The following is a 72,089-nucleotide window of genomic DNA, read 5'->3' as shown; positions in this document are numbered from 1 at the left end:
GAATGAGAATCACAGATGGAGAATCTCTCCTGGGAGTCCTTGTAAATACAAAGAATCTCCAAATTATACCAGCCCCTTTGCATATAGCATCCCTTCTGGGGCTATTTCCCCAATTACCACTTGAATTTTCAAGGCAGGTCCCCAGAGGATAGCTGACTACTACTTTTAGAGTTCCAGTACTTTTTCCTCATGCTCGCCTTTCATTATCAGCTAGTAGCATCAATTAACTTAGTTGGTGGGGGGAGGGAAATGTATAGCAAGAACCGTAGCTACATAAACACTTTCTTCAAACCTGCTGATGGGATGGGGAGCATACTCCCTCTATTCTCATGGTTAGGTTCACAGAGTACAATAGTCATTTGTGACACATTTGTGCCTTTCACATATGTAGCTAGAGAAAAGTCATAAAAACTCCTGGTTACTGATGTCCTTTTCTCCGTTTGTGGAATTTCCCAAGCTCCCCTTAGGTTTAGCTCTCTGCTGAGCTCTGAGAATTGCTACTTTAGCATGTCTGTCTTGACCTTCCTATGGTCAATTCCTAAGTCTTAGGGCTGATCTTCTACTAATTCTGATCATGAGCGGGACCCTTTGATCAGATTTCAGGATCTCTGAAATCTCCACAATTAAATGTCTGTGTGGGGAGAAGAGAAATAAAAACTCTTGTCCCTAAGCAAAATTTTGTCTAGAGGACCTCTACAACCAAACTGGCTCCCTACTGGACTGACAATTCTTTTTATACATAGATCCAGAGACATAATTTGATGGTCTTAACTAATCACAAGGAATCTTGGTGCAGTCATCTGCCTTTCATCCAACGACCAGTCTCTTTGTCCTTCTAAATTGATTAAAATCTTGTCAGAGTCCTGTGATTTATAGGAAAATACCTTAAAACCTGGTTTACTTCCTGATTGATTGATAGATTAATTGGGCATGAATGGAGCCCTACTTTTCATTGTGTATACTGTTCCTTTGATTCTATTTTCTTCACTCTGCATTGGTTTAAACAAGCTCCCTCATGTTTTTCTGCATGCTTTGCATTCATTATTCCTTGCCAGGTAGCAATATTCCATCATATTCATATGCTATACTTCATTCAACTATTCCCCACAATCCTTAGGTACATAATTTATTTCTAGCTTTCTACTACTACAAATGGTACTGCTGTGAGTATTTTGGTACAATTTGAGGTCTTTTTACTGTCCTTGACCTTTTGGTTGTATAAACCCAGTAGATAGTATGAACAATTAAATAAATAAATTCCATTAAGTAAATAAATTTAAATAAGTAAAATCCCCAAATCTTTTTTCAGAACAAGCTGATCAATTCACAGCTTTACCAATAGCATATTAGAGTTCCTGTCTTCCCACAGCCACTGAAACATTGATGATCTTGGCCAATATCATGTATGTAATATAATACTTCAAATTGTTTTAATTTTCTTTTTTTTATTGTTTTCTCTTTTTAAAAGATTAACAAAAATCCATTTTTCTCTCCTTGCTCTACCCTCTCCAATGGGAGAAAAAGAAAAACAAAACCTTTGTAATAAGTATGCAACGAAGCAAAACAAATTTCTGCAGTAGCCATGTCTAAAAAATAGGTCTCAATCTGCACCCTGAGTCCATCACTTCCCTGCCAGGACGTGGCTAACATGTTTCATCATGAGTCCTCAGGAATTTTGGTTGATCATTGTGTTGATCAGAGTTCTTAAGTCTCAGTTTTTAATTTTTTCCATTTCCCTCATTAGTAATTTGGAACATTTGTCATATGGTTGTCAGGCCTCTGCTACTCCACTAAGTCCTAAGTTGGAGCAAGACCAGGTCATGAAAGACCATCAAGCAAAGCCAAGGAAGAACCCCACATTCTGGAATTCCAAGTACAAGGGGAAAGGAGGGAGGGTTAGGGAAATGGAGCATCATGTGTCAAAAAGATCAGAAGGCCAGTTTAGTTGGACCAAAGGATGGAGGGGAGTAATGTGTAGTAAAGCAGGAAAGGTAGCAATGGGCCTGGTTTGGAAGAGCTCTAAATGCCCCAAATAGGAATTTATATTATTCTAGGGATAATAGGGGACCACTGGAGTTCACTGCATAGGGAAATGACATGGTCAGATCTGCACTTTAGGAAAATCACTGTGGTAGCTGTGTGGAGGTTGTGTTTGGGTGAGGAGAGACTTTAAGGCAGGAAAACCAATTGGGAGATGACAATAATAATCCAGGCAAGAAGTACTAACAGCTTGAATTAGGATGGTTGCTTTACGAGTAGAAAGGAGAGAATGTGGGAGAGGACCCAGGACAGAGCCTCAGGATACAATCACTGGTATTGGGTGAGACCTGGATGAAGATCCAGGAAAGGACACTGAAAAAAGGAGGGATCATATAGGTAGGAGGAAAATCAGAAGAGAGTAGTACCAAAGCAGAGTGATCCATAGTGTCCAAAGCTACAGAAAGGTCAAGAAGGATGAAAACTGAGAAAAGTCCATGTTTGCAGTTGAATGATGAAGCAGAAAGCCAAACTGCAGAGGGCTTAGAATCTGGTGAGGGGGGAGGAAGTACATGCACCACTTTCTCAAGAGCTCAGCTGAGAAGGGGAGAATAGATATATGACAAAAGATAAAAGAAACTGTCAGATAAAATGAGGGCTTTCTAAGCATGAGGGAGGTAGGGCCATGTTTACAGGCAGCAGGGAAGCAGCCAGTTGAAAGAGACTGAATAATAGGGAGAGAATGGAGATCATAACGGACGCAATCTTCTGGACAAAACAGAAGGGGAAGGGATCAAGAGTCCATGTTTCAGGATCTACCTTGTCAAAGAGAACAACCACTTCTTCATACAAGATGAGGAGAAGGGGAGATAGAAGAGGAACATGTCTGGATGATGGGAGATGAGGAGGGAGAGAGAAAAGGGACCTGTCGGTGAATGGCTGCAATATTTTCAGTGAAATATGAGGAATGATCCTCAGTTGAGAGTGTGGGGAGGGGTGTTCTAGGAGGTTTGCAAAGAAACAAGATTTTTTGGAATAGCCCCTGCAGTGAGTGGGATAACAAACTGATTAGGGAAATATAAAAGGATGCCTTGCTGCAGTAGAGATCCAGTTGAGATTATGTGGTAAATTTATAGAGGATTCAGTATGGTTTTGTAACCTTTTTTCCCCAAGTTCCACTGAGCAGTAAGTAGGGTCAAAGAAGGCAGAATGTTAGGAATAATCCCAGATTGGGGCTTGTCGTGGTAGAATTTAAGCAAAGAAGACAGTGTAGAGTGAACCAATTCACCAAAGGATCTAGACGCAGAAGGGAGGACAGTGTGGCCAGTACAGAGGTGATGGCCAGGGAAGGAACTGAGGCTCAGAGGGATTAGAGGTCCCAGAGAGTATGACAAACAGGGTTAGGGGTTTTAAGACCTATGGCTTATGATTTTATATTGACTCCTCTATGTTCTGGTGTGTATGTGGAAATGTTCTTTTTTCTCTCTTTTTGTATTTAAGTTCATAATGATTTAAAAAGTTTTAAAAATAAATAATGATAAACTTGGAGGGGGGAGAGATCAGTGGCTGAGCAAAAGAAAAAAGGGAAAGATAGAATGGGTAGAATATCATAATCAGATAAATGAATTTTAGAGCCCATGACTAAAGGCACAATCAAAGATATGTGAGAAGTAATTCTGGAAAGGAAGAGTAGGTCATGGGTGTTTTATGTTGAAATCCCCTGGTATAAGAACAGAAGAAAAGGAAAATACTGTGAGCTAGGCACAGAACTGATTAGAAAAGGGGGAGAATGTCCGTTGATAACTTCCACCAGGCAAGGATAGGGTAATAAATCTGAATTGCTTGGACACTAAAGGAGAAGTTGCTGAGAGATGGTAGTAGAATATGAGCTTGAAATTAGCAACAGGGAGCAAGAAATATTTGAAGTTGGGGGAAAATGAGGGAAAGGGTAACCAGCGTTGGAAAGGGTGTCCAAGGAGAATATAAAGTAGTATGCCATTAGAAGAGGACGCAATTGTAGGAATCAATGAAAGTTTAATTGAGAGGTTTCAATTGAAGTCTTGAAGAATAGGTAGGAAATTTAAGATCAAAGAAGCTTGTTAATTATAAAGCAGTAAATCCAGACAGAGAAGGGACTGGTATGCTATGGTCCATGGGGTCATGAAAAGTCACACACTACTGAATTACTGTACTACAACAAATCCAGATAGCATGATGGAAGGGACAAGTAGGTCTATAGTGGATTTGGAGATGGAGAGTAGGGCAGAGGAGGAAACCAGGAAGGCAGGAGGCTGGTTAGGATGGGGAATGACGTTTATATATCGGTAGTTTGGTGTTCAGAATCACTGGAGAAAGACTGAGAGTAGACTGATTCATGAAAGAGAAAAAGAGAGGCCCAGGGAGGGAAATAAGTAGATGATTAGACTGCTTGAGTTCCTCCCCTGAGATTCCACCTTGCGCCAGGTGAGGATACTATGAGACCTAGGAGACCCTCCTCACAGTAGGCAAAGTCTAGCAGAAATATGGCCTGAGAGAGTCTAGTCAGGAGGGAGCAGGTGGCAGTGGGAAATAGATCTGCTCTGGAAATGACTTCTGGAGCAATGGAAAAAGGGCCAGGGGTGAAGAGTCCAAAGGTAGGTGGCAAATACCTGGATGATGGCTCTTTTGCAATAAAGTTGTTCCTTGGTAGTTTGATTGGCATAAGACTAAATCTGTAAGTTAATTTGGATAGTATCGTCATTTTGGGCATGTTAGCCCAGTGCTAAATGCTTAATAAATATATAATTATGAATAATTATTATGCATACAAATGTTTAATAATTATATACAATATTAATACTGTATGCATAAGTATATATTACACACCCATAATATATTTACATGATTATAAAAACAGGAAAGCTTATTGAATACTGGGTTTTATTGTTGTTGATAATGATGGTGATACTTTATTATATTGGTGTGGCCTAGTCATGAACACTGAAAATATCTGCAATTATTCAGGTCTTCCTTTATTTCTCTAAATACTGTTTTGCAACTACATTTACGTACAAGAGCTATGTTCATCTTTGTAAGCTAACTCCCAAATATTTCATATGTAATGTGTTTTTTGAATGGAATTTCTATTCCTGCCTTTTCTTCCTGGCTTTTGTTAATAATGCACAAAAGCACTGAAGATTTTTTATACTTATTTTGGATCTTGCTACTTTGCAGAAATTATTAATTGTCTCAATTAGTTTCTTCATTGTCCTTTAGGGTTTTCTAGGAAGACAATCATATTGTCTACAAATAGAGATGATTCCTAACTCTGCCCTCAAATGTTCTTCTGCTCTCCCAATGGCCTTCAGACAAAGTAAGGAATCTCAAAAACCCCATTTCTCTCTCTTCTGTTACCTAGATTAGATAGCAGGACATCCCTGAGTTTTGCACCTCCCCATTTGAAAAGCTTTCATCTGTTCAGTACCATCTGAGAGTTGTGAATTTTCTTACAAGGGATCCATATTTTGTAACAAAGAAGTTTTTTTAAGAGAGGAAAAAAGCAGTTGAGTAAAAAATAACCAATATATCAACTGAATTTGATAGGATGTGAAATGTTCCATAGCTGTAGCCCTCCACCTCTGCAAAGAAAGGAGGGAAGTACATTTTCTCATCCCTCTTTAGAACCAACCGAGATTCTCGATCATAAAAATTGCAGAGCAGTCAGTTCCGAGATTTTTTCCAGTTGTATTACTAAAGTCATTGTGTATATTTCTTTCCTGGTTCTCTTAATTCACTCTGCTTCAGTTCATATAACACTGAACCTTCTAATACTCCTCCAACTCATTCAACCTTTAGGATAATTCCCATTGCTGCTTCATGGGGTTCACTCATGAATGTTCTCTCTTGATTCTCTTAATGACACTCAGAAAAGATGAGATTTCTAAAGGAGAATTGCTTTAGCCTTCCCTTTGTTAATTCCCCATAGGAATGTGTTTCTGGTTCCCTCTCCCCACCCCATTCTTCCCCATCTCCCCTTCTCTCTATTTCAATGACCTTTATATGTTTGAATAACTTTCATTCCCATTTATTTATTCAATTAACCCCCCCTCCCATCCCTCTCCTTTACATATTTATTTTTGCTAATAAAACAACCCTGACTCACAGGGTGCTTATATGAATTTCTTTTGGATGCAGCAGGGGTGAAGTGACTTGGCTAGGGTCACACAGCTAGTAAGTGACTGAGGTCACATTTGAACTCAGGTCCTCCTGGCTCTAAGGTTGGTGCTTTATCCACTGCATCACCTAGCTGCTCCCTTCATAGGGTGCTTGTTAACAGAATTCAGTAAGATCACAAGATCATAGATTTATGGTCTAAATCTAATCCATTTTCCCCGGCAGTCATTGTCAAATAGGGAGTCTTCCCCTAGTATGTTGGGTCTTTGGGTTTATCAAACTTCATGCCACTATATTTGTCTGCTTCTATATGTTGTATTCCACCGATCCACCTTTCTCTTTTTTAAATCAGTACCATGTTATTTGATTAATTACCATTTCTGTTGTACAGTTTGAGATTTGGTACTAGTAGATCTCCTTCCTTCTCACATTTTTCATCATTACCCCTGATTTTTTGACATTTTTCCTCCATATGAATTGTGCTAATGTTTTTTCTAGTTTTACCAAATATTTTGGGGGGAGTTTGATTGGTACAGCACTAAATAAGTAAATTAATTTAGATAGTATCTGTTATTTTTGTTATGTTGGCTAGACCTATTCATGAGCAATTAATATTTCTCCAATTATTTCTCTATTTCTATAAAGAACATTTTCGATTAGATTCGTGTTCTTGTTGTCCTTCATTCTAGACGAAGGCCAAAATGACATCACTGTTCTTGTTAAGGTACAGTGTGTCCCACTGTGACTGATTAAACCAATATGAGCTCAGAAGGTTCTACCATAGATGGGGCACAGATAGTCCATATGAACACTTGGAGTAGAGATGTCTCTAAATTTGTGCATCTCGTTTCTTTTGAACTGCTACAATTTTGCTTTGCTTTGCTCATATCTTTTTTGATGTTGGCACACCATGCTGGGTGGTCCCGTGCAAGTGAATACCAACCATTTTCTCATGATCTATAGATAGCTGGTTCCCATCAGGGATTTCTCCATTGCCTTTTGAATCACTTACAGCTATGTTTCTTTGGTGATGGTATTCTTCCAAGATTGAGAGCCATGGGGCATCAGCAGGAGAAAAATCATGTTTAAAAAAGATGGACCTTTGGGTTAGGCTGTCATTTGAGATCATTAAGACTACTGCATTATTTCACGAATGCAATCCATTCTCTTCCTCTTATTCAGTCCTAGATCCAAGGCAAGGTCTCTTTGCAATTCCTCTCTCAGGTAGATATGGGCTTCAGCCTATTTCCAATGAAAGAGATGTCATTAAGGAGAAGTACAGCTAAAAAAGAGGTGAGTTGGTCATGTGGCGAGAGAGAGGAAGAAAAGATGGACAAAGAGGGCAGTAATGATATCTGTGAAATGTAGAAAGATTCAGAGGAAAGCACATTGGGTGAATACCTGTTAGAGGATTTCTCCAATAAGAGAAAATGTGCATGGCTTGTGATCTGCTCCAACAAAGGGAGCAAACTACATGTATACGCACACATACACACATATATGTATATATGTATGTATGTAAATGTGTATATGTATATAGATGTATGTGTATATATACACATAAACATACATGCATACATGCACATGCATACATGTGTGTTTGGTATATATGTGTGTAGGAGTATGTATATTCACACACAAACATATAGACACACATATATACATGTATATCCTATTTTAATGTATAGTGTAGATAACATTATTTAACAAGATATGTATTTTAATTCATTTTCACATCAAATATTATTTGTATTTAACATATGTATTATACATATAATAATTATCATATTATGTATACTATAAATAAGATGACCGATCCATGAAATATTAAACTATTCTGGGAGATATTGTAAGGTTGTCCCAAAAAGAATCCCATCACTCAGCTGTCCAACTTTATTTGCCACTGCTCCACTGTAATAAGCCTGGTCTGCCCACTGTCCCACATATATGCTAATTAGAGTCAGTAATGGGTTAGACTAAGGGAGATGGGAGTAGGGGAAAGGGCATTGGCATCAGAGGGTATGAAAAGGTCCTGAAGGTCATTTTTGAGCTGGTAAACAGATGAAAAAAACTAGAGTACTTAGAGATCAAGTGACTTGCACTGGGTCACACAGTTAATGTGGACCTGGAACTAGAATCCAGTCCTCTTCACTCACAGTCCCATACCCTCTTGATTGTGCTATACTATCTCCTCCCTGATATATACAGGGATATATACTATATACAGGGATGTCACAAACCAGAGAGATCATGTAAACCCCTTCATATCTTCTTCCCTTTATATTCCCTTTCTATTGCCCAGGGTAACTAGAAGAGAGGCAGTGTGGTACCTTGCAAAGAGTACTGTTCTCCTCAGATCCATTGATCTAACCCTAACCTTTCTCCTGACCTAACCTATTCTCACATCTTCAATTGCCTATTGCAGAGATGTCAAAGGGCAGCTAGGTGGTGCAGTGGATAGAGTACCAGGTCCAGAGTGGGAAGGATCAGGGTTCAAATCTGACCACAGACATTTACCAGCTGGGTGACTCTGAGTGAGTCACTTAACCCTATCTGCCTCTGTTTCCTCATCTGTAAAATGAGCTGGAGAAGGAAATGGCAAACCACTGCAGTATCTCTGCCAAGAAAACCTTAAGGGGGTCACAAAGAGTCAGGCACAACCAAAGGGCAAAAACAAAAAAGAGGTGACCAACACTGGAGGGAGGCTATTTTACAACGGCAACATTTTCCAGTGGGACTGAGTCAGATTAAAATGTAACCAGGAAACATTTTTAAAATAAATAGAAATACAATAAAACATAGTTAATGTTGATATGTGGTTTTCTAAGTCAATATATGCCTGCAGGAATCCTTATATATGGTTTACTGTCTCTATTTCTATATATTTGACATCATTGGTCTATTGGACATCTCAAACTAGAAGTCATGTAGAAATCTTAAACTTAACATGTCTAAAACAGGATTCATTATCTCTGCCCCTACTCCCCTCCCCCATCCTTTCCCTCTTTCTAACTCTACAGAGGGCTCTACCTTTCTCCCTCTCACAAAGCTCACAATGTAGGGGTTAATCAGTCAACAAGCACTGATTAAGCACCAGGCACTGTGCTAATTGCAGAGGATACAAATATAAGTAGAAAAACATCCTTGCCCTCAAGGAGCTTATATTCTAATGGACAAAAACAACAGAAGAAAAGAAGCTGAAAGGGGGAGGAAGGAACCAAAGTACCCAGGCAGGGCATGGCAGAGGAAATTCAGAATGCAGCCTAGAGAAGAATGAGAAGATCCTGAGCAGCTCTCCTAAAAAAAAGGGTGGTGGGAAGGAACATCCAATCAGAGGTAAAGGCAGCAGGGATGGAAGATTCCCCCTCCCCCCAAGATCCCTTCCATCTTTATTTTTCATGTCAAGTGATGCAAAACATACTTCCATATTAATCATGTTGCAAAGCAAGAAAAATGAAGTGAAAATACACTTCAATCTGCACTCAGGCTCATCGGTTCTCTCTCAGGAGGTAGTTTCATCATGAATCCTTTGGAATTGCCTTGGATTATTGTATTGATCAGAATAGCTAAGTCTATCAAAGTTGATCATCACACAATGTTACTGTTACTGTATTCAATATTCTCCTCATTTCATTTTGCATCAGTTCATGTAAGTCTTTCTAGGTTTTTCTGAAATCATCCCTCTTGTCATTTCTTATACAACAACAGTATTCCATTACAATTATATACCACAACTTGTTCAACCATTCCTTGAATGATGGGCATCCCCTTAATCTCCGAGTCCTTGGCACCCCCCAAAAAAAAGCTACTATAAATATTTTTGTACATATAGGTCCTTTTCCCTTTTCGTTGGTCTCTTTGGGATCAGACCTAGCAGTGGTATTACTTGGATCAAAGGATATGCAGCTTTACAATCCTCTGGGCATAGTTCCAAACTATTCTTCAGAATGGTTAGACTAGTTTATTAGTGTACCTATTTTTCCATATCCCCTGGATAGAGAGTATTTCAAGTGTGTGAATTACAAGGCTAGAGTGAACTTCAGGATGTTTCTTTGTTTTTATACATCCCTTCTCATCCTCCCCAATGCAAGCCCTCATCACCTCACTCCTGTCTATAATAGCCTTTGGTTGGCCTCCCCACCTCTCTCCACCCCTGTCCCTTGTCCACTTAAGCTATCAATGTGATCTTCTTAAAAGTGCAGGTCTGACAGTATCTCTCTCTCTCTCTCTCTCTCTCTCTCTCTCTCTCTCTCTCTCTCTCTCTCTCTCTCTCTCTCTCTCTCTCTCTCTCTCTCTCTCTCTCTGTCTCTCTCTCTCTCTCTCTCTCTCTGTTTCTCTCTCTCTCTCTCTCTCTCTCTCTCTCTCTCTCTCTCACACACACACACACACACACACACACACACACACACACACACACACACACACATTATTCAATAAACTCTGATGGCTCCCTATTACCTCCAGGATCAAATACACAATTTGGCCCCTTCCTACCTTTCCAGTCATCTTACATTTTACTCTCACACACGAACTCTATAATCCAGTGATCTTTGTCTCCTCGTCATTCTTCAAATAAGACACTCCTATGCCTGGATGTGCCGGGATATCCCCTGCCTCCTCATCTCTACCTCAGGGCTTCCCTGGCTTCATTCAAGTCCCAGCTAAAACTCCATTTTCTACAAAAAAAAAACCAAACCTCCCTTAATGTTACTACCTTCCCTTTGAGATTACCTCCAAGTTATCCTGAGTACATACATACATACACATGTATATCTTGTTTGTACATAGCTGTTTACATGCATATCAGATCATGAACTCCATGAAGACAGGGACTATCTTTGCATTCCTTTGTATTCCCCAGCCCTTGGCACAGTGCCTGGCATACAGTAGGTGCTCAATCAATACCTGTTGCCTGGCTCAGGTCGAAAGACCTGGGTTCATATCCTACATCTGCTACTACCTGTGTGGCCTTGAATAAGTCCCTTAACCTTGATTAGTTTCTATAAAATGAGAGGAATAGACCAGGGGAACTCTAAGGTCACTCCGAAGTCAATCTACAACCTTACAAAGGGGAAGATTATTCTTCTCTCTACATTTTCCCATTTTGGGACTAAGTGAATGGATGGATAAATTATATCATTTGTAAGCTCTCTCACAGCTCTGGGGTTCCATTATTCTAGGAATAAGTTTTATATAAATCCTGTTTCAAACCCTAATAGCTTTAGAATTTTGATAGGAAAGACGATCACACACACACACACACACACACACACACACACACACACACACTGCCTTTAATTTTTGTTTTCTTCTGTTCCTTCTCTGGAAAGGAGGTGATGTCTGAAATAGAGTGTGGCACTTACTGAAAATCAGCCTGGGTAGCTTGGGTATTTCATTGATATGTATAATGGGGGAAGGTTATTCAAGTTCATTTATGCCAAGAATTTCAACTGACTTCTTATATATTGGTGTTAATTAGCCCAAGGAATTTAAATATGATGCATTAGGACAAAACAATTCTAAATGCTTTAAGAAAAATTAACTGTAACTGAACTTGAATCTAGTTGAACATCAGGAAATATGAACACTGACATTATAAAAAAGTAAACCAAAAATAACATTGACATATTGAGCACTGGCCTGCTACGGCCCTCCCTTAGTAAGGAAAAGCTCCCTCCTGACAGATGATGAGTACCATTTTGGAAGTGGGAAAAGATAGTTGGCGTTCTTATGGCAGGTTAAGAGAGGAAAGTGAATTCAAAAGGGATTGTAGAATAGAAAAAGTACAAATCTTCTTTGCACCAAGAATAACATGTGGAGATTGAAGGGGGTGGGGGTAGGAGTGGGGAGAGAGCACAGAGAAAGAGAAGAAGATGAAGAGGATGCTGTTCCCCGGAAAGCTAGCTACTGATTCCCCAAACAAGACTGGTCAGTAACTGACTTGTCCTCTTTAGCAAGTCTCGTATCGTCACATATTGTCCTTTCCCTCTTTAAGACAACCGTATGCACCAGGCTACAGCAGTATATGAATGGTTATATTCAGCGTCCTTAAGTCAGACACTTCAGGTGTGAGACTTGTAGCCCAAGGTGATCTCACACTGAAGACACCAATTTTCTTTCTTGTTTATAGAAAGGAAGTGACAAAAGCTGAGGACAGTGTAGAATTGTGCTGAGTCAAGGCTAAGAACAGCCAAAGAGATTGTGAGCCAGGGCCAGAATTCACAACTACTACAGACATAGACCTGCAAGATAGATTTTCCAAAATGTCAATACTTAATCCACATATTATACTGGAGTGACAAATGGATTTCCTCTTCTAGCAGATCTCTGTGTGTGTAATATTTGTGCTTTAATGGTTCCCACCCCACCCCCCAGTCTCAGGATTTCACAGTTAATCATGAAACTGGTGACACACCAGTAACCCACCCCTATCATAGACTCTTTCCAGGAAGAAATAACAGGAGAGGAGTGTGTGTGTGTGTGAGAGAGAGAGAGGGAGGGGGAGGGAGGGAGGGATGAAGAGAGAGAGAGAGAGAGAGAGAGAGAGAAGGAGAGGGAGAGAGAGAACAATTCAAAAAGTCAATGCTTCTGTATTGCTCAGTAGTGGAATCAGTTCTAGTCTGGATGAGATTGGAAGAGAAAGAAAGAAAAAAGGAAGGAAGGAAGGAAGGAAGGAAGGAAGGAAGGAAGGAAGGAAGGAAGGAAGGAAGGAAGGAAGGAAGGAAGGAAGGAAGGAAGGAAGGAAGGAAAACAAAGAAACAAAGAAAATACCCTCAATCTCTATCCTCAAGGCCCAAGGGAAGTTTCACGGAGCTGAGAAGCAGTGCTAGGTTTGGAAGTAAAGGTCCTAAGTTCAAATCCCACCTCTGAAACTTACTGGTTTTGTGACTTTGAACAAACTGTTTAATGTCTCAGTTTAATCTATAAAATGGAAAAACATTGGATTCCATATCCTCAAAGGTCATTTCCAGATCTAAATCCTATTATTCCTATCAGTTAGTCAGCAAGCTTTAGGTGTTCACCATGTGCTAGGCTCTGTGCCAACTGCTAGTGATACAAAGGTAAAGCAGGCTCTGCCCTGAAAGAGCTCACATTCTAATAGGGTGCCAATATGTAAATAAACACATATAGTGGATTTTCAGAGTATAGGGAAGGCAATCTGAAAGGGAAAGTACCAAAAATGGGAGAAATCAAGAAAGTCCTCCTGCAGAAGGGGAATCTGGATCTAAGTCTTGAAGGAAGCCAAGGAAACCCAGAAGTGCCAAGTATTCAGTTGACCTGTCATTTCAAAGACCTCCAGCCATCATACACCACAACACATTGAATTGGGGGTGGGATAACAAGTTTCTTTCTTTTTCTAAAATAATGTCTTTTGTCACTCTTGAAGATGACAAGTACTGAGAAATATAAGCATTTCCATACAAAAAAAAAAACTCACAGAAAAAAGAGAGCCCTAACATGAATTGCAAGCCTCCATTATTTCCGGCTTTTTAAAAAAGTATATAACACATTCAGCATAATAACCCCAAACTGTCCAGTTTGTCTGTGTTCCAAACCTCCTTCTGTGGTCCTGTTCTGTTCACTTTCACGTTTTATCGATGTCTTTATCATTCTTTTTAATCTACCTCACTATCATTACCCCTCTTGCCCTAATTCTCCCCAATCCCAATAAAACAAAACAACCTGTAATCAATAAACATAGTCAAGCATAACAAATCTAACCATTGGCTAGGTTTGCAAACCTAGGTCTGATTCTTTACCTCCAGTCCATCGCCTGTGTCAAGAAGTAGGAAGCATGACTCACCTTCTGTCCTCCCACACTTATTTCTGATTTGTGGTGAGACCCTCACTCAGGCAAGCACAAGCATATCCCTTTTCCTAGATACATAAAGTGGGTGTAAGTAATAAATCTCCCTCACTCCGTTGTTTTCCCTCTTCCTTCATTTTATTGCCAGGTGACCTCTGTCAAGGAAAGAGGCTGTACTTCCTACCCACCTCTGATTCAAGGCTAATGCATGAGGGTGCTGGGAGCAAGCCTTTCACTTGGTCTTCAAGGCTCTTTCACTGCAAAAACTCTAGTCTTCTCCCAATCCAAGCTGCCCATTGTCCCCCACCATTGATGGGGCATCTAAAAATCTAGTCCTTTTCTCCTGTGTCCTCTATAGAACTAAACTCCTTAAGGGGAGAGACTATGTCATGTACCAACACCTGACTTGAGAATATCCTATAGGTTCCAACGGTCAGTTAAACACTGGCTGCCTGTGCCATGATTTATTATAGGGTTGAAATTCTCTTCCCCATCCTATGTCCTTCCTGTTCTAAGCTGTAACCAAGCTGTCTTATTCTGAGGGTACCATTTGATGGCAAGTATATGTTTGTTTTTTTTCCCCTACCTTACTTCTCTCTCAGAAGGATTATGTTCCCAACTATCTTATGGATTAAATATTTGTTGTGGGTTTTTTTGTGGGCTGTGGAAACTAATCTCCTTTTATAATGTTTTTGTGGGAAAATGCATTTTCCCTTCCAAATTATTCTTTATAAGTTCATTTTTAAAATACAAATCTATTTAGATTTAGAATTTTTGTCAGGTAGAAATTTCTAGTATTTCTTAAACATCAACCTACCATGCTTATTACATAATAGACACACAATAATTTCTTGTAATAAATGAATGCAAACTCCCCAAGATTGGTAATATTCTGTGTGATTTTGCTAGAAGGATAGGGCTGGAGTTGAGAAAGACAGAGTTTAGAAAATAAAATGATCCGTTCAGAGGACTAAGAACCACCTGAATGGCTGAATGCTCTCTGAGCTGATCTTCCCTTGTACCTGTCATTGGACTCCAAGCTCAGAAATGCCACCTCCCCCAGCCCCAGGCTTTGAGGACCTTTTTATTGTACCTGCTCCACACGGGATCACGACTAATTCCTTCAGAGAAAGTCAGTAGTCACTTCACTGCCCTGCTAGTAAATAATTTTGTCCCCATGTTCCACTTTCCCCACCTTCCCTCTCCCCAGAGCAGAATGACCAGATGACCCTTGGCGGATGCGTTTTGTGCGGTTTGTTTTTCAGGTCTTTTTGGGGAGGGGGCAGATCGCTTGGTCCTATAGCATGGACAGAAAAATGAATCCTCCTCCTGTACAGGATGCTATTATTTGTCCCAAGCCTCCTCTTGGTAGACTAGGGGACCACATACAGCCGTCATTTTCCCCAGGCAGGTTATCTGTTCCCTAAGAGGACTGTAGCACCCACTCCATCACACCAACCTTCTAGTGGTAGGAATGACACCCTGGGTGGTAGGTCGGCTCTGGGATAGGATCAGTCCCTCTGTCCTCTGGGCTCTTTGTGTGCTTAACATTCCAGTGTCTGTACAAGTCTTTTGTCTCCTACCTCTCTCTCTCCCCTCACTTCTCCCTTCCTCCATCCCAATCACTTCAACTCGCAACAATAACAATAACACGATAAATCTCCCTTGTTTTGGATTCATTTAAAGACTTTCTTTTCCTCATAAGCCTAACGTTTTGGGAAGAAGGATTTTACTGTGCATTTCAATAGGGCATTTGTCATCTCATACCCAATCTTTAGAATTTCTCTCCTTCAAATCATCCTAGCCTAGAAAGACTGCCTTGTCACACACATCAAACCTGATCCTCCGGACAGCTCCGAGCAGCAGTCCTTTGGAGGATCAAGAGGCATTAATGAATGAGGCAGTCAGACAAAATCAGTGTTGCTGGTCCACACGAGCCAGGATTCATGGGGACAGCTGGCTATAGAATAGCCATAGTGCCAGGCTGGAAGGGGAGCCAGCCTTTTCCTCACTGGTTTCACTCTGGTGGTGGGTCTGCCAAAGCCGCAGGAGAGGAACTACCAGCAAAGATCAGGACATTGCTCCTCACCAATTTCTTAAGGAAGCTAGATTCCCTTCGACTCCAGTCCTTAAGGGAGCAGTTACATGCTTTCAAAGGCTCCCTATTTCTCTTCATAGCAGAAATGAATTCCAAAGCTTGGAACTTAAATATAATAATATGCCTTACTCCTACTTATACTTTCCACAAAGTGCTTTCTCCACAACTTTATCCTCATTTTACAGATGAAAAAACTGAGGCTTAGAAAGGTTGAATGAGTGTCAGAGTCAGGTGTTCTAACTCTGTTGCTCAATCATCTCAGTCATATCTCACTCTTCACGACCCCATTCGGGGTCTGCTTAACAAAAATACTGGAGTGTTTTGTCATTTTCTTCTATAGCTCATTTTATAGATGAGGAAACTGAGGCAATCAGAAGTTAAGTGATTTGCCCAGGGTCACACAGCTAGAAAGTGTCTGACGTCATATTTGAACTCATGACTCCAGGCCCAGCATTCTGTGCACTACGGTGCCAGCTAGCCATCCCTTGTTCTAACTCTGAGTCCAAGGCTTTTTCCACCTAATCCACATCACAAGGTTATCACAAGAATCAGATAGCAGAAAGTATAAAAAATGATTTGCAACCATAAAGTGTTACATAGATATGAGTGATTAAGGCACTGTGTGTTGGTTGTGTATGCCAGTAGAAACTAAGCTCCTTAAGAGACTTAACTAGTATCCTTCAAGATTGAGGTCAAATATCCATTCTGCAAGGACTCTCCTGTCCAATTCCGCACCCCTCCAAGTATCTTCCCCAATAAGGTTGCCTCCCATCTACACTACCTACCTATATGCAAGAGTATGCTGACAAATGCTTAACCACCAGCTCTCAGAGACAAAATTATACACCAGACCCACTTAAAAGCTTAATCTGCATCCTTAGCATTTTCTCCAGCATTTTCAAGAAAATCCACACAAAACATCAAGCCCTGATTGGTGGCATTTGCTGATTTTTAAGTTGTAAATGCTCAGACTGGAAAATTTAATTATTCTCTCAGGCTAGTGTGAATCCCTGCTTATAAATAAAATTATTTGTATTTTCTTCCCCATTAGGATAAAAGTTCCTTGAGGGTAGGGGCTATTTTGCCTTTCTTTGGATGCCTGTCTTGGTACTCAATAAATACAGGATGATTAATGGTCCTGTTTCTCTTCAAAACTGCGTGTTCATTCTTTGTTGCCAAAGAAGACCATGCCATCAGAGAAATGATGGCACAACCTGCACTTGACTTTGTTTTGAGTGAGGGAGGGCTGTGCCAGTCACCAGCCTTACTTCTTCTCCAGAGCCATCTGGGTTCAGTGACTAGATATTCATCAGGATGACTGGAGATGACCCAGGACATGGTAAACACTCATTGGCCTGAATAGCGTTGAAACAATGAATCAAAAGTATTCATTAAACATTTACATTATGCGAGGAGAAACTCTGAGAGTCTTCCCCTCCCAGATTCATTCTTTTGTGAAGTCAAACCAGGCCATCTTTTGCCTCAACTCTTACCTAATATTTAATCACTGGACAGTGTTGCCTCAGACAAACTGAGACCTGGGAAAGACCTTTGCTTTCCAAGGCCAAGGTCTACCTCTGTATCTGGGACCATGGCTAGCCATCCTGACCTGTATCTTGCCACTGGTTTTTGATGACACTGGAGGAGATAGTGAGGCTGGTGACTATGCACAGCCCTGCCTCACGTAAATCCTTGATGTCATTGTTTCTCATGGAGCATGAAGGATGAACGGCCAAAGCAATAACTACACACCAGGTGCTGCCTAAGTATTGTGGCCAAAATTGAACAGTTCCAAGCCTCAAAACCCCAAATTCTCTTAGGGAAAACAATATATTTATAAATACAGATATGCAATGTATACACAAAATAAATTCAATGTCATGTGGGTGGGCAGCTGAATGAAGGAGGAAAGTCTTCATGTAAGTTAGGTAAATAGTGTTTTTGCTGAGTTTTGAAGGAAGTAAAGGTTCTAAAAGATGGAAATGAGAAGGGAGTCATATTCCTGGCATGTTGGATAATGGGTAAAAACATGGAGAGAGGAGATGGTCTACCATGTGTGAGCAATAGCCAGTTGTGATTAGTAAATATTTAGCCAGATAATTCCCACCGCCAACACATATGTTTGTAGGAAAGTACATGCCATGTTTATGGGGGACATATTTTGTCATTGTGTTTACCAAGCTAGTTCTTTAAATGCTTTTGCTTTGAATTGTGTCCTCTGGCTCAGAGGGGTCAAACATAGGACCCACGTGGTCCACAACACTTCCTATGGGTGCTGAACCAGATCCAGAAGTAACTGGGAAATATTTAACAAAACAAATAAAAATACGATAAAGCATAGATATATTACATTTCAAAAATAAGTCAATATGCAGCCCAGTGGGATCCGCATGTGTGGTTTAGTGGCCTCGTTTCTATTTGAGTCTGACATTGCTTGAAGCAGAAAAGGTAAAACACATTGGTGAGGGTTTATGAGCTATGACTTTGAATGCATGCAGACCCACCGACTACTTCCAACCCAGTGGACCCACTGCGCTGCTGAGGGCAGGGAGGTGCGCAACAGTATTTTCAGGTGCTACATATCTAAACGTAAGTTCTGCAGCCAGCTGGAGCTTGAGAGAACCAACTGTTAAATTTTCAGGGTGAGCATTTACACCTTGGTGACCAGCAAATGCTACTGATCATCTTAATATTTTTTAATTTTCTAGACTTTCCATACTTAAGAAAATAATGAAGAAAATTTTATTAATATAGATTAAGCTTAAATGTGTGTCAAGCACACATTCCCCCAACCCCATCCACTACCCCCGAGAAAGCCAGTTTGTTAAACCATATTCCTGGTTACTTATCAAACGAGTGGCTAAATGGCAGAGGACTGAGCCCTGGACTTGGAGTGAGAAAGACCTGAGTTCAAATTCTACCTCCAACCCTTACTAACTGTGAGAATCTGGACAAGATATTTAACCTCTCTCAGCCTTCGTTTCCTCATCTGTAAAATGTATTAACAATAGCTCCTACAACTCACAGCTTTGTTAGCAGACTTTGAACACTTTCATCGTCTATTTCTCATGCCTAGAATATTTTCTCTCCTAATCTCTACCTATCAGCTTTCCTGACTTCCTTCAAGTACTGAAAAGGGAAATAAAGTAACTGAAAATGCCGAAGATGAGATACAAACCTGTCTTGTACAAGAAACCTCTTCTGATTCCCCCTTAATTTTAGTACCCTCCCTCTAATGATTAGCTCTGATGTATCCTATATCTATCTGTGAAGGATGCATATCAACTTAGTTTTGAAATGTAATACTATCTATATTTTACATATTTTTTAAATTTTGTTAAATATTTCCCAATTACATTTAATCTGGTTTCCCTTTCTTTGCCTCCCAAGCACTTAGTATGGCTCCTGGCACATAGTAGGTGCTTGATAAATGCTTATTGACTGTTGGCAAATGTAAAGCATTTTGCAAACCTTGAAGCACTATGTGAACACTAGCTATTATTATTAACAATAAGTAACACTGGGCTAGGCAATGGAGATTCAAAGCCAAGAATATAATTCCTACTAATGAATTTACAAACCATGAATTTGAATAAGTAGAATGGAATGGGTAAAAGGAAGATTCCTATGAGGAGATATCAAGGTAAAGGAAGCCATCCAGGAGGAGGTAACTTCTGAGCAAGGCCTCAAAGGAAGAAAAGAATTTCAATTGTCAGTGACAGAAAATAATAAAATAATAAAGACTAAGAGGGAGAAAGTCATCTGGAGAACAGCTTGGAATCTAGATTGGCTATTGTGTTGAGTATTGGAAGGATTAGACTTGTTCTTGTTGGTTAGTCCTCTAGCCTTGTCTGACTCTCCATAATCCCATTTTGGGCTTTATTGGGGAAAATATTGGAGTCACTTCCTTCTCCAGCTCATTTTGCAGATGAGGAAGCTGAGGCACTCAGAGTTAAGTGACTTGCCCAGGGTCACACAAGCAAGTAAATGTCTGAGGCTGGATTTGAACTCATGAAGATGAGTCTTCCTGACTGCAAACCTAGTACTCTTTCCATGGCACCACCCAGCTGCCCCCAGGGTTACAATGAGAGTTATTAAATTAATTATTGGAAGACCTATTTTTAAAAAATAAAGCCATGAAACCAGTCATGTATCAAGATATTTTTAATACCTTCTTTTTCTCTTTGGTGTTAAAGCTGAGATAAATAGATAAATAAGCTTACAGGTCTCACACATGTATACCACCACCAATCGATATTTATTGATTTCCATGTCTAGGGGATATACAAAAGACCCAAGAGACACATTCCCTGTCCTTAAGGTGCACATGATCCAAGACTGAAACATATTCTCATATGTTCCTATTAACATAAAATATTGACTTGACTTGAAGATATATATGATCAATAACTACAGTATACAAGAGAGGGAACATGGTCTATGCATGGTAACATGGCATAGCAAAAAGTACTGGACTAAAGGTCAACAGATCCAATTCTTCCACAAATCTGTGATACGGATTTGTGTAATTAACTCGGTAAGTCAGTGTCCTCATCTATAAAATGACAGGGTTGGACTTCAGCCCTTTTCAGCACCTTGTGGGTTTGACTCTTTATGACACCATTTTGGGGCTTTCTTGGCAAAAAATACTGGAGGGGTTTATTACTTCTTTCTCAGTTCATTTTACAGATGAGGAATCTGAGGCAGTCAGGGTTAAATGACTTGCCCAGGGTCGCACAGCTGGTAAGATTTGAACTCAAGAAGATGAGTCCTCCCAACTTCAGGCCCAGCACTCTATGCACTGTGCCTTCTACCTGCCCTTAGTGCTATAAAGATAAGCAGATAGAAAATAAGTAAGAAATCTACAGTTTCCAGAGTTCATTATTATTTGTTGCTAAAGGGAAAGGACCAGTGCTAGAAGTTTGTCATTCCTTCCTCTACAATCTTGGGCAGTTACTCCATATGATCATGGAAGGACATTCTGAAAGATGCCTCAGCTTTAATGTAATGGCCAGTCACATTCTGGTCTCCCCTCCCCCAAATCTAATATTTTCATGCAATTGAAATCTGCCTAAAACTAGAATCAAGAACAGTCCTAAAGACAAAAACAGGTCACAAAAAATGTAAGGTGGATTTTGAATGTATATTTTGGGGAGGGGGAACAGAAGGTATTTTTACTCCTTTGTTTCAGTAAAGGTCGTTTATAGGCTGCTTTTGTACATGTACATTTTGGGGGATTTTTTTATATCAGCTCTGTATCTGTAGCTGTATCTATATGAGTCAGCTAGGTGGCATAGTACATAGAGCACTAGGCCTGAAGTCAAGAAGACTCATCTTTCTGAACTCAAATCTGACCTCAGACATTTACTAGTTGTGTGACCCTGGTCAAGTCACCTAACCCTGTTTGCCTCAATTTCCTAATCTGTAAAATGAACTGGAGAAGGGAATGCAAACCACCCTAGTATTTTTTGCCAAGCAAACCCCAAGTGGGGTTGAGAAAAGTTAGACATGACTGAAAGGACTCAGCAATTGGAGAGGGGCAACAGAGAGGGTATTTTCATCCATTTGTTTCAGAAAAGATCATTTATAGTCTGTGTTCTACATGAGATGTGGGTATTATTTTTAATATCAGTTCTATATCTATACCACTTCTTTCTCCCCAATGGGCTTCTTCTCTTAGTCATAGCCTGGTAATTAATCACTGTGTTCATTCTGTGCAGGTCCATTCCCAAAGGCCACAAAACCCCTCAATCTAAAGTCTCAATTTTATCCCCTTCCTCCAAACTTATAATAATGAGAAGCAATGCACTATAGTGGATAGGGAGCAGGCCTTGAAGCCAAGAAGGCCTAGGTTTGATGCCCACTTGTAATGGGTCCTGGCTTAACTTTTAGGTGGCCACTCTCCACAAACTTCAGAGAAGACACTGACCTGCATTGGTAGAGAGAGCTTTCACATCAAAGAGTCCCCACTGTCCATGAAATCACAGATGTGGTCCCTGCCCATTTATCCAGTACCTTCTATACATAGGGCTCTGCTGGGTTTTCACAAGAACCCTGTGAGGCGCTCCAGGGACCAGTATCCCCACATTTCAGAGGGGACACCTTAGGCTCAGAAAAGTTAGGTGACTTATTCAACCTTGTATAGCTAGTACTGGGCAGAGTAGGAGACTCAAATCTGGTCCTCTTGAACACTCCAATGTTAGGGCCTTTTTATTACACAAAGTTATCTCTAATCAGTGAATGAAATATACAATGGAAAGTACAGTTATCCCTTCCACATCAGAGGGGTTAGGGATGTGCCCTTCCTCCGCCCCCCCCCCCCCTTCCCTACCATGACCTGGAAAATCCACGTAAATTTCTTGGCCCTCCCTTTGTACCAGAGAACTCTGAATGTTTTTCTTTTTTTAATGGGATGTTTACAGTACCTTATTGTAAAATTTGGGTTGGATATTTGGTCATAGGCTTTGTGTCCTCTGGTGGCTTTTGGGTGTCATCTACAGCCTCCTCAAAACTCCCCAAAAATTCCTATTTAATTTCTTATACTGACCTCTGATATATCTAAACCACCCTAGGGAAAGTCTCGATGTGGAAGAGATAACTGTATATTCCCAAGCTCGCTCGCTCTCTCTCTCTCTCTCTCTCTCTCTCTCTCTCTCTCTCTCTCTCTCTCTCTCTCTCTCTCTCACACACACACACACACACACACACACACACACACACACACACACACACACTGCATCATAATCACATCCTGGGGAGAACATCTTCCAGGTGGTACCCTAGCTCTCCAGCTCTTAGCAACATCTAAGGCTTCTTAGAAATGCACGGTGGGTGCTGAGATGCTCAGAGGGAGGGGTTAGGAGGGTACAAAAAAGAGGAAGGCATTTTTGCTTTTTTATTTGGAAGCAGACTCTCACACTCGTGTTCAAGGTCACTGTACTGCTGCCGTGGGACTGACGAGGCTCCCAGCGAGAGCCTGCTCCCTGCTCCGTCTCTGCGTGAACCCCTGCCGAACCAGTTTCTGCTTCTAGCGGGGTCAGTGAGCACAGATCAGCCACGTGTTTGAATGCCAAAAACATTTAATGATTTAAAAAGATCAAGATCTATGGCTTCAGCATTTTCTGGGAAGCAGTAATTCAGCGAGCTGTGGAAGGTTCTCAATTTGCCGTGCCCGGCCGGCCGCGGTTGGAGGATTTATGCTGAATGAGCTTTACAACCTGAATGTATCCTGGGATCGCGGCTGATCGGATCACCCTGATCAGGAGGTTCTCTCTCACTGACATCATTGGCATTGCTGCCAAGTCCTGCTGGCTCCGAGGGACATTCTTTCCTTTCACATTAATTATAAAGCTATTTTCCAAGCATTTCTCTCCCATAATGAAGGGCATATCACAAAGTCTCAATGAAACATTAAAAATCTAGCTGGCCATCTTTTTTCTTTAATACATCCTGCCTACTCAATCTGTATCTTTTATTACTCTTAGTACTCTCTAAGCGAAAAATTTTGTCTCGAAACATAGGATCACTTGCCTAAGGTGTACAGAAGGGCTGGTGAGAGTGGGGGTAGCAAAGAAAATAGAATGCTTCCCCTTTTTTTCTCCCTCCCCCTACTACCACCAACACCACTCTTTCCTCCTCTAATACAACATCAACCACTTTGGCCTTTGATGATTAAGAGTTTAAGGCAGAAAAAAAAGGAGTGTTGGGAGGAAGACATGATGAAGAAGGCATAAAAGGGCAAAATTTGGGGACAGGGAATATAAGAGAAGACTGGGACTCATCAAATAATAAGAACTCTCTTACCACACACCAAGTATTGCATATGAGGTATATAGATTTCTCCTGTTTCATTCATTTATTTATCATTTATTCATTCACTTATTCAACAAAAATGCCATTGAAAAATCAGGGAAAACAAGAGGAGTGCCACAGGACAGAAGAGTAACTGTTTTTTCCTGTATGTTTCTATAGGGAGGGTTCTATGTGTAAACCCTCCAAGCTCTGGACTAAAGCAGCATCCAGTCTCAAAGGATGATCCAAAAGAGATGATCCAACCAGAGTTTATGCAAGGAAATCTACAAGTATGATCATGTTGTCTAGGTTTTCACCTTTATGGATAAAAGGGGTCCTCTGCAAGCACTAAAGGTAACAAATACGTAACAGAAAAAGGGCAGTCTTTTATGCCCACAGGAAACAAGTTACAAGTGGTTCACTCAACAGATACACAAAATACTTGAATATTCACATTAGTTCAAAAGTTCCACTGGAACGGAAATTGAACTCAAAGTTGCCAGCAGGGCCACATCTTGACATTCAAGCAAAATCTTTTTTCCCCGTAGTATTTCCAAGACTACGAGTGTCACTTTGCAATTTGAACTCTCCCAGGAAGGCACTTTGAAAGTACTGAATAGGTAATTCCCCTTCCCATTGGATCTATATTATTCAAATCAATCACTCGTAGTAATGGATGTGGTGTGTGTGTGTGTGTGTGTGTGTGTGTGTGTGTTTAGAGGGAGAGGCAACATCTTGATCTCTTACCCCTCACAGATAATGGCTTTAATTCCCTTGTGTGGGGGGGACATGTGGGCAATTTTCTAAGTTCAAGAGATATGCTATTCAGAACCACCACCGCCACCACCAAGTCAGTTGCCTAATTCTTGAATTTAGGAATACTCACTGGGGAATAGTTAAGACTAGTGCTACCCAAAAAAAGTCTCCCTTGCCTGCCTAGAAGACTAGACTCTGGGACCACACAGCCTTGGAAATCAAAATCCCCTCTCCTCTACCCTAAAAGTTGGGGTTCATAAGTATTGTGCATGAACATCTGTCTCAGGTCTTGTAGGCAAATGTAAGGGCTTCTGCAGGAATTCTTGATACCCTGACACTGTTCCATCTGCTGCCATCTTTTGACTGGGAAAGTCCATTCTCAGGTCTCTCTCTGTTCTCTACCCTATATTCAGAAATAAAGACAGGAATCCAAAGTTCAAGAACTCTCAGATCATCTGAGCAAAGACATACAGCTTTCTATATATTTATGCTGCAAGACTTCATTAGCTATTCCTGAAGGTGGGGTATAATGAGAGAGACATCTGCTTCCCTATTCCCTCAGTATTGCAGAAGAAATGCACAAGGGAAAAAATGATGGAAAGGGGCACAAAAAACAAAGTGAGCAGTTCTGTAGGTTCACTTTTATAAGCCATCACAAAGTGGGGGCCCCCACTAAAACTCATCTTATCCTCTCAGGCATCCTAATCAATCAAATCATCTTAGGGGCAGCCCCAGTCACTGAAACCCATCCCCCAGAGAGTGTCAAATGGCAGCTCCAAACAACCAATTCATCTTCTTATACAGGGTTACCTTTTGTCCTTTTAAAAAGGTGTCCATGGGCATGTTCATATTTAATCGGAATAGAAATAAGCTCACAAAATGATGGTGGAGAGAAAACTCGGCTATTCAAGCCTCCTTGCATCTGTAATAGGAACTATAATACAAGTCGCCCTCACTACTAAGTGATGATTCCGGAGCTTTATCTTTATACTTCTTCAAGTCTGGTGCCTGGGTGCAAAGAAAAGCAGAAGGTATAAAGGGGGAAAATATGTCTGCAGATGCTACATGTGGATTCCTTTGTCGTACCCATGCCACGTCACATCCCAGGGGATCTGGGACCTCTAGTGTTTACCTTTCCTCTTCTGATACATACAGAAGGCAGGAGCCACTGTTGAGACTTGACTTTTATGTTCATTCCTGATTAAGATTCAGTATGGTTATATTTTCAAACACCCTAGGAAGTCCTCAAACCTTCTTTTGGAGCAGCAGCGATTGATTCCTGATCTCTCAGCATTCCTCAAGGAAATCAGCACTAGTGATCTTCTTTAATCAGGGATAGGGGTTAAATTCTTATCCCAGTATTTTTAATTTTTCTAGGTTGACCTTAGAATCAGGACTAGACAATACTTATATCAATGGGCAAAGAGAGAGAGGATAGAGTTGGGAGGAAGTAAGGTGATTTGTGGAAGAGTGTTGGGAATATTTGGCATTAATGTATTTTTTTAATACCACAGTGCTTTCTCCTCAAGTAAACTATATTTGTTATCTCTCTGATATGTGGTCATTTAGTAAATTCTGCCTAATCTAAAGGAAGAGATTCTGTGAGTGGGGTTTTGTGAACATTTTTATGAGCAGTATTTAATTAACCCCAAACCAGGAAGATATCTAGAATTTCGGCTTTCAGCTCTGTCCTACATGGAATAACTCTTAGCCAGAATAATTTTCAATTTTCTTTTGGAATTTGGGATCTTTTTTAGTGAGATTGCTTTGAGTATTGGGACAAGTTGAATCTGTTTTCTCTAGAATTGCTAAAACCCACTGAAGATAGTTTACATTTTTCCTTCCTTCGAGGATGCAACTGATAGTAAAAGGAGATTTTCCCCCACCCACTAATATTCTTTCTAATCAGACTAGTTGTTTGCTGTATCTCATGTTACCATATGGACAGTGTCACAACAGTGTTGCTCTTGTTGAGTCAATCTCTTCCATTGTTGTAGAACAAAGTGATTGAGCTTGGTCTTTAAAAACAAGTTGGTATGCATTAGTGGGACTGTAACCACATCAGAAACTGCAAGTTTTAGGAGTTCCTGTGTTAAACTGATTGAAACTATTTTATGCAGTGACATCAACAGTGTAGGATCTTCCCATTACAAGCCTAAATTAGTTAAGAGTCTAAATCAATAAATTTTAAAATATGTGATGTTTGTTTTTTCTAGTTTTACATAATAAGCCAAACCAAGATTAAAAAAAAAAACTACCACCAGACACAGTATTTTTCATATAACAGGTAATTAATAAATGCTTGTTAAACTGGAGTGAAATTGCAAGGATATTTTCTCAAGAGGTCCTTGGACTTACTTTTATGAATTAAAAAAGAATAATATGTAATTAATGTGTCAATTGTAAATGTTGCTTCAAAACAGTTTATTCCTACAAGTACATTAAACAGCATCTCCTCCCATGTTGGATACATTAATGATTTGCTGAGTGATCCTTTTTTCATAGATAGAACAAAGATAAACTCAAGCCAAGACCTCGTCTGAATGACAACAAATTTCGACTCAGTGGATTTCCAATGAATGTGGTTATACTATGTAGTGAGGGTCTCGGTATAACAGAGCAAGCTTGAGGCACAGCTTTATTAAGTACTATTGTGAGTACTATTGAGTACCAAGGCTACCCACCCTTCTGAGTGAACTCATAGAATCTGGAGATGGAAAAAAAGATCATCTAATCCAACTCACTCATTTTACAGGTGAGGAAACTGAGTCCTGTGTACAAGCTTTGGTCCTCAGCCTAGGTATAGCATCAACTCATCCATATTTATTGAGTACTTGTTCTATGTGTTAAGCAGTGAGGGAGGGAAACAGTGAAGTATAAGATATAGTCCCTATAGGACTTGGGAATTTACAATCTAATCCTAGTACAAGGAACTTACAGTCTTGTGAAGGAATAGGAAATGACCTGGAATCTCATAGGCATAGAGGTTTCCACCTATACGTGCAGGTCATCACCTTCTCTACAATTCAGGGTCTTGGAAACTTGCCTGAAACAGATGGAGGTTTAGTGACTTGTCATGGTCTCCACAGAGAGTCTTGGTCAAAGGTGAGACATGAACACACTTTTTCCTGGCTGCGAGACCTTCTTCTTTACTACGCTGCCTCTCACTGAAAGGACAAAGTATAAACATCACCAAAATTAAGTACACTTATTATTCTGGCCTAGAATAAGAGTGAGGAATTGGCTCTTGACTCATGCCTCCCTCTCCAGAGACTGTAGTCCCGCTCTAGTTTAGCTTAAGGGTCCACTCCAAGCTAGAGACTTTTTGTTCAGTCACTTTTCAATTGTGTCTGACTCTTCATGACTCCATTTGGGGTTTTCTTGGCAAAAATACTGGAGTGGTTTTGCTATTTCCTTCTACAGTTCATCTTACAGGTGAGGAAACTGAGGGGGAAAAGGGTAAAATGGCTCACAGACCTAGTAAGTGTCTAAGGTCAGATCTGTACTCAAGAAGATGGATCTTCCTGACTTCAGGCCCAGCACCCTATTTACTAGCTGCTAGTGAATCCACTGAACTAGCGGAGGAGGGACTTACTCTAGACCCATCTAGTCCCTGCTAAGGCTTTGGGACTGAAAGAACTTTAGACACCATCCTGACTACTTTAGTTTTTGATAGGTTGTTACTATCCTTTAGTCACAAATAAACCATAAGGAGTAGAGTTGGAATTCCTGTCTAGGTCTCTTGACTCATTGAGGGCCTGTCCTAACGTCAAGAATGCCTTAGACTGGGAGTTAGCTAGGCAGCATGGCAGCACAGTGGATACAGCACTGGCCCCGAAGTCAGGAAGACCCATCTTCATGAGTTCAAATCTGGCCTCAGACACTTACTAGTTGTGTGACCCAGGGCAAGTCACTTAACCCCCATTGCCTCAAAAAAAAACCCCTAAAACATGTTAGAATGACCCACAAAGGCTATGTAATCAATCAACTAGAAAATAGGAAAATAGGGTCACACTCCACCTTCCCCATAACAATGTGGCTTTGACTTGGATACCATAATACCTATCATTATAGCCTAAAATTTCTTCATTCTTCATCCTCTCTTTGCTGTAAGAACTGCCAACTCCTCTACCCCAAGCAGGGTGTAGGGACAGACCTCAGAGCAGTTTTAACTTGACTGCTACCAGGACATCCACCATAGCTACACAAGGTACCCCAAGTGACAGGTGGGTAATAGCTTTATGCCCCCTCCTCACCCCTAAGCATATCTCATTGCATTATCTTTCCTTCAAATTAACTACTCTTCCAAATTTCCTTATTACTGTTGAGGATACCACCATACTTCCAGTCAAGGCTATTACACATCCAGGTTCATAACCTTAGTTTCATCTTCAGTCTCTCACTCTCACTCACCACCACATATCTTTGCCAAATTGTGTCATGTCTGTCTCCACATGTAGTGCAGCAAAGTGGCACAGTGCTGATCCTAGAGTCAGGAGGACCTGAGTTCAAACTCAACCTCAGACACTTACTAGTCCCTAGACAGTCACTTAACCCTGTTTGCCTCAGTTTCCTCATCTGTAAAATGAGCTGGAGAAGGAAATGGCAAACCACTACAGTATCTTTGCCAAGAAAACCCCAAATAGGGTCACAAGGAGGCAGACACAACTAATGAATTAAACAACAACAACCTCCACATGTCTCCCATAGGTCCGCTTGTCAATGCTCACATAGCATTCACACTAGTTCAGGACCTCATCACCTCTCACCTGAAAAGCTGCAATAGCCTTCTAATTGGTCTCATATGCCTCAAGTCTTTCCATCTTCCAATCCATCTTGTACACAGCTTGCAAAGTGATTTTCCTATCAGGTCTGAAAATGTCACTCCCTTACATCAATAAACATGTGACTTTTGAATCAAATATTATTTTATCTTTATTTCACCCTTTTGTATAAGTTTAATAACATACGTAATTATCCATGTAAGTTATACATATATGTACTTTACATATAAGTAGATATATACATAGTAGGGATGCATGCTCAAAATTTTTTTATTGATAAGGGTGTATTATCCAAAAAAATCCAACTCTAGAGACCACTGCCCTATGTCACTGAAACAGACCTTAAAGTATCAAAGCACTCCAGGATTTAGGTTTGGTTCTAGGACCAGCTCTACAATGTGAATTTCTTGGCATTCAACCAGATAATCATTTACATTTATATCCAGCACTTTATATCTAATATTTGTATATAAAGACACAACTTTTGGGTGGCATGGAAAGATATGATCTGTGATCTGGCATACCTTTGTGGATGCTACATTGAGGATCCTACCAGAATGGCCAGTGGCCAGCACAGGGAAGGGTTGATAGGGTTCTAGACTTCTAGGGCTGAGACGTCATTCCTCCAGTCTCCAAGGAGGGTATTGGGCTAGAATTACACCTATCTGCTACACTTCAAATATCTAATCTAGGGTCAAAGTTTGAGTTCAGAATGAAAATTTATTTGCCTAATCATTCTCAAGGGGAATGTTAACCCTTGGTTTATTCATACCAGCTTCTCCTCTTTTCAACAAACCTTAGTTACCCAAAAGATCATCTAGAAAACCTAGTAAACCTATTAATCAAAGAAAGAAACAAAGACAAATTGGAGAAGTTGTACAGATTAGAATATGTCAAAGAGCACCTGAAAGTAAATGAGCTATTTAGCTGGGAGAAAGATCTCAAGGAGAAGAGAGAGAAGCTCAGACCAGGAGAATAATCTCATGCAAGAGTCTCCTAAGGCTATAATCACGGGAAGTCTAGAGACAGGATGACTGGCTCCCCTATGTATTTGGGGCTGTGGGGCTATAGTCTGACTTTCAAAAGGGAAAACAGGAAAGAACCTATATGTTCTAGAATGTTTATGACAGCTCCCTTTGTGGTGGTAAAGAACTAGAAATTGTGGGGATACATCTATTGGGTAATGGCTGAACAAGTTGTGGTATATGATTGTGATGGAACATTACTGTGGTATAAGAAATGATGAGCTCAATGATCTTAGAAAAACATGGATAGACTCTCATGAAATAATGAAGAGTGAGATGAGCAGACTCAAGAGAATATTGAATATAGTGATCGCAATATGGTTTGAAGAACAATTTTGAGGGAATAAATCATTTTGACTATTATAAAAACCCAAATTAACTACAAAGAACTTATGAAGGAGGATACTATCTGCACCCAGAGAAAAATAAATAGAAATATATATAGAATGGTTTTACACGTGTGTGTGTGTGTGTGTGTGTGTGTGTGTGTGTGTGTGTGTGTGTAGCTAATGGTAGCTATCTCTAAGGCAGAGATGGGGAAAGGTGAAAGGGAAGAAAAAAATGGAAAAAAAGAAAGTTACATGATAACTTTATTATATATTTAAAAGAAATAGCAACTTGTACATAATTGATTCACAGTTTCACATATAATCACCTTTTTTCTATTCTACTATGTTATTAAAATGCTTGTGTTATTTCTTAAGTTCAGAATAAAAAATTTTTTAAAACCGCTGCCTCTCCTCTCTCCTGACCTATCTCTCATCTATGTGTGTTTGTCTGTCTCTTTCTCCCCTCTTTCCCTTCCTCCCTCTCTCTTCCTCTCTCTTTCCCTCTCTCCTCTTTCTGTCTTTTGTCTTTTTCTCCCTTTCTCTCCTTTCTTCTCTTTCTCTTCTTCCTTTTCTCCCTCTCTCCTCTTCCCTCTATGTTTCTCTTTCCCTTCCTCTTTCTTCCCCCTTCTCTCTCTCTCATATTTTCCTATCAGCCATCAAAAAAGCATTGTCCAGATCAGTTTCTTAAATCTCACATGTTTCAGTTTAGAATAAACTAGCTGAGTTTCTTTTTTTATCGTATGTTTAGATAATTAAATGCAGCTCAACTGAAATGTTCCCAATAGGGACTTAGAGATTTCTCTGATTTCCCTTTTCCCTGCATCTTCCCTTGACCAACTCCAACCTTTCCCTTCAGATGGTGGCATTTCTTATCACCAGATCACCAAGTTTGTCATATTGCCATATTGATATTACATGTTATATTGATGGTTCACTTTGACTTCTAGACCAAGAGGCTTCCTGGCTGCTCCAGACTCAGAGTTGTAGTGTTACTCAAAGGTATCAAGAGTATCCTTTTCAATTTAATGACCATAAACCACTAAACTGGTATGTCAGGGGAGGAGGTAGGGACCCATTAGCTTCCTTATAGGCTGAGTTCACTGTTACACTCTGCCTAGCACAAAGGTGTCTGTGATCCACTGCCTATGAATTCTTATTCTCGGAGCAAAGACATTTTTCACCAGGACTTCCAGTGGCAATAATTGTTTTTGAGCAACAAGGTACATGAAGTAGACGTATTGTCCTCAGAGAGGACATTTCACATTTTCAGGGTCAGGAGATTGGGGGAAAGAAGAAATGAGTGTGTCCAATAAGGACGATTCAGAAAAAGAGAATAGAAATGAAAGAAAAGAAGTCAAGGCACAGAGGAATCAATGCCAGTGAAAAGCAGGATGTGGGCCTCAGTTTGCTCATCTATAAAATGAGGAAATTGGCCTAAATGACCTAAAGTCTTTTCTAATTCTAAATCTTATGAGTCTTTGAGCCCCAATCACCGCTGGTTATCAAGAATTATATGGCCAAAAGTCCATGTCCTACAGACAGTCCAACAGTTGTTATGTGCAAAGTGCCCTCCACTTGGTTTCTCTTTTAATCATCTGCATCTGTGTTAGAGTCTGAACTGTAATAACAATGCAGCCCATGTGCTAATTGTGCCTTAGGTCCTAACACTAGAGACTGAGGCCCTCTTGGTCACAGAGGAAGCAGATAATCTTTCACAAAATTTCTTGGACTCATGTCTCTACCCAAGGTTTCCCCTGGAAACATCAAGATTTGGGTCATCTCTAAAAGTCCCTTTAGTTCCCCTATAAGCATTCAGGCTAACTACTCATTGCAAATAGAACAATTTTATTTAACCAAGACAGCAACAACCACAAAACAGAGAATAGGCTGGTACCTGAGCTCCTTGATAGTTAGGAAAACTGTGTTCCCTTCTGAGAAAGCATCAAGCAGCTCTGCTCTCTGGTGTGTTTGGAATCTTTCCTATGGATCTATATATTTAGTATGATTCATTGTTTTAGGAAAGGGAACAAGTCCAACTCTTCAGTGCATGTTGTTTCCTGCTGTGTTGAGCTTTACTTCTCTTTGGGGCAATCCACATGGTATGGACTCTACAAGTCCAAGTGAGGTGGGACATCTCTATCTCCAGTCCTACCTTCTGTGACTGAGACTCCAAAATCTCTTTCTCTACACCCCCTCCTCTCTTATATACCCTCTTCCATCAAAGGTCTGTCTTCTCTTCCATGTTTTACTCTGGAACTAGTCTCTAGATACATACTTTCCTGTAGAAGCCCAACTCCTCTGGGTTCATAATAAAATAACCTCATTATAATTATAATTCATCTACATATTTCTTTCCTTATGGATAGCCCAATGAGGTAAGCAGTGCAAATATTATCCCCACTTTACAAATGAAGAAAGACTCAAAAAAATCCATCAATTTGTTAGATATACAACTAGTAAGAGTCAGAAGCAGGATGTATACCCAGCTCCTCTATTCAGATCCAACCCACTCTTTCTACCACAGCCCTAGAAGTCACTACTAGGCCCTGCCTTTTTTTTTAATCCTCTTCTCTTCCAATATAGCTTTTTTTTTTAATCCCTCACCAGCATCATCCCATTCTAACCTTTAGCATTCTTGACACAGTCTTTTTAAGACCATAACATCAGTGGCATCAGTAAGGACAATTCATCTGACAGCAATGCTATTCATATTTGGATGTGAACTCAGTGGTACAAATGTTATGTAGAAACTGTGCTAACTCTCCCCAGAGAATGAAGTAGTATAGAGGAGAGGAGAGTGCCCAGAGGTTTTGGAGGGCAATGTACTTTTGTTCTTGCTATAACCTCAAAGTAAATATTACTTTGCAAAAGTTAATTGATGTTAATTGGTTAAACAGAACCAAAGGTGTTAGTCATTGGTGGCTAACAGTGGAAAGGATCATACCCAAAATGGGGAATCAAGCCCATGGTATTAGGGATAGACATTCCAACCCCTCAGGAGTACTCTGAGAACCCTAGGAGGGAAATGTAGCAGCCCAGCTCTAGGATAATGAGCCAGAACATACCAGGTCCACTTAAAAGATACTGATACTATCTTCAAGATTTAATTGATCACCTCTGGGTCACATGAACAACAAATGGAAGATTAGATATTTTCTCCAATCTCTATGACCTTTCAAACCTCTCAGAAACAAATTTTGTGCCAAATATAAAGCAACTTTGGCAATCTCCATGGACTAGGCCACCTAAAATCCAAAAGAAGGTAAAAACAAATAGTTAGTATTTTCCATCATGACTATTGTGGAACTATTTTGCATGACTCCACAAGTATGACCTATATCGAGTTGCATGCCTTCTTGGTGGGGATGAGAGGGGAGGGAGGAAGGGAGAGAAGTTGGAACTCAAAGTTTTAAAAAAGAATGTTAAAAGTTGTTTTAACTGGGAAATAAGAAATACAGACAATGGGGTAAATAGAAATCTATCTTGCACTACAAGAAAATAGTGGAGAAGGGGATGAGAGAAGGGAGAGGAGTGACAGAAGGGAGGGCAGATTGGGGGAAGGGGCAAATGGAATGCACAATCTCTTGGGGTGGGTGAAATGGAAAGATGGGGAGAAATTTTGGAACTCAAAATCTTGTAAAAGTGAATGTTGAAAACTAAAAATAAATAAACTATTTTTAAAAACGTAAAAAAAAGAGATAAAAACAAAACAAGAGCAACTGGAAAGGATGCTAAGTGACCCTGGGCTCACTGAAACTCCCTCCCCCACTTCCTACAAAATCAGCAGTAAGAATGCATTAGCAGATCCAAGGACAAGATGCAATCAAAACCTATCTCTATACCGCTGGCCCCCCTCTTCCAGCATGATTCCAAACTGTGGAATTTGGCTTGGCCCTCATTCAACAGTCAGTTTGGCCAACCTGCTGGGGGCTAGATCCAGGAAGCACCAGTGCTGCAAAGCTGTGAACTGCCAACCCCAGGGAAAATAGGCCCAGAAAACAGAGGATCTGAGGGAGTGGGACAGGTCACTAGGACAGGACACTATGCACTTGGGGAACTGTGCAGTATTCCACCACGCCTGAAGGAAAGAACACAGCATTCAGTTAGGGCCAGTCAGATTGCCCAAATGTCAGTTGAAACACAGATGTAGGCTGGTAAACCATGAATCCAGCGTGGGAAGAGGTTGAGACACTGAGATTCAATTCCTAAGGAAACCACAATCAGAGAGGATGGAATCAAAAGTAAGTGACAAGGAAAATAAGGAGGGGGAGAGGACTGAAAAAACAAAAAATTCAGGAAGAAGAAAACTCAAAGACATTGAACATAAACTGATAAGTTAACAGGAAAAACAGTAACAACAGAAGGCCTCCAGATCCAGTAAATGAATTCAGGTATTTATGATTAAATATTGCAAAATAAAGAAAAATGATCTAATACTTGATAAGACAGAGGAGCATGAAAAATGTGAAAACACAGAATCGCAACATGATGTTCCTGAGTGGTTTAAAAGAGAAATGAGAATTTGTGAGATCAAAATTTATGTCCAGCATATGAAAAATCATAAGTAGAATAGAAAAATTTGGATCTGAAATAGCAAGCCTCACCAAAGAAACAAAAGGAGAATAGTACATTAGGAACGCAAATACACAGAAGTAAAAGACAAAATAGAAGAAGAGAAGAAAAAAATGAATAACTAAAAAAAATACACTCATTATGCAAAGAAATGACACTGATTGAAAACAGAATGTGCAGAGACAACCTAAGAATCACATGTCTCCTAGAAGAATACACAGGACAAGAAACTTTAACACTAGGATGAAGGAAATATTAGAAGAGAACTGCCCAGAACTTCTAAACATAAAAAATGAAGTTGCAATTGAAAGAATCCACAGATCACCTCCAGAAAAAAACTCAAGGCTACAAACTCCAAGACACATAGGAGTTAAATTTAACAATTCATTTCAGAAACAACAAATTCTGCAAGCCATCACAAGAAAGACCTTCAAATACAAAGGAAAAGACACTCTAATAATGCAAGACTATTGCACATCCACTAGAAAAAGGAAGAGGGATTGTTTCAATAATGTGTTCCAAAGAGCAATGGAGCTCAGGAAGCAGCCCAGTGTGACCTATCCTGCAAATGTGAGCTTGACTATACAGGACAGAAGATGAACATTCAATAATTAAGAAGAGTTTGAAACATTTTTAGAAAGAAAATCAGATCTGAAGAGATTATTTGTTACTCAAACATTCCAAACAACAGAAATGTAAGAGAAATAAATAAATGGAGCAACAGAGTGACATCAGAAAGACCAGTAAGAGATTTGTTTCTAAATGAACATGAGGAGAAAGGGGTGAAGGCGGAAACTGATAAAGGTAACAGTGAAAAGGCAGCCAAGGGGCATTATGGACAGAACCTGACAGCATTCTGCCTAAAGGTGAATCAATATTTCTTTTGTGGGACTACATTACAACATGGGAGGGTATGTAAAAGAGGGGCAGAGGCAAAGGGGGATGGAGAGGAGTGTGTGATGCACCAGAGTAAAATCAAAATAATAAGGTGAAAAAAATAAAGGGAAAGTGTTTTCAGAAAAAGAAGAGCCTGTATAAGTGTGGATAAGGTAGAAGAGGAAAAGAGTGAAAAAGGAGGGAGAAAAAAAAGAGACCTTACTTTGGAGGTGGAAAGGATTCCACTGTTGAACGCTCCTTTGGGTAAAGAGAGATGGTCCATGAAGAGACATGAGAATCTCGCATTGGATGAGACCTGGGAGATCTGTGGCTTGAAAAGTCTGCTTGGAAGGAAGGGAGAGTGGAAACCCATGGGGGCAACTGGCATCTGGAGGAATAGGAGAATATGGACACAGGGAAGAGATTTCCAGGCAAATGACAGAAAAATAAAGGTCAATAAAAGAGAGTGTCAGTGGTGGTGGAGCTGTGTCCTCTCTGACACCTGTAATAGTTAACACTTCCTAGAATGAGGAAAAGAAAAATACATGGGGTAAGCTCTAAAAGGCAGCGGCAGAAAGCTCCTAAAGGGGCAAGTCTAGAATGGATACTTAAGAAGCTTCTATTACATGAAGAATACAGAAAAAAGAGAGACTAGATAATTATATGGGTCATGAATCAGAGAATGGAGGTCTAGAGTAAACAGAAAGAAAGGATGGATAATGAAGAGAATGAGAAAAATCCTTTTTAGAAAGAGACACACAAAAAAAGATATTTAGAAAACTAATGAACTGAAGGAGAATTAGCTGAAATTAGCTGAAGGAGAAGAGAGGAAAGGGAAATCTACTTGATTGAGAGGGGAAAAAGAGGGGGAAGAAATATATAACAGCAGGACAGAAAAATTCAAGCTATCAATGACCATATGAAAACATGCTCCAAATCACTAATAATTACAGAAATGAAAATTTAAACGACTATGAGGCTCCACCTCACACCTATCAAACCGGTAAATTTGGGAGGAAAAAAAGGAAATGACAAATGCTAGAGGGGCTGTGGGAAAAGAGGCACATTATTGCATACTAAAAAATAAAACTCTAAAAGGAAAAGGTAACAAACGAGAATCAGAGATAGGTTAAGGAAGAGAGAGCCAATGAAAACAGAGCCACCTTTAAAAAAGATTAAACTGAAATAAATGAAGGAACATAATGCTGTGTTTACAGCAGAAGAGAGAAAAAATCATAACTTGAAAAAAAAACAATTTCAGAGACAGATGGAGGAAAATATAAACCTAACTCTTATAACTTTAAATGTGAATGGATTAAACAATCCAGTAAAACAAAAAAGAGTGACAGATTGGGTAAAAAAAAAAATCATACAATCTGTTGCCTATAAGAAACCATTAAAAAAAACAAAGACATACATAAAAGAAAGCTGAAAGGATAGAATAAAATTTACTATGCATCAAGTGAATCCAAAAAAGATCCCCATATACTCCAGCAGCATTTTTGTGATGACTAAGAATTGGAAACCAAGTAGATACTCATATATTGGGGAGTGGCTAAACAAATTGTGGTACATGAATGAAATGGAGTGTTACCTCACTGTAAGAAATGATGTGTGTGATTGAATACAGAATGAACTAAACACAGTCAATTTGACAATATACACAGTAACTGCAACAATGTAAAGGGAAAGAATACCACACCAAAAAAATGAAAGGTAAAGGTAATGAAATTATAAAGATCAAGTGGGGTTCATAAAACTGTGTATACCTTTTGTATACCACTATCAGGTCTGTTTCCCAAGGCGATCTGAGGGAGAAAGGGAAAGCACTTATATGTGCTAAAATATTTATATCAGCTCTCTTTGTGATGACAAAGAACTGGAAATTGAGGGGATGCCCATCAATTGAGGAATGGCTAAACACCATGTGGGATACGATTGTGAAGGAAAACTCCTGCACCATAAGAAATGATGAGCTGTCTGATTTTAGAAAAACATGGAAAGACTTACATGAAACAATGAAGAGTGAAGGAAGCAGAACCAAGAGAATGTTGTATACAGTAACAGCAATATTGTTCGATGAGTAATTGTAAACAACCAAATTATTCTGAGTACCATAAATACTCAAATCAGCTCTAAAGGACCTATGAAGGGAGATGTTATCCACCTTCAGAGAAATAACTTATAAAAAAGTATACATAGTATGGTTTTACATATATTTATAAATCTGCATGAAATGGTAGCCTCTATTTCAGAATTGGGAAGGAGGGAAGGAGACAGGTCAAAACTTAAAATGTAACCAAAGCAAACCCTAGGATTTTATATTTGATCTTTATCTGTTTACACGTTTTATCATACAGTAAATAGTATGTAAACTCGAGGATAGGAATTTTTTAAAAAATTCTTTTTTTGTAGCTTTCCTATGAGATAATCTCCCATGGTGACATAGCTAGTGCTTTAAAATACTTCTTGTTTTACTTGGAATGTCATTGTGTTCTTTATCTATCTATCTATCGATCATGGTTGGTCACTGTATTGATCTGGACATGGCCAATGTGTGAATCTGTTTTGTTTGGTTACATATACCTGGATTACAGGGATTTTCTTTCTAGTGAGAGTAGCAAAAGTAGGAGGGAGCAAAAATAAATACTTGTGAACGAAAAATAAATAAATAAATGTAATTTTAAAAAAAGATCAAGTGGAACTCAAATGAAGAGACATGAGAAAATATTCCCAATCTATACCTTTCTGGAGGTGGGAGGTTAACAGGTGCTACACATCATACATGTTTTCAGATTTTTTTTCAATGTATCAATAAATTGTTTTTCCTTCTCTAAAAAATGCTGTTTGTCATATGAGATGGTTCTCTGGGAGGAGGAAGAAAAGAATACATGGGATACTATGATGAAGCACAAAACAGAAAACACAGTACAATTTTTAAAAAAAAGCTTAGTTGATTTAGGGGAACAAAGGTTTGGACAATTGATATAGCTTCTTAATGGCCGAACTACAGAAGTCAGTTCGTGAGGAGGCTCCAGGGGTTGTTCTCCCTCACGCTGAACTAGTCGGCTAGCCTGGCCTACAAAGAACCAGGGAAGGTGTTCTCAGCTGAAGCAATGTTGTATTCTTGCAGCTATCCTTGTATCTGTTGTATATCCTTGCTGACTATACTGGGTGATCTTGCGATGGCCTCTGTGACTTTGATGGCATTTCTGGTAGTACTGGCATCCCATTGTTCCAAGATAATTTGAGACAAAACCTCCTTTGGACATTCAACAACCAGGGACATGTGAATGTGCTCTGTATCTTAAGGACAATGCCCCGAAGATAACAAATGTTGTCCAATGTCCTTTCTTGAGTTGCATAATTTTAACAAATATTTAATAATATATTTTTTCCAATTACATGTAAATATAGTTTCAACATTCATTTCTGTAAGATTTGAGTTCCAAATTTTTCTCCCTCCCTCCCTTCCCCACCTCCTTCCCAAGACATCTCATATAGGTTATATATGCACAATCATATTAAACATAATCCTACATGTTATGAAAGAAGAATCAGAACAAAGGGGAAAGAAAGAAAAAAAAGTGAAAGTAGTCTGCTTTGATCTGCATTCAGACTCCATAGTTCTTTCTCTGGAAGGAGTTAGCATTTTCCGTCATGAGTCTTTTGGAATTGTCTTGGATCACTGTATCCAAGAGAAGAGCTATCATAGTCGATCATCACATAATGTAGCTGTTACCATGTACAATGTTCTACTGGTTCAAGTTTGCCTAATTTTTGCATTTGAGCCTAATCATGATCTACTGGGCCCTCTCTAAAGCCTGGAATTTGGGGATCATCTAAGAACTATGCAAAGAAACCACTTAAGACTTCTTATATGTCATGTGGGAGGCAACTGAAACCTGTCATGTTAACTCTGTTGGGACTTTTTGGTGCAAGGCACCAGAAGCAAGTAGAACTCCCCCAGCAGCCCAGATACCTTTCTGGAACTGGGTATATGAACCAACTTGCCCAATACATACCACTTGATTTGCAGAGGGCAGGGAGGTCTGCAGGGTCTTAAAATAGGGCAGCTTCCCATTCTCAGTCTTGTGAGCTGTAACTTTTCTCCCCGGGGGGACTCTCATAGAGGGAGAAGTCATTTCTGGTAAGGCCGGAAGACAGCTCTGTCTCTTTGGTCATGCTCTTCCAGCAACAAGCCAAAGTGAGCCCCAGTCCGATTATCTGGAGAATGAAGGGAACAGAACCAGGAGAACAATTTATATTGTAAATGTAATAGGAGAAATATTTTAAATATAACAACTACAAAAGTCTTAGGAACTCTGATGGAGACAATCACCATTCCAGAGGACTTGAGATGACATGTTACCCATGTGATAGCAGACCTTCTGTTGTTCACAAGGCACTCCATCTCCCATCACAAGAGCTGGGCGGTTTGGGGGCTCCTTTGACTTCAAAAGGAGCAGTGGAAGGTGTGATAAATCAGGAGCCAAACCATTCTGGGTCTGCCACTTCACTCTTACTTTGGGGAAGTCATGTAATCATCCTGGCCCTGTTTTCTCACCTGTAAAAAGGAGAGTTGGACGATATGGTCTTTTAGGTCCCTTCAGTATCTCGATCTTTGATCCCATGACCTCAATTCATTATTGCAAATGTCTGCTTTATTATGTACGTAAAGCCCTATACAAAAAATACCAGATCTTTACCCTCATGGAGTTTTCCTGCCTCAGGAACGGATGAGACACAGAAAACTATGGCACACAATATCATATTATTAATAATAATATTACATTAGATAGGCACATTAAAGAAGCACACTAAACGCGGTGTGAGGGCCTGGGGAGAGGTTATTATTAATAGGAGAAATAAAAGAAGGTTTTTATGGACGAAAGGGCATTAAAACGAAGGCAAGGAGAGGAAGGGAGGACGTTAAGCACTGGGGAATAGACGGAGTAAAGGCACAGGAGAGGAAAGTACTGGATGTTGCCTCCTCTGTAAAATAAGGGGCCTGGACCAGCACTATAGGATTTCTAAGGTCAGCCTATATAACCTTACTTACAACCTGCATGACCTTAGGCTAGCCGCTTAACCCCCTTGGGGCGTCCGCTGCGTTATTTGTGACAATGAGGGCGGTTTGACTAGAGATCGTAGCTTAGATCCTGCCCGGCTGCGAAGGCTGCGCTTCTACTCCGAGATCTGGAAAGCGAGGCTCATTGAATTCATCTGCTTCCTCCTGTATATTGCTAATAAACAGAGGCTCCTTAGGGTGGGGGTGGGGCGATGGGGGAGGGGGCGGAGGATGGAGGAGGACGAGTCACAAACATCATTTTGTATCCTCTCCACTGACTGCTTGGGGCGAGGCGGGGGGACTGGGAGGTTTCACTGTGTCATAAAAGCTGTCCCGAAAGGGCATCCACTGTGGCCGCATCTCCGTGTTTTTGCACAGTTTGCTGCAGATGCCAGCTCTTCCCTCCTCGCTGGATTAATTTTCATTTCAAACGCTGCCCCTACCTGCTCCGCTCTTATCTCGCTCTCAGCTTGGCAGGCTCCAGAGGCGCCCGGGCTGCGCCGGCTCCCCTGCCCTCCTCCCTCTGCGCCGGCTCCCCTGCCCTCCTCCCCCTGCGCTGGCTCCCCTGCCCTCCTCCCTCTGCTCTCGTCCCCTGCCCTCCTCCCTCTGCTCTCGTCCCCTGCCCTCCTCCCTCTGCTCTCGTCCCCTGCCCTCCTCCCCCTGCTCTCGTCCCCTGCCCTCCTCCCCCTGCTCTCGTCCCCTGCCCTCCTCCCTCTGCGCTGGCTCCCCTGCCCTCCTCCCTCTGCGCTGGCTCCCCTGCCCTCCTCCCTCTGCTCTCGTCCCCTGCCCTCCTCCCCCTGCGCTGGCTCCCCTGCCCTCCTCCCTCTGCGCTGGCTCCCCTGCCCTCCTCCCTCTGCTCTCGTCCCCTGCCCTCCTCCCCCTGCTCTCGTCCCCTGCCCTCCTCCCCCTGCTCTCGTCCCCTGCCCTCCTCCCTCTGCGCTGGCTCCCCTGCCCTCCTCCCTCTGCGCTGGCTCCCCTGCCCTCCTCCCTCTGCTCTCGTCCCCTGCCCTCCTCCCTCTGCTCTCGTCCCCTGCCCTCCTCCCCCTGCTCTCGTCCCCTGCCCTCCTCCCCCTGCTCTCGTCCCCTGCCCTCCTCCCTCTGCGCTGGCTCCCCTGCCCTCCTCCCCCTGCGCTGGCTCCCCTGCCCTCCTCCCCCTGCTCTCGTCCCCTGCCCTCCTCCCTCTGCGCTGGCTCCCCTGCCCTCCTCCCTCTGCGCTGGCTCCCCTGCCCTCCTCCCTCTGCTCTCGTCCCCTGCCCTCCTCCCCCTGCTCTCGTCCCCTGCCCTCCTCCCTCTGCTCTCCTCCCCTGCCCTCCTCCCTCTGCGCTCGCTCCCCTGCCCTCCTCCCTCTGCTCTCCTCCCCTACCCTCCTCCCTCTGCGCTCGCTCCCCAGCCCTCCTCCCTCAGCTCTCCTCCCCTCTCCTCCCCTCCCCCGCCCCCTCGCCTTTTGTCTCGCTCCCTGGTACAGCCGGGGCGCGTTCTGAGCCAGCAGGCTGGGTAATTGCAGGACTGGAAGGAGGAGAGGAGGGCCGCGAGTCTGGAACTGCTAATGAGCGGGTGTAACCGGAGGAAGCGGCGGAGTCCGCGGAGAGACGCTCGGCTCCGTCAGGAAGGCAGCCAGCTGGACCCAAGAGCCCCCGAGCTAGAGCGAAGGGCATTGGCTGCTCCGCTCCATCAAAGCCCGGAGGCGCATCGCTGCGCCCTGGCACGGGAGGAAGGGGAAGGAAGAGCGGGGAGCGAGACGCCGAGGGGGCCCACCGCACACTCCGCCTGGCACCGCCTGGCGTGGCTAATCGTTCATTTGTCACACCTGTAACGCTTGCCTGGCCCCCCCCCCCCCTGGATTTCGGGCCCATTTCCTCGCCAGCCGCCCCCACTCACCTCCACTCCCCTGCCCTTCCCCTCCTGTCCTCTTCCAAGGCTGAGGTTGGCATTCGGCGAGACATTCCGACCCGCCCGCTGTGTCCATGACCCCCCGCCCGGCTCGCTCCAATTACCCTCCCGCCGCCCCTAGCCCAGCCCGCTCCCCCGGCAGCCCCCGGGCTCGTTCCGCTGGCTCCTGGGGCCCAGGGGAGCGTCAGTGCCACCCTAGGGCACCGCAGATGCCACCCCCGCCCTCCTTCCCTTTGCGCTCCCGCTCGTTCGCTCCAGACGCCCGCGTTCTAGTCATTTCACAAGCGGGTGGGAACGGGCTTGTTTTCTTCCCAGCGCTGTGAGACAGAGAAAGGGAGGAGTGGAGCGGCCTTGGGAGAGAAATTGGCGGTCTGGGCACGGAGTAAACATCCGAAGGTGTGTGTCGGAGTAGGTGGCTTTGCATGTCAGTCTTCGAAGCTTCCTCTGAGGCATAAGGCCACCCGAGGAATGGTGGAGAAAGCTCTGGCCTGGGGAGTCTGGAATCGTGATTCCAAACCTCGCTGCCACGGACTAGCTGCGTGTGACCTTGGCCAAGTCACTCCCCAGTTTCACAAATGTAAAATAAAGGGGAAGTGGTTGGCCCCGTGCGTGATCTCTGAAGTCCCTTCTCTCTAATTCCATATTTCTATGAAGTGCTTTGTAAGATTTGAAGCACTTAAGAAATGTTATTTTTCCATTAACATATATACATGTGTATGTATATATATGTGTGTGTATATAAGTGTGTATGTATATATGTATATATACATACATATATAGTCATACCCGCCAGACAGAAGTTTGAAGTTGGAGGTTAGGAAAGGATAGGTCGGAGAGATGTGAGGAGAATATCCTCCACTGATCATAAGATGAGAATCAGCATCCTGGAATTTCACCTCCATAATAGGAATGAGCTGTGGATATAGGTATTGGACCAGTTCCAGTTAAAATCACGAAGCAGGAAATAGGCTGTCACCACCCATCTCGACGCCCCTCCCCCATTCTCATCCAGCCCACTTCCAGCCCTCCGGCTGTTTCCTGGTTTGGGGGACCATGCACATAACAAACTCTCCTAGGAGAGCGCTCCACAATCAAAATTATCTTCTTCCCTCAATGCAAGCATCGAAATGACCTTGATTCCAACTACTTGTCATTGAGAGGACTCCAGAGTAGTACAACGCCTTAACCCAATGGAATGACAATGGTGTCATTTTAAATGCAGGCAGATGAGATGAATTGTGGAGGCAGGCCCTACAGATCGTAACCACGTAGAGTGTGAGAGGCACCAAGTTAACCCCCTGCTTAGAAACCTTGTTGGGGAGGGGGAAGCAGGCAGGGAGCTAAGAGAGAAAAAAAAGAGGAAAAGAGAGGGAGAAAAAAGATGGGGAGGAGAAAGGGAGAAAAGGGGACAGAATGGGGAAGACGGGGTATGGTGTGGTTTAGTCAAAGTGGAAAGAGCGCTGTATTAAATCAAAGTACTTGAGTTTGGATTTTGGTGCCCCTAATTTAGTATATGTGTGATCTTGGCAGAACAAGTCATTTAACCTCTGGGTCTAGGTTTCTTCATTGATAATCTGAGGGTCTTGGATTATATGACCTTTAACTTCTTTCTTCCAAACCTTAATCTTATGATCCTTTTTTCCCCCATAGGATAAAATAAAAACTTCTTAGCCTGGCACTTTTAAGCCCTCTGCAATCTAATTCCAACCTATTTTTTCCTGCATATTTCACACTATTCCCTTTCACAAATGCTACATTCCAGCCTTACTATGATCTTTGTACTGCCTGTCACCCATGCCTGGAATTTACATCCTTCCCAATTCAGTCTTTTAAAATGCTTTTTCCTTTAATGCTTCCATGATTCTGACTTCCCCATGTGATGCTTGGTGGACAGGGTTCCCTGAGATCTTCTCTAACACTTCCTTCACCAGCAAGTCAAGACACCCTCATGAAGTCCTCCTCCTGAATGACTACTGCCACACTATCAAAAGATACTGGGTCCTGATTCACACTCCCACCATCCTTAACACACCCCAATCCAACTAAATGTGAATTTTCCCACACTTGAGTGCTTTAGATGGATTTTTTTCTTCACCCTTCTACCTTATACATAGTGTTTATCCCCCTTCCTGTATAAGATTATAAACTCCTGGATGGCAACGATTGTAAGCACTTAATAATGCTTTGTTGAATTGAATTTGGAGCTTCATTGAGAATCAAAAGATTTAGTTTTAGGTACCCATTCTTCCATTTACTAGTTGTGTGACTTTCTGGGGGAAAAAATGTAGCTCTCTGCACCTCAGTTTACTCATCTGTGAAATGGAAATGGAAATACCTGCCATAACTACTTCACGAGGTAGTCATGCAACTCATGAAGTAGCAGATGTGAAACAATAAGGCTTTATACAAATTTTAAGTGTTATTAGAGGTGATACAAATGTCACTCCCCAACTCAAAAATCCAAAGTGCCTCCCTATTGCTTCTAGAATGAAATAAACAGACAGCCTAACATTAAAATTCTTCAACAATTTAATTGCCACCTACCATCCTAGTCTTATTTCATATTATTTCTCATCATGAATTCTTCCTGTAGAAAACTACCTTCCACTTCCTGCCCCCATGCCTGGAGTAGGTGGTCTGGAAGTGCCTGGAATGTTCTCTTTCCTTCCCTTTGTCTATTAGAAGCCATAACTTTCTTCAAAGCTTCTGGTCCTCCTCCCCTAAGACCTCCTAGGTGTTCCTATTCTCTCCCTTTTGCAATTACTTTGGATTGCCTTATAAATAATTTATTTTACTCGTTTATTAAATAATGTGGGGTAGTTAAGTGTTACAGTGAATGGAGCACTGGTGTCAGGAAAACTCATCTTTCAGAGTTCAAATCTAGCTGCAGATTTACTTACTAGATATGTGACTATAGACAAATCACTTAACCCTGTTTGCCTGGGTTTCCTCATCTGTAACATGAACTGGAGAAGGAAATGGCAATGGAAAGATCTAGTATCTTTGCCAAGAAAACCCCAGGGGTCACTGAAAGTCAGAAACAACTGGAAAACATATGTGTTATGACTCCCCAATAAAATCCAAGCCTCTTGAGGGGGACTGTCTTTTGTGTCCCTCCTATCTAGCTTAGTGCTAAGCACATAATAGCAGCTTAAGAAAAATTTGTTGAACTGACTTCCCTATGAAGAGCCTAACTCCTACCTAGATGGTGCCTTTACTTTCATCATTTGTCTCCTCCCATTTCTGCCTCTTCAAGCTTCTCCTCCCACTCTCCTCCTCCTCCCTTCTCCCTGCTAACTTCCATTGCCTTTCAATCCACTTCTCTGCCTTCCTCCTCCAGCAGCCCCCATGTGAAGTAATTTACTGCTCCTGTCTTGGCCGAGTACTTAGTGCTCTGGGAATCTTTAATCTGTGGATGCAGACACCAGCATGTGTATCCTTTGTAGAAGATCTCTTAAAAGGCCCTTCTCAGACTTCCAGTGGTCAGATGGGGTCCATGTCCTGAAAGATTCCAGGATAGCATGCCAAGGAAAGCATTCTCAAGCCTCAGAGTCAGAACTGATGTAGAAGGTTACCACCTAGGGATTCCTATTTCCACTGGTTTAACCCTTAGCTGTCACTACCAAAGGAGAATGGGAGAGCCCTTCCCTCAACCCCCGACCTCATCCTTGGCACTCACAGCCTTTAGTCAATCAACGTTCATCAAGTACTTTTTATATGTCAGGCACTATGATTAGCATTTGGAATAAAAAGAAAGGTAAAAGGCAGTCCCTGCTCTGAAGGAGCTCACAATCTACAGTAGAAGACAACATACGGATAATATAGATACAGGAAAAATTGGGGCAGGGGTTTCAGGGGGGAAAGGGCTAAGATGAAGGAGAATTAGGAAAGGCTTCTTATCGAAAGTAGAATTTTACTTGAAACTGGAAGGAAGCCAAGCCAAGAAAGCTATAAGGCAAAGATGAGGAGGGAGAAAATTCCAGGTATGGGGAGATGCCAGTGAAAATCCTTAGAGTCAGGTGTTTTTGTTTAAGGAACAGCAGAGAGGTCAGTGTCTCTGGGTGAACAGTATAGGAAAGGAATAAGGTATAAGGAGGCTGAAAAGGTAAGAAAGGGCCAAGTTAGCTTTAAAAGCTAAACAGAGGATTTTATATTTGATCCTGGAGGGAATAGAGAGTTTACTGAATAGATGAGGTGATATATGGTCAGGCGTGCACTTTAGCAAGATCAATTTGACAGATGAGTGGAGAAAGAACAGGAATGGGGAGAAGCCTGAGGTAAGAAACCTGCTTAGCAGGCTAGTCCAGGATTGGGGTGATAAGGGCCTGCTCCAGGGTGGTAGCAATGTGAAAGGAAGGAAAGGGCCATGTGTGGGAGGTGTTATGAAGACAGTGACATCAAGACTTGACAACTGATTGGATATTAGGAGTAAGAGTGAGGAGTAACGGCTTTCTTGGTACCCTTCCCCCACAGCATCAACCATAGAACACTCACAGAGAAAATCATCTAACTGCAGTGGTAGGGAATAGGATACTTGGAGCAAGGCTTGGGTTTCAGTCCTGGATCTGCTGCTTATTTGATCTTACTGGACTCTTAAGCAGCGGTTTCTTCATCTATAAAAACCAGGGGTTGTACTCTGATCTCTAAGGGCTCTTCCAGCTCTGACAGTCTGTAATTTCAAAATTTAAACTATATACAAGCTGCAAGATGTGTACAAATATCATGTTGCTCAACTCAGTTTAATTTAGCTTAAGGCTGTTTTTAGTCTCCTCCTTTTTCATCCCCAGGTCAGCTGGCTGCTCAATTCCTTGAACTCATTTCATTCCTTGAACTCCCAGTTCTGAGAGGCAGCTGGATGGTACAAATAAATACAATGCTGGGCCTGGAGCCAGGAAGACTTGAGTTAGAATCACTTAGCTTCCGTTTGCCTTAGTTTCCTCAACTGTAAAATGAGAATTACAGCACCTACCTCCAGAGATTGTTGTTAAGTCTCAAGTGAGGTAATAATTGTGCCTGGTATTTAATGCTGACTCTTCGTGACCCCATTTGGGGTTTTCTTGGCAACGATTGTTGGAGTGGTTTGCCATTTTCTTCTCTAGCTCATTTTACAGAAGCAAATAGGGTTAAGCAACTTGCCCAAGATCACATACCTGTAAGTGTCTGAAGTCGGATTTGAACTGAAGAAATGAATCTTCCTGATTGTAAACTCAGTGCTCTATCCACTTCACCATTATCCAGAACTTGGGCAAGCATGATGACATGAAATTGAAGTACAATACTGACACACTTCTTCAAATAACCAAATTTTGATATAATTTTCCAGAATTCTCATGACTAAAAATATCCAAGACAGATCAGATCTACAAATGTATTCAAACTCTGCTTCAGAGAATGCAATTCCAATGGGCTGGCTACTTTGTTTGAATACGAAACATGCTTGCCAAAGAGACTGTTTTACAGACAACTCACACAGGGCACTTGCTCCCATGGTGGTCAGAAGAAGCGATACAAAGACTCTCTCAAGGTCTCATTTAAGAACTTTAGAATTGATTATGTGACATGGAAGACACTGGCACAGGACCACTTGGCATGGAGTGCCTACATCAGAGAAGGTGCTGTGCTCTGTGAGCAAAGCAGAATTGAGACACCTCAAAGGAAACACAGGATGCACAAGTTTGGAGAATCTACCCCAAATGTTCACGTGAACTATTTGTGCCAGACCTGTGGTAGAGCATTCCAAGCTTGAATTAATCTGAAACTTGACTCTAGCATACTGATGTCATTTTGGTCCTCTTTGAGATCAAAGGACAACCACCCATTCATTTCACTCATTAGCTGCCTTGGCACCTAATAAGGACTATGTAAGTGCTAGCTACTGGTTTTGTACTTTGAATGACTATCCTTGAGTAGCTCACCCCTACTTCCTCTCTCATCCACTCCACTCCCTGCTTCAACCCACCAAGCCCCAAGCAACTCTTCAGCCCCGAGAACAATTCTCCCTCCTCATCTTCACCTTTTCAAAAAGACATCTTTATCTAGATCATCTTAGGTGCCACCTTCTCCACGTAGCTTTACCTGACTCCAGTCCCCTTGTTATTGGTGTGATTTCCTCCCTTAAATGTCCCAAGAGCTCCTTGTCACATCTCTCTTGTCCCTTGGAATCCTACCCTGTACTATATTCATCTATGCTATTGTATCTCACCAGTTGAATGGAAATCCTAGGTATGCAGTCCATAGCCAAGCTACAGAGTGAAGATATCGGGCCAAACTTTGTAGATAATTGGATAACACCAACCCAACGTTTACATCTGCTTTTAAGGTTTTCAGAGCTCTTTACATACATTAATTACCTCTTTTGGGAAACCCTACCTTGTCCCTAATTCCTATCTTGCCCTCCAGTTTTAGCAGCTGTAGAGTTGCACATTTCATAGTACTATGCCTAAATGAAACTTATAATAGAATAGAAGCTCCCTGAGGACAGTAACTGTTTTGTTGGATTTTATCTTTGAATTTCATTATTGTTGGATTTTATAACCTCCTTTGGTGCCTGGAATATGGCAGAAGCTGAAGAAATGTGTATTGAGTGAAATCCCAGTTGTTGTTTTTTCTAATAGAGTTGCATAGAAAATTTTTCATAGATTTAACATTACATTGACAATTTATGACAAAGTTTTCCAACAATCCCATTAAATAACTGGAGGCAATAAAAAAAATATTAAATCCCTTGATAGCCAAGACTGGCTTGTTTTTGTTTTACCCTCAGAATAGCTGGCAGGTGGTAAGGAAAGAATAGAATCTTAGAAGGGTGCTTGGAAGTAAGCTAGTCCTACCCCCTTACTTTACAGATGAGGAAACTTCCCAGAGAGGTAAAGAGACTAGCCCAAGATCACTAAGGTAGTATGCGGCCAAGTTGGGAATTTGGACCCAAATCCTCTGACTCCAAATCGAGTATTCTTTCCACCATAACAGGGCGAGAAATTTAATTAAACAGATATAACCAACAAGGCGTAGAGTGCTACTTGTGGAGCCAGGAACACTAAGGTTCAGATCCTGTTTTCAATGCTTACTAGCCAGCTGTGTGATCCTAGATAAGTCAATTAACTTTTCTGACCCTCAGTTTACTCATCTGTAAAATGGAGAAAATATTTACAGTAACTACCTCACCAGATTGTCCAATTTAAATGAGATAAAGTATGCAAAATTATTTTCCAACTTCCTTCCCCCATAACCCCTACTTTTTAATATAAGTACTTTGAGGTTATAGAAACTCATTTTTATCTTTGTATCTCCATATATGCAATAGGTGCTTAAAATGAAATTAAATTGAATTCCCTCCCCAGATCCTAGTTTTATAAAAGCCATCCCAGATACATATGAGAATTTATTCGGGTGAGAGGTAGCCTCAGTAGCAAACAAACAGCAGGCTGTGGAGTCAGGAAGCCCTGGATTGAGTTGAGTCCTGCTTCAGATACATACTAGCCAAGTGAGCCTGGGCAAGTCGCTTAACCTCTCTCCTAAGACTCTAGCTAGCTCTCTAAGTGTGGTAAAAATCTATGAGAAACACAGTACAGTGGAAAGAGCGGTGACTCTTAAAGTCAGAGGACCTTGGTTTGAATTCCACCTCTGAAACCTTTTACATTTGGGGCAAATAATTTATTTCCTTTTCCTGGACCTCAGTTTACTCATCTGTAAAATGACAGAGTTTGACTAGTGCCTTCTTACTCTAGATCTAGGATGCTAAGTTTCAGATGAGTTGCTAATATGCATCAGTGAAAGGAGTTTATGCCTTGAGGGAAATATTTGAAATCACAGATCAAGATCAAAAAAGAAAAAGATAACGCATCCTGGTAAACTTCTGTACATATGGCTTATATTATCCATAATCAGAGCAGGCAATTGCCTACCTGCTATGATTTAAAAAGTAGGAAACCTCTAAACAGATACAACATGCAACCCCAGTGATGTCAAAATTATATTAACATTCTTTATTCATTCCTTTGAAGTTCTAGCCTCTTCCTGAAGTCTTTTTTTAAGTTTTGTGCCCCTCCACACTCTGTGCTATGTCCCCCAACATCCCCCTCACCCACTATTCCCCCACCCCATCTTTGTGGAGAGGGGATTTGGCTGAGGTTAGCGATAGGAAGGAAGGGGAAAGGTGGGTGCAGGAGAGAGGCATGGTGCTGAACCTCAAGTTAGAAAGGTAAGGACCTATGATAGAGGTGAGACTCCTCACTTGGAGAGCTGCTAAGTCACTTGCCCCGCTCTGTAGTGAGTCTCCAAGCAGGAAAGTAGCTAGAGGCTGTCCTCCCTCCAAAGAAGAACAGGTAGGAGAAATTTGGAACTATACTCAAAAGGCTTTGATCCAGAAATACCACTAGGTCTGTGCCCCCAAAGAGATCCTAAAAAGGGAAAAGAACATATTTATATAAAAACAATCATAGCAGCTTTTTTTGTGGTGGCAAAGAATTGGAAATTAAGGGAATACCCATCAATTGGGCAATGGCTGAACAAGTTGTGGTATATGAAAGTAATAGAATACTGTTGTGCTATAAGAAGTGATGAGCAGGCAGATTTCAGAAAAACCCGGAAAGAATTATGTGAACTGATGCCAAAGGAAGTGAGCAGAACGAGGAGGAAGAGCAACGTTGTGTCATGGTCAACTATGATAGACTTAGTTCTTAGCAACATGATGATCCAAGACGATTACAAAAGAGTCATGATGGAAAATGCTACCAACATCCAGAGAAAGAATTGATGGAGTTGGAATGCAGATGGAAGCAGACTATTTTCACTTTCTTTAATTTTTTTGTAGTTTTCCCCCCTTTTGTTCTGGTTCTTCTTTCACAATATGACGACTATCTTACATGATTGTACATACATAACCTATATCAAATTGCTTACCCTCCAAGAGGGAGAAATTTGGAACTCAAAATTTTATTTTAAAAAATGAATGTTAAAAATTTTCTTTACTTGTAATTGGGGGAAAAATGCTATTTAAAAGGGAGAAAAGGAGATCAGATCTCTAAGAGTGAGAGAAGCACCAATATTCCTGAGTAGTTCACATTGGATATCGATTTCCCCTCTTTGGTCTCATCTGAGACCCCTAGTCCCCTGAGCTCCTGAATGGATGCCCTATGGCATAAGCCCTAGGAACAGCACTGCTCTCTCTTTATCCCCTTGAGTCAAGGTGGGAATGGGCATTCTGTGGTCTGCTTGAAGAGAAAACGAGTGCCCTCGAATCTCTGGGAACAGATCAGTCGTATATCGGAGGAGTTCTGGAGTCTGGAAGTGGTGAATCAGTGGTTCATGTTTTATTCCCAGCTGTGTTCTTGTCATTAAGCATTATTTATTTCCTTATTGATTCTATGCTAAGAGTAAATGCAGCATGCAGTATCGGAGCAAGCTTGTCTATTTCTGTGTAAAGGCAAGGCCATTATGCCAAGATCATGTGAAGAGCCCTCATTTAAATAGAACCAGTTCTAAAGAAGGTGAGATTAGACAGTGGTTGGGGCTCAGAACTAATTAGTTGACCCCAAAATAACCACACCCCCTTGATAATTAATTACCACCACTCACTAGAGAGGCTGAGCTGAAGTATAGAAGGTCATGTACTCTGTGGTAGCCATAGGGAGCATAGCACTCATTCAATCTTCCACCACATATAGGGCATGCCCAAACTGCCAGGGTGAGCACAAGCCTTCCTATTGGTTGGCTATTTAATAACCAATTGGTTGTTAAATAAGATATAAATCATCAGGGGTAGAAAACCCCATTAGCACCTACCACTTTAATTTGAATGAATTTATCTGACATTATCTTCCTTGTGAAAAATTCAGGGCAACACTGGGCACCTGACTTAGGAAAGAAAGTTGAAGTGGGGAGACTAGAGGAAAGAATAGATAATAGAAATCACAGAAGAGGATAGGTAATAAAACTAGAGAGGAGGAAAGAGGGAGGGATCATGCATTTATATAGTGCCCACTGTTTTAGGAACTAAAACATTAGGTACTTTAAAACATTATGTAATTTGTCCCTCTCAATAATCCTAGGAGATAGGTACTGTTATAATTATCATTTTACAGTTAAGGAAACTGAGGCAGACAAAAGTTAAGTGACTTGCCCAGGATCACACAACTAGTAAAGTGGTTGAAGCCAGATTTGACCTCGTCTTCCTGGCTCCAGGCCCAGGGCTCTTTATCTACTGTACTACCTAGCAGAGAAAGTTGGATTTAGAACCAGAAGGATCTTAAGAGAGCATTTAGGCCAACCCCCTCATTTTATAGGTGAGGAAATTGGGTCCCAGGCAAGGTAAAAATGACTTCATACATTAAGATATTAATAAAATACTTATTGCGTATGCAAGAAGCTTTGAGAGGCTCTGACAGAAAGATAAATAGTCTCTGATAAAAAGATAACTCAATAAAGCATAGTCCTTGCCTTCAGTGCACTTAAAATCTAGTAACTTGACAATTTTTCCAGAGTTGGCCTTGGAGTCTTCTCCTGACTCTTCGTTTAAAGGATTTAAGAACTCTCTTTTTTTCCAACCCACGCAGCAACATACACCCACCCAATAACACATGAAGTAGAGTCAACAGGTGCAATAAAAATGAATCTTGTGAATTGATACAGGTCACATCCTTCCCTTTTTAGATAAAGCCCAGCAAGTCTTCTGGCACTATAAATTGGCAGATGTGGAGCAAATGACAAATGAGCCTGCCTTTTGGCCAGAGCTTTTGATAAACCATTTGGAAGAGGCACACGAGACATATATGTTGGTCCTTATAATGTATCGTGTATCCATAATCCATTAGCATCTTTGTCTACTTTACTAAAGCATTCCATATATTGATGGAATAGAAATCCATGACCTGAAATATTTCTTTTTTGCCCTGCAATGTCACTCTTTTTTCTATTTTTGACCCTCCCCCAAAAAAGGAAAAAAATTAAAGGTTCACTTTTTTCCAAGATTCATTTAGATTCTGTCTAATTATTGTCGGTATTAACTAATAACCCTGCACATTGAGAATGGATGAATTAAATGCAAGAGCCCTCTAATCATGGAAACTGAAGACAAACAGTGCCACAGCTGTGTAGAAAACTTTGCTCTGTAAAACGGAACACATATTTTGGAAAACAAACGGACCTGTCTTGCCAATAATGTTCAGAGAAAATTGAAGAGGTGCTTCTATAACACCTGTCATTTGAATTGCTCTGAGGTTGTATCTCCTTTAGGACCTGAATCATCCAGTTTGTCTATTTATATCTATCCAAGGCAACAGATAATTGCCAAAGCTCCACTTGACTTTGAGTCCTGGAGCCAGGGCCCAAACTAGGTCTGCTTCATGACTCAGACTTACCCTTACATGTTGCATTCTGATGAAATAGAGGACTTCTGTCCTCAGCATGGGGTGGGAACAATCAGGTGCAGAGCATTTGAGTGGGTTCACCTATAGTACCAAGAAACCAGGGACAAACAACTCACTGCATCTCAATTGGGTGACCCATTTTCACCCCTTCCATAACCTCTCATTCATCAGAGCATACCACACAGTAAAAAGCTGTCTTCAATGGGAACAGAAGGGAAGTCAAAGGAGGTATGAAATGTCTGGTATTTGAATTTCTGCTTGAGACACTTCCATGGACAAAAATAACTCAATACAGCCTCTGTTTGTAAGAAGACTTGTGCTAGAATCTGCTAATGAAAAAATCAAATTGAGCACATTAGCATCATATTGTACGAAAACAATTGAAACTCATTTCAATTGAACACTCATCTACTGGGCATTGGGCATTGTAATAAGCACAGTTATCCCTTCTGCATCACAACTTTCCCCATTGCCCTATCGAAGTTTCAATACATCTCAGGTCAGCATAAGAAATTAAATGGGAATTTGGGGGGAGGTTTGAGGAAGTCGCAGATGACACAAGAAGGACAACAGATGACAGAAAAAGTTTAGAAACTCAGAAATTCATAAAATGTCGATGTATTATTATATAATATCAACATAGTTCATCTTTTAATACCATAATAATTTGGAAGGGAGGGCCAAAATTTTTACTCAGATTTTCCAGATCTTGGGGCACCATGCCCCTAAGCCCTTCCATGTGGAAGGGATAATTGTACTGAGATAACAAGACAAAAATGAAACCAGCCCCTGCCCACGAGGACCTTACATTGTACTGTCCTCAACCACAAAGGGACAATGGATACAGTATAGTATGTAGAATACTGTAAGACAAGGAGGATAGAAATAAGCATTTATACAGGCAGATACTGTGCTAAGCACCTTTTGTTTTTATTTGATTTTTTTTAAACAAATATTATTTCATTTGAGACTCATAACAACCCTGCAAGGTAAGTGTGGTTTCCCCCATTTTAACTTTGAGCAAACTGAGTCAAACGCATGTACCCTTAACTCATATATTCTACTGAGAATGAGGCTATGATAGTGGGTTCATGGACTCCAGAAGCTTGGCTGACCCTATATCTACCCTGCTCCTAGTTTATTGTCTCCGTATTTCTTTTTGGCTTTTTGTCTGTTAAACTTCTTTGCTAGATTTGTTTCCTGCAGGCTTAGTACCCTCCACCTGCAGATGCCTGGTCACTTAAGTTGGATGTCACCTCCTGTCCATGACTATGATGTATCACCCCTGGACCTGGTGTCAATCAAGCTCTGGATGCCAGCTGAAGAAATGATCTCTTGAATGGGACTTCTTGGGGCAGGGACAGCTCTATGTCCAATTTGAGCAGGAAGTAGCTATGGAAGAAGTGACTTTTGCCCCTTACTTCAAGATTTTAGGCCCTGTTCGTTCAAGGGGAGAATGATAGGGTGCTTGTACTCAAGCCCCACCCTAAGATGTTGTTTTATGTGCTTATTTTGTGTGATCCCTGTTATATTGTTGTAAGGTTCTGTTGATACCAGTTGCCCCATTGACATATGTAATGGATAAGAAAGATCTGGGGGAACAAGTGTATTGTTAATATATTTTACTTAATTTGAAGATCTTTCCTACCCATTAGCAGGCCCCTGTGACCTGCTAAAATCACATGGAAGCCCAAGTCACATGTGGTGGGAGGACCTTGCTGAAAGGGTAGAACAGGAAGGGTGGAGCAGAGCTGGGAAGAAATTGGTGAGAGCAGTTAGGGTGGAAGAGAGAGGACATAGGTAGGCACAGCTAGTCTTGTGAGTATTCGCTTGTGGGAAGGCCCCAGCAAGGAGGAGGGGAGGGTGGAAAAGGCTTGAGAAGTGTTAATGTGTATTGACTTCTTGGTTACTATGATGGATTTGGCTTTCTGGTGTTGGGATTTGACTTTATGATGTCTGAATAAATATTTTTCTTCTGCCTTTCATATGGAGAGTCTGTTATACTTTGTGATTCATAGCTGTGCCAGCATATTCATAGTCACCATTAGTGCTGTGAATATTGCCTTGGTAATACAACAGGTTAAATGACTTGCCCACGGTCCCACAGCTAGTGAATGTCTAAGGTCAAATTTGAACTCAGGTTTTTCTGATTCCAGGCCCAACAATCTACCCACTGAGTCATTTAGCTACCTTGAGGAGGCCAGAGCTTGTGCTTAAAGCTTAATCATTAGGAAAAGAAGACAAGATGTGAAAAGTCACTGGTACCTGAATTTCTACTGCAGAGCCCCTCATAAACAATGGCTGAAAACAGCTTTATATTTGCATTAGAGCTTTGGCAAGAGGCTGCCAATTATGTTTTTTTTTTAAGTTTAAAATTTCATCATATTCTGAAATCAACAAATGCTGACAAATATGAGCATTTACACGTATGAAGAACAAATAAAAAGAATTGCACAAGAAACTATAAATTTCCACCACATACAACTTGCCCTTTTTTCTTTACAGTGTATAATAAATTCAACATGTTAGTTCCAAAGCTATCCAACTTATCTGTTTCTCTCTGAACCTCCTTTACTTCTCTTTTGTGCTTCATTGACAAACATGTTTTTTCTTTTTGCATCACATACATCCCTCCCCCACCCCACAAAAAAACAAAACTTCTTTTAAAAACACCCTTCCTTGAATCATCATAGTTGAGGTAAATGAATCCACATATTGCCTATATCCAAAAATGTATGTCTCCTTCTATACATCTAGATCATATCTGTCAGGGTATGGAAAACGTATTTCTCCATCATTTTTCTGAAATCATAGTTGGTGATTATATTAATCAGAGTTCTTAGGTGTTTTAATTTGTTTCCTTCACGTTATTTACATTAATATTATTATTATGGTCATTGTGTACATTGTTCACCTGGTCTGAATCCACTCATACAAATCTTCTTAAATTTTTCTGAATTAATTCCATTTTTTATCTTACAATTCAATAGTTTCTAGTATATTCATATATCATATTATGTATAATACATAACAGACTATAGTTTGTTCAGTTATTCCCCAGTTGATGTCTACCCTCTTAGATTCTAATTTATTGCTACAACAAAATGTGCCACCATAAATATTTTTGTACATATGGGTCCTCTCCATTTTTCTTTTAACTCTTTCAGATATGTCTAGGGTTGTATCTGAGTCAAAGGATATACCTTTGTGGGGGGAGGTGGAAAAGAGGATATAGTTCTAAATTGTTTTCCAGAATGGAAATGTCCAGCCGTATGTACACTCATTTCATGAGGTTAAGACTTTTTTCAGTAGTCCACAAAAAGGCTAGGTTGCCTAAAATAATTTGGGTTAAGTTGGTCTAAGAAGGATGGGAAGCTCTCAAGAATGAAATTCTAACACTTTAAAAACACATACACAGTTTTATTGAAGAATAGGACACATTACCTAAAAACAAAAAACACTAAAGTATGATCTGAGCAGACCAGCTCATGAAACTTGAGCATGAGATTGGGACAGCCTCTGGATTTGGCCAAGAAAATACAGATGCCCACAAAAATAAATACTCTGGGGATGATGGAAGGAAGCATTATACCTGCTGCTATGGTAAGTGGGTAGAGAATAATGACACTCACTCTTCTGAGGAGCTTTGGGTATGGCTCGTGAAACATAGAGTGGAAAAGATGATTGATCATCAGCCTATGATGATGTCAGTAAAAGATCCAGGATTTTGGGATATGGTAAAAAGTACACATGTTTTACATTGGTTACACCAGTTTATTTTTAAGGGGATAAATAAGCTGTCCTGGGGATTGTTGATCTCAAGGACTAGCACTTGAATCACTGGCACAGCCTCCTTGTCACACAACGCATAAAAAGACACGTAATGCATAACCTCCCATAAGCCAAGACTATGGGAAGTCAGTGTTCCTGAGGTTTGGTGGAATTCCTGCCAAGCAAGCCATCTTTTTAATCAAGCATTGCTGCCCTAGTGAGTGTGGAGGCAGAGGAGAACAACGTCTATTTTTAGTAAATTACATCCTTTTAATGCTAATCTAAGTAACTTTATTTCTATTAAATTTTACATTCCACAAGTATTTCATTGCATTCCAGTTCCAAGTCTGAATCACTAGATGACTTGAAATAAGAACTCACTCAGAACACCCTTTCCCTCAAGACTACAGTTAAGCTGATCTGGTGAGAGAAATTATTATTAATAGCCAATAATTTGGAGAGATCCAGCATTGCCCCCTTTTTCAAGTGACGTGATTTTGAAAGTTCAGTCTCTTAAAGGACATTACTGGTAATGAAACTGGATTCACTTTTTGTTTAGAATCATTCAGGTGGGAAAGTCATTGTGTTATACTCTGGTTTGGGTGGGGATAAATTCTTTGAATAGATTGCCCAAGGCTGGGGGTAACTTAAGAAGTAAATTTTATAATCAAAGTTCAGGGCCAGTCCCTCATTGTAATATTCATGCTCTCATTAATTGTTAACCAATCAGAGTTGATCAGCACCCTCAGGAACACCCTTCTCCTAAAGGGCATATAAATGAGCCCCATTACTATGATTGACTTTAGTCTAAGAGGGAAAGAGGCAAAGGATCATCCTTTTATTAAAACATTATTAACAAAATGATTAAATTATTGCATCTTTAACATATTTTTGCTTAATTTGAAGATCTTTCCCACCCTCACATGACCTGCTGAAATCACATGGAAGCCTAAGTCACATGTAGTGGAAGGAGCTTGCTGAATGGGTTGAACAAGAAGGCTGGAACAGAGCTGGGAGGAAATGAATGAGAGCAGTTAAGGTAGAGGAGAGATGACACAGGCAGGCACAGCTAATCTTATGAGTGTTTGCTTGTGTGCCCTGGCACCGGGGGCTGGGGAGGGAGGTGGGGAATGGAAGGGGGAAAGGCTTGGGAGTGGTGTCCCCTGCAGTGCTAATGTGTATTGACTTCTTGACCACTGTGATAGATTTGGCTTTCTGGTGTTGGGATTTGGCTTTCTGGTGTCTGAATAAATATTTTTCTTCTGCCTTCTATATGGAGAGTCTGTTACACTTTGCAATTCAGAACCATGCCAGAATATTCATAGTCACTGTTGGTGCTGTAAATATTGCCTTGAAGATAGTTACCTAGAGATTATGTCTCTTGGACCTTTTTAAAATGTCCCACTGGCCTTCTTATACCAGTCCTCATACACAGAAGGAGATGAGGCGGGGGGGGGGGGGGGGGAGAAGACTTCTTAAAAGGAAGGAATCAGTTTCAAGTGTACCTAACATAATCAATGGTGTAATTTCAGAAATCATGACCTGTCATGAGGAGGTGTTATCATGAGAAATTTGGGCCCTCAGAAAGCACTATCTACAAAAAGACAGCGGTGCAATAAGACTCAACAAACTGATTAAACATGGAGACTTTGGAAGACACTTTGCTAAAAGATGGGAATACAAAGATAAGAACAAACAGTCTCTGTCCTCGAGAAACTTACGTTCTACTGGGTGGATTGACAATTTGGTTGGTTGTTGTTCTTCATTCTCAAAGAGGACCAAAATGACATCACCATGATAAAGTAAAGTTTCAATGTGTCCAGCTGTGGCTGATCAGACCAATACGAGTTCAGAATGCTCTACCACAGGTTGGGCACAGATCATCTGTATGAATATTTGGGGTGGATACTCCTAATTTGCACATTCCTACATTTTCTTTGTGTTGTTTCAATTCTGCTTTGCTCAAAAAACACAGCATCCTTTCTGATGTGGGCATGCCATGCTGAGTGTTCCCATGCCAGTGTCTCTCATGTTGCACAGTCAAATCCAGAGTTCTTGAGAGAGACCTTGAGAGTGGTCTTGTATCACTTCTTCTGACCACCATGTGATCTCCTGCCCCATGTGAGTTCTCCATAAAATAGTCTTTTTGGCAAGGGTATATATTGTATTCCAACAACGTGACCAGCCCATCGGAGTTGCACTCCCTGAAGCATAGTTGGAATGCTTGGCAATTTAGTTTTCGTAAGGGCCTCAGTGTCTGGTACCTTATTCTGCAGGTGATCCTCAAAATCTTCCTAAGACAGTTCAAATGGAAGCGATTCAGTTTCCTGGCATGGTGCTGGTAGACTGTCCATATTTCCCACGCATATAGCAATGAGGTCAGCACAATGGCTCTGTAGACCTTCAGCTTGGTAGTCAGCCTAATACCTCTTCTCTCCTAGACTTTTCTTCAGAGCCTCGCAAACACTGAGCTAGCTCTGGCAATGCATGCATCAACCTCATTGTCAATGTGTACATCCCTGGAAAGTACACTACCAAGATAAGTGAACTTATCCACAGCATTCAAAACGTCTCCATTTGTTGTAACCGATGGTTCCACATATGGATGGTGTGGTGGTGGCTGATGGAGCACCTGTGTTTTCTTGGTGTTAATTATTAGGCCAAAATTAGCACAGGCAGCAGAGAATTGATTCATACTTTGTTGCATCTCAGTTTCAGAGGCTGCATTAAACGTACAATCATCTGCAAACAGAAAATCTTGCACCAACACTCCCTCCACTTTGGTCTTGGCTTGTAGCCTTTTCAAATTGAAGAACATACCTTCAGTACAGTAGCTGACCTTGAAACCATGTTCATCCTCATTGAAAGCATTTGACAACATGGCAGAAAACATCATGCTAAAAAGTGTGAGAGCAAGCACACGGCCCTATTTCACTCCATTGGTGACTAGGAGGGCCAGAGAACATTGTCCACTATCTAGAACTTGGGCAAACATGCCATCATGAAACTGACATAAAATATGGGTGGGTTGACAGTTTACACAGAAAATTAATGAACAGCAGATTTTTTTATTATTTTTTTATTAATTTTGTTCATTTTCAGTGTTCTACAATCACTACCATAAAGCTTAGATTTTTTTTCCTTTCCCTTCCTCATACTTCCCCCCTCCCTCCCTGAGATGGCATACAATTTTATATAGGTTCTACATATACATTTTCACTATAGTCATGCTATGTAGAAGAATTAAAATGAATGGGAGAAATCATGTAACAGACAAAAAAGTAATACAAAAGAAAATGATCTGCTTCATTCTGTGATCAAATTCCATAGTTTTTTCTCTGGATGTGGAAGGCATTTTGACTTAAAAGACCACTGGGAATTTTTTTAAGTCCTTGCATTACAATGAAGTTCCAAGTCTACCAGGAAAAACTCTCACACATTGTGGTCATTGCTGTGCACAAAGTTCTCCTGGTTCTGCTGCTTTCACTCAGCATCAAATCATATAAGTCTTTCCAGGCCTCTCTGAAGTCTTCTTGTTCAACATTTCTTATAGCACAATAGAATTCCATTACATTCATATACCATAATTTATTCAGCCATTCCCCAGTTGATGGGCATCCCTTTGATTTCCAGTTTTGGGCCACTATAAAGATAGCAGATAATTTAAAGGGGGAGGGGGCATACTAGCTGGAGGGGGTTGGGGGTTAGTCTTCACCAGAGAAAGGAACCTGGAAGATAAGGAAGAACTGAATTCTTATCAGGAGGGATGCCCTCTGTGAATGACCAAAGGCATTAAATGAATCTTTCCCCAAGATCAGGGAAAAGATATAACTGGAGCAGTTGGGCAAGAACAAGTAGTTAATGAAAGAGAGTAATGTAAAAGAAGCCTGGAAAGGTGAGTGGGAACCAAATTATGAAGTGCCCAAATGCCAGACTAATGAATTCTTTTAATTCTAGAAACGGTAAGGAATCATTGAATGTTTTTGAGCATGGGAGTGGAATGGTACCATATGAAGATTATTTTGGGAGCTGAATGGAAAATGGATTAGAGAAGGAGGGGACAGAAAGAGATCTACTAAGAGGTTGTTACAAGAGCAATATTGTAAGCTCCTTGGGAATATACAGTCTATATGTATGACAGAAAATCAGAGAATACAATCATTTCAAAGAACCAAAAATTAATATCCCATTGAGGATAATGGAGAGATGCGTGGAAGGCATGCACACAACTGAAATACAACATATAGAGAAAGGAACTCCAAAGAAGGGGGAAAAAATGAGCATTTATATAGAACCTACTATGTGCCAGGCACTGTACTATGGGCTTTTTATTTTTAACAAGTGTTGTCTCATTTGCTTCTCAGAACAACCCTGTGAGGTAGGTGCTATTATGAGACCCATTTTACAGTTGAGAAAACTGAGATGAAGTGGCTTGCTCAGGGTTACACAATTGGTACATGTCTGATACCAGAGTTGAATTCAGGTCTTCCTTACTCCACACTCGGCCCTCTATCCACTTCACCAGCTAGAAGAACATGAATAATAGCCAACATCAAGGAATTATGTCATAGCCAGAGAAATTGGGCTGGTCACACTGTAGGACTGAGGAATAAGAGATGGACAGCCATAAAGGCTATACTAGAATTCTTAGCAATGTCAGGTGAAAATGAGGAAGGCCTCCAACACATTGAGTAGATGCCTAAGGAGGATGGGTCCAAGAGCCACATACTTTGAACAAATTTGGAGGGTTGCAATCTATACCACTGGAGAATTTGAACAAGTTCTTTGAAAGAAGGGATTATTTCATTTTTTTCTCCTTTGTATCCCCAACATCTAGCACAGTACCTGGTATATAGTAGGTACTTAATAAATTCCTGATTGATAGTCCAAACAGGAGGCTAAACTACAGTGGCAGCTAGATGGATAGACAAAAATGGATGGTTAGCCACAACATGTGTGTGTGTGCATGTGTGTGTGTGTGTGTGTGTGTGTGTGTGTGTGTTTCTGTTGAAGAGGAGGGTTGACTGGACTTAGCAACCGTTTGAATGGGTGAAAATGGGAAAGGACACTTCTTGGAAGGGAAGATGGTAAATGGAATTAGAGAGTAACCTGCTGACTCATCCTTTCCAGAGGCCAAGGTAGCGTTGATTTGATTAGCAAGAGGTATGAAGAGAGTGGAGGGGGATGGTACAGAAATTTTGGTGTCAGGTTTGAAAATGTTTGGGGTATTATAGATGAGAATGCATGAAGTTCAGTCAGAGCAGACAGACACCTTCCCCTAAGCACTATCTTTTATTATAATAATTAGAAACAAAAATGACCCTCGTGAATCCTTCCAAATACTAAGATTCTATCAAAAATGTTTGTTTCTTGGATTTTAAAAATGATGGCAATTAATTTCAGTTTGTTTTTCTCCCCTCCCCATCCCCAGTTTAAAAAGTTACTTGCCAGCCATCTTGATGTAGAGCATGAGGGATCTCAAGGATATTCAGGATTAAAACATATTTTCTTCTTTTTCTTTTTCATAATGCGTGAGTGTGGGGATAGACAGTTGGTCATAATGACTGAGAAGGAAACAGGACTTAAACAAAAGAAAAAATGAACAAATACATGAATAGTTCAAAGTAAATTTTATATCAGCCAAGAACCTCCCTGAAAGAAATCAAGATATTGTCTGTGCCTTTGATAGACACAGAACCTTGTCTTCCTAAGACAAACTAAGCTACTCCATTATGGCATCAAGCTGTCCAATGACCCATGTTGGAGCTCCAATAAGTAGAATCACTCCTGTCACAGACAAGACAATAAAAGTGTTCATTAGAGAAGAGGATAAGAGTAGTAATGAGGCACCAGACAGAAAGGTGAATGTCTTTGTCTTTATAAAGCATTAAATAAAAAAAAATCAGAGACTCTCAAGGAAGCATTGTAAAGTTCTCTTGATTAGTCAAGACATCATTCCCTGAGCCAGCAGACCCTCTGGTTTTGTGACAAAAATAATAATCATCAAATTAAAATCAATCTGAACAAAGCCAGAGTCCCTACAACAGTTCTATCCATTGGAGAATTCCACAGTTACACATCATCCCCTTGAGGGCAGCAACAATGGCCACAGGCCAACCATAATGAAGAACTTCCCTGAACAAGAGTACTCCCTGAAACTAACTTGGATCCCCAAACAAGGGAACAGTCAGCTCAGTGTTCTAGGAGAACTCCCTTATCCCCAGGGAGGACCAGGAAAGTTCAAGTTAACCCTTTGTATTGTTCCTTGGTGGGATTCTCGGAAGAAGAATGTCCACCTCTAAGCCTTATACGCTTCAAATGTCCTTCCAAGGACCAGAGATTTAAATAACCCACTAAGGGGATGGTTCTAGGTCCAACCGACTGGACTACTATGGACACCTTCATTTAAGAAAGACTTGACTTCCCTGTTTGTTTGTTAATTTTGTTAAGCCCTGACTTTCTCAGGTGAAGATGATATTGCCCTGCAGACAAATTGTCAGTAGACAAATACTGAGTTCTTTCCCCAGTAGACATCATATGTTTGCACAGGTTTCCATTCAGTGCTGTTTGAAACCTACAACAGACATATGACCTATTTCCCCTCATCCACTGACAATCTATCTCCCATCTTCATTCCTTTGCTTTGACTGTCCCCCATACTGGGAATACTCTTCCCCCTAATTTCCACCTCTTTGAATCCTGGACCTTCTTAAAGAGTCAGTTCAAGTAATAACGACTGCAGAAAGACTTTGTTATTCCAGATAGCAGTGCCTTCAGTTATCTCCTCTGTTCATCTTACATATAACCGATTGACGAACATATCGCTTCTCACATTTGATTGAATGATCCTTGAGGGAAGGGATTGTTTTAGTTTTTCTTGCTATCCCTAGCACTTAGGACTACACTTAGCCCAGAGTAAATGATTAATGAATATTTGCTGATTGATTGATTTATGAGACAACTAACTGGAACTATCCCTGGAACCATTAGCAGGATAAAAACATAGTTACCCCAAGACAAATGGGGATTAGCTCTAGGGTTCCACTTCCAGCCTTACTCCAGAGTCCTCTATTGATTTTCTAGAGAACACTTCCTCCCCTGCCCCAGGATTACTTGTGTTGTTGTTCAGTCGTTAAGTAGTGTTTAACTTTTTATGACCCCATGGACTGTGAACCATAGTACACCAGTGCTGTCCATAGAGTTTTCTTGGGGAAAAGATACTGAAGGACTTTGCCATTTCCTTCTCCAGTGGATTAACGTAGAGGTTAAATGACTTGCCCAGCATTACACAGCTAGTAAGTGTCTGAGGCCGAATTTAAACTTGGGCCTTCCTGACTCTGGGAAACTAGATGGCAAAGTAGATAGGGCCAGGCCTGGAGTCAGAAAGACCATTTCCCTGAATCTAAATCTGGACTCAGACACTTCCCAGCTGTATCACCTTGAACAGGTCACTTAATTCTTTTTGCCTCAGTTTCCTCATTTGTAAAACAAGCTGGAGAAGGAAATGGCAAAACACTGCAGTATCTTTGCCAAGAAAATCCCAAAAGGGGTTCTGAAGAGTTGGACATGAGTGAAAAAAGACTGAACCACAGAGAAAAACTTCCATACTCCAGGTCAATACTCTATCCACTGAGCCACCTAGCTGCCAGGATTACTAGGTCCAGTCAAGTTGACCTCTGTGCCATTTCTGCCCTTCCCAGACATCCGTCTAACCTCAGTCTTCCCATTCCTCATCTCCCACCCATTCTGTCTCTACTGTTTTTGTCCCAGGTGAAAATAAAAATACTGATTAGTGTTCCGCATAGGCCAGAACAAAGTTGGTGTCATCTATGAGGCTCAGACGCATCAGAGAGCACCATCAAGCCCCCAAATATGTTTAACAAATGCCACTTCTTGAGTTGGAATTCCTTTGTGTATGAGTTGTACTAGACTGTGGCTACTGAAGTCACTTCCTACTCTCAAATTCTGTGATTCTGTGAGAATACTGCAACATCCTCTGGTCTCCAAGTCCAGACAGGTACTTTGTAGCTCTTAAATTGCAATTTATTGTTGGCTTTTCCATCTTAAAAAAATATAGGAGAGAAAGTTTTGTTGTGATTACCTGGTAATTGTCAGTCCTAATGACCAAATGCAATATTAGGGTTTACATCTCACAACTCAACTTACATATTTCTGACCCCTGACCTCAATCCTCCATGCCTTTACTCTTATTTCTCTATCCTCAAAATGACCTTCTCCACAGTCTCATCTACTGACTTCTAATAATTCTTCAAGGGGTCAAGTGATAACCCCTCAATTAAGCCTACACCCATCTGGCTTCTTTCAAGGGTCAACTAAAATTACATTCTACATGAGGCCTATCCTGATGCCCTCTTCAAACCCCTCAAGTTAATGGTGCCCTTGTGGCCAGAAAAATACTATATAATATTTCATATTTACTTATCTCTGTTTACATTAGGCCCCTTCCCAACAGAATTTAAGCTTCTTGAGGGAAAGGAATCTTGAAGAGTCAGGCATGACTGAAAATGACTGAACAAGAAAAAGATGAACAAATCTTTGTTTTCATGAATGGAGGAATTGTAATCTTCCACCAGTCAAAAAACATTCAGAATTATATATTCAAGTAGGTAAACTTGAAGAAGAAGATGGGACAGTGAACAAGAGTCTTCCTTTCAACTGTCTTTTTTTCTCCTTGTCATGGTTCTCATACAGCATCTATCTAAGGTCAACTTGGACCAAAGACAGCCATTCAAAGGCAGAGCTTTGACCAACCAGCGCAGGTGTCAATAACCTGACCTTGTTAATGTTGTGGATTGACTTTCAGATTTGGCTAAGGGGATTTCTAAAAGCATGTGACTCTTCCATTGAGCCCAGACACTAAAACCCCAAAGTCTGATCACAATTCCCACTTGATGTTATATTTAAGGCATAGTCTTTATCAAAAATAAATATATTCATATTATATATATAACATATGTGCATGTTATATAGACTATATATAATTGCATATAATATATGCAAATATACATTTGCATTTTCTCCATGTTAAACTGAAATTTTACGTAAATTGATAATAAATTACCTTTCTCCTTCTTCCTGTTCATTCATTTGAAAATCACATAAACTAGTTTATGATACATGTTATTACACTTCATGCTAATATGGCCATAGGAAGTTAAACTTTAGCCCAGTTTGCTTCCCCAATACACCATCAGTCAGTCAACAAGCATGAGTGCCAAGACTGAGGAAATGAGAGTGGTGCAAGGCAACCTCTCTGGCATCCCTTCTTTTCTGCCTGGAGTGAATGATAAGAATTAAGATGCTCCTATGCTTTGGAAAAACTAGATTGTCAAATGAGTTCAATTTGCTTTGTTTCTTTTTGTAATCAGGCAAATATTTTACTTTATATTCCTACATCATTCACTTTAAAATCCAAATAAGTGATCTCCTTTAATCTCATAGGCAATGTACTAGGTACTAGCTCATTCAGCAGTGGCTTAAATATACTTAGGCACTATGGGACAGTAGTTTAATGATCTCTACACTGCAGAAGACTTACAGACTAGGACAGATGAGACCAATAATTATAACTATGTCTAAGTTTAAGTTGTGAGACATATACAGGAAAGGTAGGTTCGGTGACTTATCTAGTGACACTTATATTCATATCTTGTGACCCTCTTATAGATAGCTATGTAGTACAGAAAAGAGAGCCTCGAACCTGAAGCTTGGAAGACCCGGGTTCAAGTTCAACCTCAGACACTTACTAGCTTCCTCATCCTGGACAAATCACTTAACCTCTCAGCCTCTGTTTCTTCATCTGTAAAATGGGGATAATGATATAACAGCGATTTCCAGGGTTATTGTGAGGAAAAAATGAAATAATATTTGTAAAGCTCTTTGCAAACTTTAATGACCTATAAAATGCTATATGTATAATTATTTCTCTTATTGTTGCATCATATCCTTAGTAGTGAGTAATTTTCAATGGAATCTGAACCCTAAGGCTTTCATACATTGGACTGTCCATAATGATCCCTGAGCAAGACATAACTGTTACGTCTCCAAGGAATTCAGTATATCTTATTATTATATGATATAATATTACATATTGTAGTTACCAAGGAATTATCTAGATCTAAAAATGGAGATTAAAAAGTCAACTCCATGTTCTTGAGCATGACTAAACATATTAACACTAAAGTGCATCTAATGCCCAGACCTGATTAATATCAGTGAAGTGGAGATTAGCCAGCTCTGACTGGAAAGAGCTGATAGGGGAATGGGGCTCTTATACAGGGTAGACTGTTGAGGAATAACCAACAATTAAAACAAGTCTGGGGTTTCGTTTCACATCCATCAAAGTGGTAAAGATGACAAACCCCTATGAAAAAGATAGCATTTTATCCACTCTTTATAGATCAGGAAACAGAGGCACAATGAGGTGATTTGCCCACAGTTACACAACTAACTAGTCCGTTTCTGAGGCAGAATTTGAAACCACATCTTTGCTGATCCAAGTCCAAAAAAATACTGGAGGTAATGAGGAGACAAACTGTTACTTACTGGGATCTGTGATTTAATCCAACTCTTCTGGAAAACAAGTTAGAATTCTGTTAAAAAAACATTAATAAAGTCTTTATATTGTTTGGTCCAGCAATCCCGCTACTGAGTGTATAACTCAAGAAAGGTTTTTAGAAATGGTTCCAAATATATCAAAATATTTATAGTGATATTTTCTGTAGTAGTCAAAACATGAAAACAAATAGGTGTCCATAAACTGGTCAATGACTGAAAAAATCGTGGTTTATTAGCATAATTGACTATTATTGCACCAATAAAAATTATAAATGTGAGAATTCTGAGACCTATGGGAAGTTTTGTATGAACCTGGTGTAGAGTTTTAAAAAGAAAAGTGAATAAAAAAATACCACCACGAAAACAATGATTACTATACTAGAGGCAGCTGGTAGCAAAGTAGATAAAAGTGCCAGGCTTGGAATCAGGAAGACCTGAGTTCAAATTCAGCCTCAGACACTTCCTAGCTGTGTGACCCTAGGTAAATCACTTCTTCTCTGCCTGCCTCAGTTTCCTCAGCTGCAAAATGGGGCTAATAACAGCACCTAACCTCCCAGGGTTGTTATAAGAATCAAATGAGGTAACATTTGTAAAAGACTTACAGTACCTACCATATAGTAGGCACTTAATAATCGTTTGTTTCCTTCCCTCCTAGTCTATAAAATGAAAACAATACTAAAAACAACTAACTCAGATTCATTGCTAGAGAACAGGAGATTCACATAGTTTGCTCCCTCTCTTACACATAATGTGGAATAATGGAAATTATCAAGGGACTTCGACTCTGTGGACCTGGATTTGTGTCCTGTGGACTCCAGCTGGTCACTTGAACCCTCTCACCCGCATCCACTGATGCTGTATAAAAAGGGAAGTAAATAGTAGCTACGTTAGAACAGAGAGTAAAGGGGAGAGGGGTACAGTACTAAATGCCAGCGGGAATCTATCCTCCTGCTTTACGCTTCTTCCCCTCAGGAGAAAGAAAGGGGGGGAAACAAAAAAAAAAAACTCAGAGGGGCTCCTCTGTTAACTGGAGTTGTTTTCTTCCCCAATATAGAGTCACAATAGAAGGAAACGATATCTGAAAGGACTCCTGGGTCATCATCTCCCCAGATATGGCTAGCATCAACACAGCCAAATTCTGCAGCCCCAGCAGTGATAGAAACCATCATCTTCCTCACAAAGTAAAGAGCAAGTGAGAACTCAGAGATCTGGCACACTGCATTGACCCTGGAAAATCCACATGGTCCCAAGATGGAGGACAAACTCTTGAATTCTCACTCCTTACCCAGTTCCTCTTCTTCCAGGGCTATTTTCTCAGAAATTCTCACAAAGCCCTACCCAGAAATCCAGTTCCAAAACATCACTAGCTGGTGGATTCTGGGGGTGGTGTCTGCTGGAACATCTAGTCTCCATGGCAACAAGGATGACATGTAAAATAAGGACATTGGACGAGATGACCTCTAAGGTCCTTTCCAGCTCTAAATCTCTGATCCCACGAGCCTCTTTGTAGAGTGGTGGAGGGATTAGGGGAACTGAAGTTTGCACACATAGTCACTTTGTCAGTCAATTTTGCCTGTTGTACTCTTTTACAAGGGATGTTTCTATGGGGGAGGAGGGAAAGAGGGGAAAATACCAGTGAAAGACTATGAGATTCAAAAAAAAGGCATCAAGAAAACATTTTTAATGGGGGGAAAAAAACCATAGCATATGAGACCTTCAATCTGATGATAAGGCAAGCTACAAATTACAATCACCCAGACAATTTATATCCCTAAATCCTGCTTTTGTCTTAAGTAAATAAATGATGCAAACATCTGCTGTGAGGTAATGATGGTTATACAAACCTTTCAAGAGTTTTGAGTGGTTATTTTTATTTTAGAATAAAAATCTCATCTGCAGTTCTGCATATTTCTTTTCGTATGTTGCAAGTCAAATATTTTTTATTTGACCAGCCAATGGGAGTGTCAGTAACCTGACCTTTTTAATATTGTGGATTGACCATGAATTGCTATCCCAGAGAAAATTTTGAAGTTCCCCATTATTAGCTAGCCCTTAATATAACCAGTCAAAGGAGCTGAAGCTGGAAGGACATTTAATCCAATATTCTCCTTTCACAGATGAAAAACACAGTTTTACCAGATAGTAAGCATGTAAACCAAGACACACACTCAAGCTCTCTGCCCCCACCTCCAAAGTTGCTGGGTTTGTTTGTTTTTTGTTTTTTTTACTATGTCACACTACTTTCTTTTTACCCCCAAATTTATTAATTTATATGTTTTCAATTTTCAACAATCACTTCCATAAATTCCAAATATTCCCCTCTCTGTCCCCAAGACGACTTGCAGTCTTATATAGGTTCTACACATACATTCCTAGTAAACACATTTTCAAATTATTCATGTTGCATAGAAGAATTAAAACGAATGGGAGAAACCATGAGAAGAATAAAACATAACAAAGGAGAAAGTAATTGCTTCATTCTGCGTTCTGACTCTAGAGTTCTTTCTCCAGATGGATACCACACTACTTTCAACAAGCTCGCTGACCACCAGCCCCTTACACTATGAAGAAGGTGACATTATTTGTATTTACAATTGTATTTCTATTGCAATGGCTTTAATATCTTTGCCTGCTTAAGGCATCCCTTCTCATTCATTGTTGTTTATTAGATAGCAAACTCCTTGAAGGCACAAAGTATCTTTTGTCTTTTTTTGTATCCCAGTGGCTCAGCACAGTGCCTGGCACAGATGAGGCACTTGACTTTATTGATTGATTGGCTAACTGGTTTCCTCGCTGACTTCAGGCAAGGTATCAGGTCATGCCAAGGTTCCGGGAGTGCCCTTCATATGAACTAGAAATTTTTGCATAAAAATAATTCTGTTTCATAACCACAAATTTATTGCTAATTACACACACAGACACAAACACACTTACACAGACTTGTCCACCCCAAATTATAATAACTCATAAATATAGGGTCTTCTAATATTTGCAAAAGGCTTTACATACGTTATTTTATTTGATCAGAACAACAACTATATTAAGAAGATGGCATTTTCATCCATTTTTTATAGATCAGGAAACCAAGGCACAATTTGGTGATTTGCCCATGGTTATACAACCAGTCAGTGTTTGAAGCAGAATTGAAACCATATCTCTCCTGACTCCAAATCCTCCCCTACCCCCCAAAATATCGCTGTACTATCCATGCTTTGCTGTTCAGTTGTTTCGGTTCCATCCAACTTT

At 40.8% G+C, this 72,089-nt stretch overlaps 1 long non-coding RNA gene across 6 annotated transcripts; it reads right to left on the bottom strand.

The window, feature by feature from the left end:
• Positions 1-26,977: 26,977 nt before the first annotated feature.
• LOC140507168 (uncharacterized) lies at positions 26,978-41,778 on the bottom strand. 6 transcript variants are annotated; one of them, XR_011968227.1, is made up of 4 exons: positions 41,242-41,777; positions 40,510-40,734; positions 40,193-40,394; positions 26,978-27,748 (listed from the first exon to the last, which is right to left on the bottom strand). It is a non-coding gene; the product is annotated as an uncharacterized lncRNA (long non-coding RNA). The 6 variants fall into 6 exon arrangements; XR_011968226.1 differs by lacking the exon at positions 26,978-27,748 and adding an exon at positions 33,802-36,555 and having other exon boundaries at positions 41,242-41,778; XR_011968224.1 differs by lacking the exon at positions 26,978-27,748 and adding an exon at positions 33,802-36,555 and having other exon boundaries at positions 41,230-41,777.
• Between the last annotated feature and the right edge of the window lie 30,311 nt (positions 41,779-72,089).

This window comes from Notamacropus eugenii, chromosome 5 (assembly GCF_028372415.1).
Source record: "Notamacropus eugenii isolate mMacEug1 chromosome 5, mMacEug1.pri_v2, whole genome shotgun sequence".
In the NCBI taxonomy this organism is placed as follows: Eukaryota; Metazoa; Chordata; class Mammalia; order Diprotodontia; family Macropodidae; genus Notamacropus; species Notamacropus eugenii.
This window is presented reverse-complemented; position numbering and strand designations above follow the sequence as displayed.